A 72,089-nucleotide genomic window follows, 5' to 3' on the forward strand; every position below is an offset into this window, starting at 1 on the left:
GTAATAAACAAAGTACATTGCAGCTTAGACACTGCAAATAGGCCAACATAGTATTCTTAAAGCTGGCATGCAATATGTGTACATAAGTAGACTCTTCACTGGGGGTTTACAGCATCCAGTGCCTGTTTATATCTTTGATATCTCCAAGGTATACAGTAGAACAGCTGCAACTTTCTCAGGTACAGGGAGAACCCTCTGGCTCTACCTTCTAAGGTTCAAGTCAGTAAATATTTTAAATTGGTTATCATTAGTTTCTTAAATCTTGTTGGTCTTGCGCTTCTTCACTGTGGGACCTCAGAATAAATGTCAGGAATAATTAGCCGACATTTGGAGAAAATCCCTAAAGAAAGAACTGTTATTCTGTAAATGTCTCAGCAGGAATTCTCGAAATATTTCATTGTATTGCCCTTTTATTGCATACAATTGAGACTCTGACACTATTCTGCCTTGAACTAAAGTCCCTGCCTTGCCTTGCCTAGAAAGTACATTGTTTTGATGTTTTCACTTATTTTGTTCTGAGAATGTACTAGTCTTCCATTCCACAGAAGTTATTGGTAAATGAATATTGCTTTCAAATAAAGACAGACTGTATCAGCTGGTCAATTTTTGTATTTCATTTCCATTTTGTGTGAAAACCAATCTTTCTCTTCCAAAACAGTGTATACTTAAAAACATTCTCTGTAATTTCAGTGATGAAAGCGAGGAACAAAAACCCCAAAAAATCATGAAAATCTTATTGAATGAAAACTCATCTCTCATGACTGTGCACATTTCACCTCAGTGCTGGTAATGGTGTCAATCCAAATTCTTTGACCACTGGAGGAGTCAAAAATCACAGAGTAGATGCAAGACCAAGAGTCATATCTGCCTGCAGGGGTATAAACCTAAACATATCATCACGTAGCTTTGGCAGAGCCTAGCCACTGCTCAGTAGTGTCCTGAGAAGGTGTTTCATTCTAAGATGTTTCTTTAGTTCACATTGATATCATTCCATTGTATAAAGATAATTAAAAATGGATTGGAGGAGAGATTCAAAACTCTCTAAGGTAAGTGGCCTGAACAAGATTATTGTTTTGCACTCATCCTGAACTTATCTTTATTGTTCTGGTCTTTAGATCAAAAACTGTTTAAATGTCAAACCACTCTACTTGATGTTGGGCAAGCATGGAAACCCAGAGCTGCAGCAAAAATCAAGATTTGTAAGAATTACTCTCCAGACTGGTATTTCAGCATGATCTTAAATAGTGAAAACTACTGGTCTGAGATTTATTTTGGTAAGGTAATAACACGGAATGAGCAAATATCTTACCAAGTAAAAGGGAGACTTTTCTGGCAGTTTTATAAATAAAACTTTGATATCCTTATTTTCTTTAACCAATAGCTGACATGAAACTTTTTATTCTAAAATAAAAGAAGAAGAAAAAAATATTTACATTATCATATTCTCCTATTATTGATATTTGCTTTTGATCCAGTTCCCAAGTCCCCATGTTATTTACACAACTCTACCTCATTCTCCATAAATTTAAATCTTTGAGGTTTAATACATGCCTTTTGCTTAACAGGTCTTTATATAGAAGTAAATTTTACTGATAGTCAAAGTAAGTTATGCAAAGGTCCATTCTCAGTCAGCAGAGATAAAAAAGAAAGGTATAGAAGCCAATTGTACTAGAAGATAACAATCTGGTTCCAGAAGAAAAAGAAAATTTCTGTGACGTTATAAGCTTAAAATCATTAATTTTGGTCACATGTAAATGTTTTTATTAAACATATGAAAATTTAGCTGTTGTGGAGTTACAGGTACATGGACAAGTAAACCAAATATATGACTCTTAGGCACTTCATACAGCTTCAAAATCTGACTTGATTTTGATATTCAAAACATGCTGCCTTCACCTTTAAAATTATACACCATTGTGCATATGGCAGCCAACAATCTCATTCCCCGATCCATTTCAGACATTAAAATTCAGTCAAAAGCAAACCCTTTAATGCCTTGTTATTGCTCAAGCTAGGATGTAATTTATGATTTTTTTTGCCAAGTATGCGTTTTTTCTCCTTCTCTCTGACATATTTCATCTTTTCAGTAGCTGTGACCACAGAAATTCTCTGTTGGGTAACTGTTGGACAATGACCATCCTAAGAAATCATTAATAAGTAGCTATGATGAAAACCAACACTGACCGTTCAGTATCTGCAAACATATATAAAGCAGTGCATTGTAGAAACACAGTGGTAAACCTAGTATGAGCAAATATTGAGGTCTGCACTTCCTGAGAACATATGAAAATTTTACCTTTACATTTATTTTGATATCTCAGAAAGCTGCAGAGACCGTCATTTAAAATAATGGGGGAAAATATTTACGGTATATCTCTGCTAGCTTTATGATATACATGTTTTGCCACTGGGGTATAAGTAATACACTTACCTCTTTCAGATTGCTATTTTTACTTTATTCTCTCTTTTCTTCTCTTTAGATTAGTGTCCTCTATGTGTGTCTGCAATGGCACATTTAGAGTTGTTGTCACAATTCAGAAATTCCCCAGGAAAATACAAGGAAGGCTGGTAGTAAGCAGGTGGAAGGGAGTCCAAATGACACTGTTTGTTCTCTAGTCTCCAGTGAGTGACTCAGAATACAGGTCAGCTGTGAGAAAACAGGGCTTGTAGTGCTTTCCTGGGTCACTGTGGTCAGAAATCATCAAAATGGGAACCATGTCTCGTGCAAATACAGCGTAGATTATGTGGCAATATCAGTTATGGCAGTAGCACACTAAACAGAAAAAAATGCTGCTTGTTTGAGAGCTGTCACTACTCCTTTCAGGGAGGCTTCTGCCCCGAACTCGGTTGTGCCACAGGGCTGGGTTTTTCTCACTTCTGCTGTACTCCATGGTTTCCTCAATCACTCAGTGCATTGAAGCACCAGAAGACAACCTCATCCTGGCACAGGCTGCCCAGGGAGGTGGTGGAGTCACCTTCCCTGGAGGTGTGTAAGGGATGAGTGGACGAGGCGCTGACAGGCATGGTTTAGTGTTTGATAGGAATGGTTGGACTCGATGATCTGGTGGGTCTTTTCTAACCTGGTGATTCTATGATTCTATAATTCTATCTTCTATGATTCTATGATTTAGTGTTTGGATTTCAAACCGAATCCGGACAAGTTAGGTGTATTTTGAAGTCAATTAGTACTTCGAATCTGAGTGCTCCCAAAGCCAGCCTGGAGAAGAACTTTGATCTTGACAAAAGTATTAACTCTGCCAGTAGGACTCAGCTCATTTCATGAGATTTTTTTTTCCTTTTTTCCCCAATGTTCATGTTGAATATTTCATCATTATATCATTTATGTATGTACTTTTATGTGAATGCTTTCTGATGTGTAAGATTCTTCTTCTTCCGATCAGAATAAAAAAAGGAAAAATAACCCCACTGTCCATGTCAAAGTTCTGAACTGAATTATTACCAGAATTTACTGATGTGAAAATCTCATTCATATCATTTGTTTTGATCCATCTAGGGTATGGATGTGGATGTGTGTCTATGTGTGTGTGTGGAAATTTTCCTTCCAGAAAATGAGACAGAGACTTAACTTTTACTCTGTCACAAACACGAACACTCCTAAGTGATTTGTCACTACCTGTTCAAGATTTATACATATCTGATGTTGTTATTGATTAGTGCTTGTGAACATGATTACTGAATAATGTTCTGTCAGCCTCATATGGTATAATAAAATTACATCACCTCTTCTACTGTACTCACTGATCTATTTTAAGAATCTATTGGTTAAAGGGTTTTTTTTGTCTGAACTATGAAGACCTTTATTTTTTGTAGGAAGAAAATAGAAACTATCAAAGTAAAAAAACAAATGCAGATTCCTATTGTTTTTAATTGTATAAATTAGATTAAGTTAAGCATCATAAGTTTGAGTATTTTAGCAAATGTGATTTCATGCAAGAATTAAAAATAATCTTATTTTTACACAGTTTGGGGAAACAAAGAAAAAGAGACAATTATTGAAGGAAACAGAAAATACACAACATCCGAATGTAAAGCCATTTGTTTCTATAGATGAATAGCCTAAAGAATGAAAACTTGAATGTCTGTCTCTTTCTTATGATATTTTAAATGACTTATATAATGAGAAAATAAAAAAAAAAAGGGGGGGGTGCATATGTAAAATGGGAGCAGTGACAACCTGAAAGTACTCTGCTTTGCCACAATGTAGTCTTAAAAATGTTCAGGTAACCAACTTAGCAAGAAAAACAGTTGTGTGTCATACTGGGGATCATGCTAACTAAACAAAGCCTTACTTCCTTACTTGAAATTAACAGTTCTGTGAAAAACTTGATTATGACAGACTCAGTGAACCTTCCCCCTTGAGATTTCTCATGAGAAGTCCCATTCTGCTCCTTCTTGCAGGAGACAATCTGACAGCTGCAGGTGTTATGCCTTGTGCCTATAAAGTAGGAGATTAGGGTGGAAAACTTACTAAAATGACAGCAGGGCAATGAAGCAAGTTGAAAGGCTCTAGCTGGCTTGTCATCTGAATCAGGCAGTGGAGAATTAGAAGGGAGGAAAACCCCACTGATTTAAAGATGTTCCTAAAGGTGTTCCTAAAGATGCTCCGAATAAGGAATCTAACATCTGTAACGAAGGTGGACTTTTACAAAATGATGCTGATGTGTAAAAAGGTAAGCTCAGTAATGTATTTCAGTCATTTTCCAGGCGTTTTGGAGTACATGGATCCGATGAGATACATTCTTTCCTTGATCCCCAATCTCAGATCTATAGTGTATTTTTTGTAATACATCTTCATTTTTTCTGGCGGGAAGCTTCTGAGTGTTTTATCCATTTCCCTGACTTTCCAGAAGGTCATAAGTTCTGTAAGATCCATATTTCCACTTAGGCTGCCAGAGAAATCCTGGCTTTCCTACCCTACACACGTGCAGACCAACTCTACAGTAAGCAAGCATGATAGTAACACACGAAACCTGCCCTGCATGCCTTGTGAATGCTCAGTGAAGCTGATGATTTTTTTGTACGTTGGGTTTAATTTTTCATGAACAGATTAATTATATAACACATTGGTGTATGTCCAACATGTTCTGGATGCAACTGACCTTCTACAAATGTTTTACACAGAATGGTTTATGTCTATGTGAAGTAAGTACAAAGTACCTGGCATATATCAGATGGACCGCAATTCTACAGCTCACTAGTTCAGCATAGACATAGAAGATACAATATAGTATGATGTGACATGTCTAAATTCATATGAAATATCTTTTCATTTCTTCCAGAAGGTTGGTTCTTCTTCAGTGGTGTCATGGATTCCTGCTCTCACAGTACACCAGGTTTGATTCAGACTAGATATCAGAAAGAAATTTTTCACAGAAAGGGTCATTGGGCACTGGAACAGGCTGCCCAGGGTGGTGGTTGAGTCACCATCCCTGGAGGTGTTTAAAAGGCAGGTGGATGAGGTGCTCAGGTGACAGAAGAAAATATGGGACGACACGCAGTGATCAATATGATCCAAGTGAAGCTATTTAATCGAAGTTCATAACACATTTTATACCTTACTTAGCTGAAGCAAGCCATTGTTTTGCAAGCTGATTTGACAATTCTTCATTAGCAACAAGTAATCATTAGTTACAATGCATTATTCTATTTTCTCATGAGAAACAGCTATGTGAGCATTTCAGTCTACAAACTGATAGACTCCAAAGTAACAAGTCAAGGACTACCGAGGAAAGCTTCCCGTGAGAAATGAGAGGAGTATAAGGTAGAACAACTCTCTATTGTTGAAAAGAGAAACCTTGAAGACAGTGTGTCATTTACAGTAGCTGCTTCTTCTGCAAAGTTAGCTTTAATTCTGGTGCAAAAGCTGTGAGGCCTTATGCTAAGGTGCCTTTATTTCATTTAGCGTAAGCTGCTCAGTGCTTGGGGTGCTCATCAAATGTCCTCTGGTTCGTAACAATCCATAACTCAGGGACATGGTTTATTGGCAGATAGGAATGGTTGGACTCGATGATCCAAGATGTCTTTTCCAACCAGGTGATTCTATGATTTAAAGGCAGCACTTTTAAAGTAACCTTATGAGAAGTATTGCAGTAATTTTTAAATTTCCTTAGCAGCCAGACACATTCTGGAACAAATTCTAGTTAAGAAATAAAACAAGGAATGTTCCAATTAGTATCTAGGCTGAGGAGGAAAAGTTAAATTGGAGGTGGATGTGGATGTGCACTCACCCCCAGACAGTGGATTGGTGGTGCCAAGGTAATTTACACTGTAAAAAACAGGGAACAGATTTAGATCTAGTAAGTTAGTTACAGCTATAATTCTATTTAAAATGCAGTCCCACATAGTGCTCCTCTTACTCAAGTTTCCTTTAGTGTCACTTCTTTGTTGAGTAACTGCAGTCATCAATGTTGCAATGTGGTGCTGAGACTGGGAATTTCAATAAAGCCTAGAGGAATTAGAGGCCTTTGAACTAAGTTAACTCCCTTAGGCTCTACTGAGAACCTCAGGCTTAATTTTTTGTTTTATTTCTTTCTTCAATCATGTCTATATTTTTTTGCCTCAGTTGTGGGCATCAAAAGGATTCCCTCCCTCTAGTCCAGAAAGATGACAAAATTTAGTCACTGGTAGTATAAAAATTGTTCTTAAAGTCAACTCTTGGGAGCCCTGCTCATTCAAAGCACCATATGCACTTGGGTGACAGCTGTCATCTACTGTAATTTGCATCAGAGAAATACTGATATTACATGCAAACACTTGAATGTGAAAGCTTATCAGGTACTTAGCTTGGCATACTTTTTTTGTTCTGACAGAGCTGATGTGAGCTGTTTATGTCTAACAGCTATATTATTATGGTTATTGAGACAAACAGCTGCAGAAATAAATGTTCATTTATTTCCCATTGGGTTTGTAGAGATCAGGTGATGATGAATTATGTCTGTATCTTCGATCTTAATGCAAAATATAGCATAATTTTGAACCTATAATTTTAATTTTTTTCTTTGAATTTTGCCTGTATATAAAAACAGTTCAAAGACAGCAACTGATGCAGAGTACAATAGTGTTAGTTGGAAAAGTAAAGAGTCACCTTATGCTGGTAAGTTTAATTAAATTTTCAAGGACAAGACTAGATATGTTAGGCTGAGCATCTGTTTTTACAGATATTCACTGTGGAAACCAGGAAACCGAATGAGGGGATCGCAAATTATGCTCTGAAACACTTTTGTCTATTTCATGGAGGTACAATCAGAGGCGCTTTACTAATTCCCCCAGTTTGCAGTCACTGTCTGAATCAGTTCAGTTTGTCTCCTAGTAGCTAGAGGCAGTTCAGCTGGCAGTTTATAGTGATCCCAAAAGGGATTATCATGCATTGACCTCCCCAGTGCACGTTTCCAGGCACCAACACTGTGGGACCAGCAAGATCCCTTCTCTTAATTTACCTGACTTTGATGATCCCTCTGGCTTCCCTTTACTGACACACAATCCAGCATTGCTGTATTTCTGTCACATTTGGCCTCTGGGTACCAGACTAATATTAATTAATGATGCATATTTTCTGAGCAGAAGAGTAAGAAAGCTATGGCTTTGTATCTTATGGCTGGATTTCTTGAAGCTAGAAGAAGAATGAAATATGACTGAACAGCACTGCTCTGGACCTAGGGTCTCCAAAAGATATCTCAGAAGGGTGGCCTCTTGAGTGACCAGTCATGACTAAGCTCACTGTGCAAGGTGTGTGTGTGTGGGCACTAAAAAATACTTTTTCCTTAGTTTTTAGGAAATCCAGAGGTATTAGAGCTCTGTTCTTGTTACAAGTTGACCAATTGGTACGAAGTTATTAAGAGCAATGGGAAAACTGATAAATTTACAGGTACAAACACATACACAGAGAAGCATGCTGGAAGACAATTTCAAAAAGAGACCAGAGTAAAAAAAAAAGAAAAAAGTGACTAGAACAAAAAATTTAATTGCGGGTAGGGAAAGACTTTCTTACTGATTCTTCCTGCTTCTCCAACTACCACCCCCTCATCATGTCCTGCAAATACTTTGCAATTTCTAAAGTTCACGCTAAATCCTAACATATGCTTTTAATTCAAGGCCTCAAAGAAATGTTTTCCAAATTAGGAAATCTGGAAGCAAGCCTGGAAGTGCAAATAGAAGTAGACTCGTGAATGGAAAATTTTGGCAACTGTAGTATAAAGCTTACTCATTCCATCCAACCAGATTTTCAGCAAGATGTTGTAAGTATTCAGTTTACAACAGAATTAGGTAGGTCCTTGCATAGATGATCTTCAGAAAAAGGCAGTTTATAGAACTAATATTCCTTTTATGTTCTTCAGGTTGCTGCCATTATATTAAAAGTCAGATATTTTGCACAATATTTAGTTTTTTTTCTTTGTTCTTTTAATTTAATCTTAATGGAAATTTAATTTAAGCTTAGTGGAAATTCTGCTATAAGAGGAAACATATCACTACAACTTTCCCCTTCTCCTCTGTCCATGTTAGCTCTATCACAAAATGGCCTCAAGTATAGAGACAAGTGCAGGACTGTCACTGTGTGATCCAGCTACAGGATGGAGCCCTACTGCTGGTGATGTTGAAATTGTTGGCTGAAATCCTGTCCTTGCAGGCAATGGCAAAATTTCCCTGGCAGAGTGTGAGAGAGACATGGTTTCTTCTCCTGTCATAGGCTGCAGAGGGTGAATCTATCAGTGTGAGGATGTTTGTAATTATCATTTCTGCAGTTATACCATGCATGGTTCTAAGAAATTCCCCATCTCCACATTTCAGTTTAATGGATGAAATTAACTCGCTGGTTGCAATTCAGTTTTCTTATCAGTGGTTGTATGATTTTCTGTGAGCATCAAAGTAGAAAAGCTTGGCAGAAATTTGTGTGAAAAAGAGGATGGGTAGAAAAAGAGAATCACCCATGGACTAAACAAAAAGGTGTTTCATGAGTAAACTTTCTTTTATTAAGTTTTTATATATATCTTTTTTATATATATCTTTCCTTAAAGTTTGTTCCCATTCACCCCTATTTGGAACAGTTCTAACAGATAAAGAAAACAAAAAATGCCTGCTATATTTAAACAGACTAGGAGTAAATGACTGATATGCTCAAGTGATTTTGAGATTTGTCATAACACTGCCTACTTTGTGACCTTTAAGTCTTGAATGGTTCTTTTTTCAATCATGCATGCAACTTGCAACATTTTTATACAGCTGCTGTGCACACAGATCCTATGGCTAATTATTATAATAACCTCATATCTGTGAATGTTCTTTTGGGACTTGAACCCAGGTCTTCCACTCCTATTCTGTTACAGGGGAAGCAGAAGAAGCAACTCCCTTTAGTTCACAGTAACTTTGACAAGGAGTAGTTAACCTGAACCTTCAATTATGTGCAAAAATTCTGCACATCTTGCTCAATTAAGAATTCTTTTTCCCATGGAACAGGTTCTAAATTTTTAAATAGTTTGATCTGAATTCTAAAAACAGCAAGAGAGAAGATTAACTGTGTTAATAATTAGAAAGCTGAATGCTAGCATTTTTCTCCCATAGGACCTGCTTCAATGTTATTACACTCACAGCTAACAGCAGTTATAGTCTGTGTGTAAAGAACTTGATATACACGTAAATTGACCAAGATTTTGTTAGAAATAATTGAAAAATTAATTTTAACTTTAGAGTGAAGAGTTTAATTGTGTCTGCCTCTTGATTTACACTATGAAAAAGAAGAATGCAAGGGCAAAACAAATCAATTGGTCCCATGACTAACATGGTAAACCTATCTCTTTGCTTTCCTTGTGGTATAGAGAAATAATGCTTATAACAAGGCCACACTCTCTTGCAAGCACCTCTGGCAGGTGAGGATGCATGAGATGCTGTTCAAACACTCCTTTTTGCACTTTCTGTCACCGTTCAGTGTAGACAGAACACCACAGATCAAGAAGAAAAAACTCCTTTCCCCCACTTCCTCCTGTAAGGTCATTCCCCCAAAAGCTTCATTTATTAGGGTAAGTTTTCCTCTTCCTCACAGTCTTTGGCAAAAGTCTTTTGGAGACCTTCTACATAGTATTTGCAATCTAACAATCTGTTTAAAAGTATAGTATTTAGATTTACAATAAAGAGGATTCTGTAACCTGTTACAGCCTTAGTAGGTTAGCAGGAGAACAGTGTGTGGGATGACTGCGAGCATAGTTGTCAGATGGTGACTCCCGAACCATCTTATTCAGAGCAGAAATTTGAACCAGCATCTTCCCCTTCACTCCTGAGTATGCTGATCATTATTAAGCATTTATGCCTCTTATTCTTTTTCTGCACTTTAAATATTTAGTTAATTATAGAAGGAAAGAATGCTGCCAACACAAAAGTTTGGCAGAGATAATAAACCAGTCTGCCTCTGCTGCCATCATATACCATGAATACAGATACACATATGAATAAATACATGTATGAATATACAACAGGAGTTCAGGGATCATTACTAAAGTGAAGATATAAAAAATACTGTACAATCACACACAAGGGAGATTATAATGGTTGCACACTAACAGCAACTTTGTTTTTTTTTTTCATTTCTGTGCTTTACATAACAACTTCAATAATGGTATTTAAATATACAGCACCAAGCATATGTGTTTATATATATGTAATCCTTTTTTACATTCTTGTGTTTATTAAAAAGTTTATTCAAAGCTAATGCTGGACAAATAATTATTTTCCTGTCTAAAACAGATTTTTTAAAAATAAAGAAACTTCTACTAGATTTCTCCCTCATCTAAAAGCCATTGCAATTCACTATTCATGTCCAATAGCATATTCTTTGTAAATACATGTACTTCTCCCCTGAAAGTACAACTATATGAAGCAAAGGATTCTGTACTAAGATTAATAGTTTTGTTTCCCATTTTTCACCATTTCATACAAAATAACCATACATTTTAAAAAGAAAAGTCATAAAAATATTTTTTAATATTTTTTGACAAAATGTTAATTTCTCTCTTGTATTATGAGTGAAGTCATTAATAACAAGAGATCTTTAAATTTTTTTTTCCCAGAAACCGGGTTTTTCAAAAAAAAGATAAGATTGTTTCTTTTCAAAACTTTCCATTTATTTACTAAACATTAAAGCAATTAAAAATTCTGTACACTCTTAACCATCATCAATATAATCTCTTTGTACCATCAGTGGAGTTTGAATTTTGAAACATTATTATTGCAGCAAAATATTTGTGATCATCTGTAAGATACAGTAGAAGGAAAACCCAGAGAAAGCTGAGGTCATCAGGCTCTTCCATCATCAGGCCTTTGCCTTTCTTGAACTTAAAGGGAATTTTAATGTAAATTTCTATCAGAGGTAATATACAGATAAAATTCACAAATAAAACTGAAGGAGGGAGATATTTAAATGTTGTTAAAGCCCTGCTTACCTGTACCTCTTTCTCTGATCAATATATCTCTTCAGAATGGAAAGAGACAATGAGTCATACATTAAGTTTCAGAGACGCTTGCATAATATGGTCTAGAATTTTCCTATTTTTTCCCAGCTTTTCTCAAAGGTCAGATGTGACTTCTCACCTGAACATGAGCTCAGCTTCAATTTTTTCTTGAGTAAAACCAGCGCAATAACTGAATGGATAGTTTTAATAAATTTTTTTAATTTTAACATAAAAAGATGAGATCAAAAACTCTCCAGAGCCTGAAGATATTTCTGCCCACTGAATATCCACATCAGTGTTTATTACAAAAAAAACGTGGAGAGTATTTTATACAGAGTAACTGTTACATGTATTAAATGAAATTTAGCAACAACATCCCAACATCTCTGTTGTGAAGGACAGAACTGGGAAGACTTATGGAACCAATCAGTCATGGTGGTCATGGCAGGACATTCAGTCTTACATCAGCATTTAGTTTTAAACTTATACAGAAGTTTTGAATACCTAGCAGTTGCCATACTGTGTTTTAAAAATGTAACGAAAATGATAATTATGAATTACCATCATCAAATATAATTGCACATGATCATCTCTATGAAAGCAATGCAAGCTAATGTCTCATAGCAGTTAATCACATATTTTAAATGGGTCCATAACGCATTTTTATGAACTCTCTAATGTGCATTGGTGAAGAATACAAATTGTGGAAAGAGAAAGAACTTAAGCAAAACCATTTCTATCCTAATTTCAACATAGGAAACTAAGAAGGTGAAAGTGGTCAGGCCATTTAAAAAAGACATTAAACCTTCACTAAATTACAGAGGTTTTTTCTAGGTTGGATGCTGTATGTTACAAAGAAAGCTGCTTCAAAAGCTGTTAGAACACCAAGATGGAAAACCCAAAACTTAAGTGGAAATAGCTTCAGGGTAACAACTCATGAGAAACCTGATGAAAGAACATGAAGTTAGTTCTCAAACAGAAATTTGTAACCTCAATAGGTGATTATTATACTCTCTGCCTTTTTAAAGTCTTTGTAACCAAAGTTCAAAAATTGAAAAATTAATAATACAGTTTACTTCACTACTGTAGAAGGGGTAATTTCACAACTGACTTAATGTTTTGTCTTTATTCAGAAAACCTCAGTATGTGTGCACGCATGTATACATATGTATAAATATTTATTCTTAATATAAGAAGGGGAAAATTTTGAAATAATTTTTTTTAGAACATTATATCAAAAAAATTCACTACTCCTAAAAGTGGATTAGAAACTACAATTAACCCAAATGGATGTGCTGGAGGAGGATAGATCATTGTGGATCTTGGGCTGCAGGACAGGTAGCGGCAAGACCCAGGCTGGGGCAACCACAGTCTCACTTGAGGCAGCTGTGATCTGGAGATATCAATGGACCACCTAATCAGTGGGTTCAGGGAGGAGAAGAGCAGGTCCTATCACAGCAGAAACACAACTGGGAGGCTAATAGTTTATTTGAAGAAATCCTGGAAGGGTAAGAGTCTCAGCCACATGTTGCCCAGAAGGAAAGACAGCCAGTGGCTGCACTCAGATGGAGGAAGAAAAGACTTCAGCCACAGTGAAAGGTGGAAGATGGTGACTTCTGGCACAAAATAGAGTTTTTCTTCTTAGAAGTGTTTGGTTGGAAAAATGAGGTCTGGAAGCAGGAGAGGAGCGATGGACAAGGCTGGGAAGGTGCTCAGACTGATCATACTCAACCCTGGTGATGGAGTCAGTGACTTGGAGAGGAAGAGTAATGATAGTCTTTCTTTAAAGAATTGTGAAAGCTTTCTGCCAAACAGATTCGTTGTCTTGGGGGACTCGCTTCTTATCTCAGGCCTAAATCTGGAATGTTGTGGAGACTTTGCCAAACATCATCCAGGACTCAGGCTACTACTTATTCTTACTTGTCCATGTGGGTATCACCGGTACTGTCAATGCAGACCTTGAGTAGATCAAGGGATTTACAAGGAAAAATCATGCCTGGCCAGTTTGGTTGCCTTCTATGATAAAATGACTGGCTCAGGTGTATTTCCTTTGTCTCTAGCAAGGCTTTTAATAGCATGTCCCATGGCATCCTTGTATCCAAATTGTTATTAACTGGATGGGTGGACTGTGAGGTGAGTGAAACACTGTCTGTACTGCACGGTTCAGGGTGTTGGTCAAATGTTAAAAGAATGACTGGCAGACAGGTATGAGAGACATTCCTCAGGAATTAATACTGAGGCAGTTAATATTTAATATCTTCATCAACAAACTGGATGGTTGAATGGAATACTCCTTCTGATTCACAGAACTACTGCTCAGAGAGGTCTTGAGAAGCTCAAGTAGCAGCTGCAGAAATCTCACTATGTTCAATGAAAACAAATACAAAGTCCATGGAGACTGGCTGACTAGAGAGCAGCTCTGCAGGGAGTCCTCATGGGCTGTGATTGATCACAAGGAAGTGGTATGGTATTGCAAAAATGGATGCTAAGTCTGTACTAGGGCATACTAATAAGCCATAAGTAGTCTGAGAGCCAAAGTAGGTTGAGAGAATAGATTATTGTCCTCTATTTATCTTCCATGATGCTTCACCTGGAGTATTATGCCCAGTTTTGGCACCTTCCTCAAGTATTAGAGCAATAATGACGCTGGAGAAATTCAAATGGAGGTCTAATGAGATGGGCAGATGCCTGAAACACAAGATATATGAGGACTCAGATTTGTTTAGCCTGGAGAAGAAAACCCCAAAATTATTTAGTAACTTGATGGTTATAAGCTAGATGGCTAGACTCTTCTCTGAGATGCACAGTGAAAGGGTAAGAGGTAATATTCATAATTTGTAGCAATGGAAATTCTGATAATAACAGAATATAGATATATATATGACATACATATATCCCTTATATATATGTATACATATATATAAAAATACAATAAGAGTGATTAACTACCCGAACAAGTTGCCCAGAGACATTTTGGAACCTATAGCATTGGAAGTATCCAAAAATTGAAAAAGCACTAAGCAACTTGATTTGACTTTGAGGCTACCCCTGTTTTTAGGAAACGAGTATACTAAATGACCTTCAAAGGGCCCTTCAAGCAAGAATTATTCTATTACTTTATATTCAATTTATATTAACACAATCCTATAAGTGGAGGATATTTTATATGCTTCTACAGTGTAGGAATGACACTCATGGTTGCAAATAATTAGTACTCCAATTAGGATGAAAGTGCTTTCTGCACCAGGTCTCTCAGACTTGTTGACTAGCAGATAGTGCTATGTGTATGAGAGAATCCTTTTATGCATGAAAGGTTCCAGTAATGCAAATGTTTACGATACTGATACGGAGAAATCATATGTAAGCAGATGATTCATGAAATTTAGGCTTCTGTTCCCTGTTTCAATCACTTCTGATTTATGAAAAGTAAACAGTGGATCCAAACCCATCCTAGTTGTCAGTGGTCCTTGTGAGGCAGTAAATATCATGAATTTCAAGCTGTTTAAAAATCTTTCAAAACTGCTCAGCATGCAACTGCTTTTATAGTTACACGAGCCTTTAAAATGCACATTTCCTGAAAGGCAAGCAAGCGGGAATCATTACTATTCATTTTTTTCCCCTCAGCTTAGAGAGTTAAATTGTACTCAATAGTTATTTCTCCCTAGTGCATGATACAGCAGAAATCCTTCCAGAGCAAATGCACTGCAATCACCAAGCTGGCTTCAACAGAAAAAGTACTAAAAGAAGTAATACAGATTAATGAATGGATGATGTAGATACAATTTGTCAGCACTGTTTGCTACAGGGATCTTCTCAAGCTCTGGAAATGAAGACTTCCTCTGGAAAGTTTGTTTGCTCAGCCCGTGATAGGTACTGAGGATCTATCCTTTTAAGGACCTTTTTTCTTCCCACTCCACTGATTTAGAAAAGCTTATGGTTTCTTTTTGAACATGATAAGGCTGGACATTGCAAATAATAAAACTCAAGTGACAAAAGATTTCATCACTGTCAGCAAGAAGCTTGTGTTTTCTCAGGGATCAACCCACACATTAATCTGTCTTTAATAAAAGCAGGTCTGCCTGGCCATATCAGCTGATGTGCTGTGCTTGCCTTGGAGTAAGTATTATTTGTTGAGTTTTTTTCAGTGGGAGGGATTTCAAGATTTATGGGTGTGCTGAGAAAACATGTGAGGAATCTGCCTGGAGGGCTGATGGGTCTCGGTGGAGTGAAAAATGCACTCAGTGAAATGCATTTATACATAGTGTCCTTGGCTTGCAATGTTGCTTTCCAAGGGTAAGCCTCACCCAGCCTCTTGAGAAACAACTTATCTGGTAGCTTCCCCATGTGATTTGTTAATTTATGGGAACAGAAACATTGAGGCTTGTTGCAGACACACAAGTCATCCTGTTAATAAAAGTTGCTCTGAAATGGGAGGATTGTTGGAAACAAGACCTTGAAATAGTGAAACACACATGTTCGTATACTGTAAAACATTTAAACATTCAACCACTTAATTAAGGGGTTATAAAAAGACCCTACAATATTCTATAGCAAATTATTGAGACATTTAAAAAGAAAATTGAACTTTGAAAAGTTCTGACTACATATGTATAAAATTCAAATTCTGTATAGAAGATGTCATCAATAATTTGATACAGGAAAAAAAGAAAAAACTGACTGGATCACAAAGAATGGTTCTGCATAATATAAACAATTAGCTGCTTAACCACAAACACTATGTACTTGGCTAATCTCATTCCTGAAACCAGATTCTGAAGAGACAGTGTGTTCTAGAAGACAGCTTGAAAAGATAATTTTTAGTCTCATCTTGCCTTCATCTTACCCCCTGGCCTCAGTAATCTTGTAATTAGTACAGTCACTTAGGACCTATATGACATATTCAAATCTTTTCTGTCATGCAAAGTAGCAGAGATTTAACTTCTAAGCTACCAATTCTCTGCACTAGCTTAGAAAGATATGTAGCTTCATTTTTCCCTCTTAAATATCCTGTGTTTGCATAAAATGTTGAGACTTTCACTAAAGGAAGAAAGAATGATGGCTAATAACATGAATAAGACTAAAGACCTTATATTTTTCCCATACAAGTATTTTGTACTTGGTCTCCGGTGCTTAAGTGTTCCAGTCACTGGAGTTGTGTATATAAAAATAAATTATAACATCCTCATTACTGTTGATGAAGGCACCATTCTACTCATTAGAGGTTTTGGAGAGGCTGGAGGTCAGGTAACAATAGCTAACATCTTTCCTAGATATGAAGCAACTCACTGTGATCAGTAGTTGCATTAAACCATTTATTAGATTAGATAAACCATTAGATAAACCATTAAACCAGATTTATTAGGTCTGAACTATCAGTTTCAAGTGAAATTTTTAAGATGCTATCTAGCCACACTAGGAATTCAGCTGTTTGCAGTACTGCGGATGAGAGCTGCTACCTCTGTGGTTAGTAACAGAAATGACAGCTAGGGCCTTAGAATGTCTGGGTTTCCAAGAAGCATTGCTAGGAGATTCAGGAACAAACAGTACCAATGAACTGGGGATCAGGCCTAGCACACAGCTGAAACACATTTTAATCTAGTCCCGGCTATCTTACAATACCATGTGCAATGTTTAATAATGGATTCTGTGTACGCAGAGCATATGCTAAGGGGTATATTTAGTTCTATATGTGTTAGCAAGGTAAACAAATTGGAGTATGACATTAATTACAAACCCCTTCCCACCTAAATTAACCTTCTTTAATCTTAATTTTTTCTATTGTGTTTTCCTTTCTAAATGTATAGATGGATGCCTACCTCCAGTTGTTGTCTTACCTAGTCTCCAGTTGTAAATCTCATGTCTAACTTTTAATTTTGTAGCTTTAATTTAGTGCCTTGCTAGTTGTGCTGCAATTAGGCAGCATAGGATAAACTCATAAACTGTCAGCTCCCTCGGTATGTATTAGTAAGGGTATTACACCTGTTGAGCTATAAACCAGCATTTTAAAATAGATGAGTCATTGACCTTATTGACTAAAACAACATTTCCACTAAAACTACTGCTAAATAAAGAAACTGGGAAAGAAAAGCTTGAAATTTATGGGAATAGGGTTAAGCTGTGTGCTTGCTATCTGAGACTGATATTGCTGATGGAAGGGGAAGTAAGTCTTTTAATCTAAGACCTATGTAGATTATTATCTCTAGATATCAATGGCACAGTGGTCCATCAGTGTCATGTTCATAAAAGATCAGGCAGTCTACTTAAGAGTTCAGTAAACTCTATAGGTTGTGAACTGAAGTCTGCTTACATCAGCTGCTCTAGTGAACCCTGGTTTTTACTCAAAGATAAATTCATTTGGGCATATTCCTGTGGAACAAAACTTTGAACTTTTGATCAGTGACTGTGCAATGAGAAAGCATAGTTCGGATGTGTCTGAGAAATTAAATGTAACCAAAATGGTATGAGACCCAGAAACAGCTGCAGGTCCCTCATGTAGCAGCATATAATGCTCTGTCTATGCCTATACTTCAGCAGAGGATGGGTACAAAATCTCTTGAGAAAGCTACAGTATTTTTTTTTCACATATCTTCAAATTGGATTGGCATCTGTCAAGGAAAATACTTCAAGAAGCATCTTGTAGGGTCATAATACACATGAGTAACAGCTAGGTGTTTAATACAGGAGAACTGAGGGTTGCTTTTCTTAAATACCTGCAGTGCTTCTTTTATTTTGATGATTTTTGTCCAGACAGTGTTCATCAGACTTCGAAGTGTGCACTGACACTGGTCTTGGATTACCTGTGTGTGGTGCCCTGGGTTAGCAGCCTCCAAGATGACAGACTAAAGAACATCCTCAGCTGGTTTAGCATTAACATTTTCTGAAAACAGTGGCCCATGGCATATAATGCCAGCCAGAAATACAGACATTTGTACTTCATTCTAGCTTGTGGGAAGATGGTCAGAAACAGTCATTTAGAAAAGAGAGAGAAGAAAAAATAGGTAAGTGCCAGCTATTGGCTCTCACATTCAACAGGAAGAAGAACTATTTTCTAGATTTTTGCAAGTCAATCCTTGTCTAGCGCTATGCTTTCAAACAATGGCTTGTTGCACATTCTGAGTATTTTACTCTCGTATGCTTAGAAAGAAATACACTTAGTCTCTAATGAACTATAATTTCTTTGTAGGCCTTACACAAGGTAATGGTCGTCCCAAATTCTGTCAGATTAGAAAGTCAAAGAAGGCTCAAATGGTGTTTTTAGTTATCTCCATTGTGACCTTGTTGTTGCTAATATATTGCATTCCATGAAGTGCTGTGAATGCGCACGCAAAAAGATTAATCTCTGCCAAAATGTATGAGTTTAAATAGGCAAGACAGGCAAAGACAGAAATACGCTTCTGATACATTCATATATTTCAAAACATCTAGTTTGAACTTTTCTATGACACTGGCCATTGAATACCCCCCACATCTCCCCATAAATGGCTGTAAACCTGGAGGGCTTTATGAAAACACTGTTTGGCAAGGCAATCAGTCTTAGTGTGAAAAAATTGAGTTCCACTGCTTCCTTTAAGTTCATTTCTGCTCTCTTCTGGCACTATTTAAAGGACTTAAAGCAAATGGGGTGGGTGCAGGGAGGAGGGCCAGATCTGTTGGGAATTAAAAAGTGGTTTAAATGAACGATTAATTTCCTAATATGCAGGGACATTAATTTGTCTAGATGTAAGGGGCAATACAGGGTCCAAGACAAATTTTGCAAAACCCTTCATGAACAGAGCTTCAGAGTATAAGAAATACAACCATTTCACAAAACATGATGAAACACTCCATTACAGAGATGAAAAATATAAAGGTCACAATTTCAGAGACAGATGTTTGCAAGATCTAGCAAGCTTTGGATTAGCTACTGGTCTTTGAAGTAGCCACTGAACATGCAGGGATGAGGGTGGTAGAGCAGATTTTTCAGACCCACAGAGAGCACAGAGTGATTGAGATCAGTCTTTTCATGCCCACACCTCCTCTCAGACACTCTTGTACTTGAATATATCAGTGCAAGTGTTGTAAACACGTCTGTTAGCAGACTACTGTCCTTCCACATGTAGTAGATACTGTATATATGAAACCCTCTCTATATTTGCAATCGCAGAGGCTACATACAGAAATAATATACTTCAGATAATTTTTCTCTGAAAGGTAATCTCCTTACAGAATATTTCACATGCTTCACATTTGCACATGATTTCTTTCCTGAACTTTTTTTTTTGTGAACATGTTCCTCATCATGCTGGTGAATGTTTAGGGAAGAAGTAAGATCTAACCAGTTTGACATTTAAAACCAAATGTCTCAAGGTAAGCATAAGAACAGCTGTCAGTAAGAATTAGCAGGAGCCAGCATTTGAGAGGAGGTTGGTATTTGACAGTGTTCATGAATACTACCTTTCACACTGAAGATGTTACCTTTCAAACTTTAGGTTTCTTTTTCTTTTCAAGCAATGTCTGGCCTTACTCATCCTTTTAATGTTATAAAGTGGTACAATATTTTATACATGACAAGTATGAGGGAAAAACCCTATTATCATTCTCCTGTGTATGTATTGTAACATGAATTAATGCAAGGGGGGAAATATTCATCCATTTCCTGAGGATGGCTGAAACATTTGCTGCCAAAATTCCTCACTTGTCATTTATTACTGACTCTGAGAACATTTTTTATGCACTTGTGAAAGAGCTTGCAAAAAAAAAAAAGGTTGATGTTTATGAATTGCTTGCAAATTTGCCGCTGATAAAGTTGGATTTTCAATACCTTGCAGGGCTTACATTTCTCTGTGGTTTTGGAAGTAAATTTCTGTACATTTAAAATGCCTTACATAGCAATTTAGATCTGCCCATAATTTGCTAGATTCTTAGTGATGTTTTACTGGTACTATTATTACAGTTAGCAGTTAGTTTAGTGCATACTTATGTCTCCTACAGAATAACTCAGCTCGGAAAGGCAAAACCCTTTGAAATTCAACAAGGCTTCTAAATTCCATTTGTTAGAAGAATAAATGTTCTGTGGATCTCTAATGCAGTCTACTGTTAAAGCATAGGAAAAACTTGTCAGATCACAGTATAATTATTGTCTACATGGTGGTATTTAATTCTGCAGTGCAGTAAACTATTTTGACTATTTTTTTCTGATTCAAAGGGAAACTGAGGCTCTTAATTTTCTCAGGGTTGCTTCGTAGACCATAGAATTGAAATAATTCCAGAGAATTTGGTGGAGTAAACCTAGAATTATGTATGAGAATACTGATTTTACACTGTGTTCAGCATCTCATTAATATATTTTGAAATTGTTTTAGGGAAATAAATAGATATTTTAGAAAACCTAAATAAAACCTTTGATTTACCTGTAGTTTCATTAAATTCCTTTATATATAGAGGGGTTTTTTTAGACAATTTTAACAGAAAAAAAAGACATGCAAAACGTCAGTGCTGGTTGGAGTGGTCAATATGTATGTATTTATGTTAGAAAGTAAATCAAAACAAGATGTTTTTCTTGAAGAAGAAAGACTTCAGGATAAAAATCAGGAATTATCTGCATTAAAGTCATTACCAATTGCAAAAAGAAAACTTATCAGAATGTTTCTTAGGTTCAGGATAGTATTTCTGGTCAAAGACAGAGGGAGAGATAAAGAGAGACATGCTGTGCACTAGTATAACCAAGACCTTTCCCTAGCACCGAAGAACAAGTGCATGACTTACTAACATCTAGTAAAACGCTCTTCCCTGAAAACAGCAAAGTGACTCCAAACTACCTGTTGGACACTAAACTGTGCCTGAGCACAGTCTTAGAGGTGTGACTATTATCACAAACAAAAATTACGTGATGACCATGCAGTAATATTGAACAATAAAGATGATCATAGGTATCTTGCTGTTATTAGAGTAAAAGGGATTAGCTATATGGAGAATGTGTTGTATATTTCATTCACAAACACAGTGTAAATGTTGTTTCCTGAGGATGTGCCTGGCTGTAGAAAGATACTTTGTAGCTCTTATAAGTGTGAATGAGAGAAAAATAAAATGTAAAACTATGAATCTCTAAGTCTTTCCCAAATTTTTCTCCCTTTTCGTAAGCACTACGTTAGTTTACAATTTTCCTGGCTTTTATTATATGAAAGAGCTAGACAATGACCATAAAACCAGAACTATATGGATTGTTTTGGATGTGATATGGATTTCTTACTCTTTTCCCCGAAGTACCTCAGAGTCTGGACTGCTGTGGTGGTCTGTGGCTTTTTCACGCAGACCTTAAGAGAGTTAAGATACAGAAACACATGTATGCATATCCCCAAGTACTTGTAAATATATCCACCCTTGTTGGTGTATTGCTATTTGCAATTATTTGCTTCTTGTCTTCTTTATTCTGCTACAGTTTCTGCCGCGTAGAAGTGTCTATTGAAATTGGTTCTTTCTCATTTCTATAATCTCTCATCTTTAAGGTTTTTTCTCCTCACTGACAGTGGTGTGCAGTTTTTTGCATGCTCTGTTTTACGAGTATTACATGGAAAGGATGGAAAAGGTTGGTCTGAGGGAATGCAAGGGAGTGACAAGGTCAAAGTCAAGAGAACATGTTAATATTTTTTAAATTATATTTTATTTTCTATGTGGTATGTAGCAGAAATTCACATTCTGATCCAGCAGCAATAAAACAAGAATCTATTTTGGTAAAACAGTGTCTGCCAATTGGCTTAAATTCATCTTAGCCACTGAATGCATACACCTGTCTTCTGTATGACTAATGCACATCCTCAAAGTTCATTTAAGGCTGAAATGCATAGCTGAAATGAGATCTGGATTATTCTGCTGAATAAGCCTGTTATGGCAGGCCAGTCAACAGCAAATCTGTTTTACATAGGTTTATTTGTTTGGGTTTGTTTTTTTTTAAAAAAAAAAGTATTTAATTCATTCAGTGTTTATAGGCAGATTTAATGTGTTGCTGTGCTAAGCTGAGAAATAAGGACAGACTATAACTTCTTTGAAATTTGAAATAAAAAATACCTTCTTGTATTAAAACCTAAATATCTAGCTTTACATTTTCTAAGGCCATTCTATGTTGCTAGTTTCTTCTACTGTAATAACATGATATGTAAAAATAAGATGTTCTGACTTCCTCCTCCGACACAGCTCTGGCCAGTACTTTTCTGCTTCCAATTATAGTTTTTTGGCCCTTCAGCTTTAGTGTGACAAAAATTTTGATAGGGGAGGATGCTGTACACAGGATTACTAAAACATCTGAATCTTCCTTTTCCAGGAACTACAAAAGGAACAGATAAGGAATATAATAAGTTGACCTCGCACAAAAGCTTCTGTCTCTTGAAACTATATTTTTACTCAAATAAATAAATAGATAAGTGCATGTTACACAGACTCCAAGGCTTACTAAGGATAGTACTTCCAAGAATATTTAGCCCATAAAGTAACCAGATTTTTTGAATACTAAATTCTGTGTAAAGTGTGGAAAACGGGGAAAGGGAAAGAGTCTCCAAGAATCAAGGGAGAAAAAAAGATCTGTGAAATCTCTACTTCCTATTCCTTTCCTAATAGTTTTTCTTTTTTAAGGTCATATCCTACCATAAATTTGAAAGATATACAGATATATTCTTACAAAGTCCCCACATTTTCTAAATAAACTATGCTATTATTTTCCCATTGTGTTTTTCAAAGTGAAGCTAATATGCTTATCCATTTTCAATAGGAAAATGAAATTAACTGTAAACATATGCTTCAGTGAGTGCAGCATAAGCATAATTTCTAGTAATTTCTGATAAGAATATACATCAGTGCATATTTGAGAGGACTGTAGCTTCAAATATTTAAGTAACCCTCTGGGAAAGGTCATGGTCTTCCAAAATACAAAAATGGAAGTCCCTCTCATCTTCACAGCAACAGTAAATACTCCTAAATAATTGTTTTGGTTTCCCTTCCTCTCTACCATCCTTTTAGCTATTTACAAGCAAATAAATAGCCCCATGGTTGTTATGGCAGGATTTATGTTCTTCCAGTTTGCTAGTTATATGGCTAGAAATTAGAAAGTCAGCTTGTAGCACTGTATTTCCAGCATGCGAACATCAAGCTCCTCCGCAGTGACATAGCCCCATCCTGAGCACTGTTGGTTGCTATGGAAGCAGCACAGCACAGTGCTTTGAAACACTGGGAGATGCTGGGGGGACTATTCATCATTTGATAGAGATGTACTGGTGCTCTTATGTAAACTTATACCATGTCATTAGGACGGAGTGGTCATATATTTGCTCTCTGAAAACCACTAGGATTATGGCTTTTGTTTCCTATGTGAGTGTGTAGGAGGAAGAGATTTTGTACATCTGGATTGATTTCCCTCTGAGCTTCACTGTTGCATATCCTTGAGGTTTTGTATGTAGTGGGATAATCTCTTTCTCCAAACTTTACCAAGTTTTCCAGTGGGAGGCAAGGGAAGGAAAAGGTAGGCGAGATCAACGCCCATCTGCTGAACCTTTCTGACAGTCCCTGAAAGCATATCCTGTTAGGTGGGCTGGCAACGCAGGAGTTAGACCTGCTCACAGCCAGCCCCAGGAGGCTTCTTCAGCTCAGATCATAGAATAGAATCATAGAATCACTAGGTTGGAAAGGAGCCACTGGATCATCAAGTCCAACCATTCCTTTCAACCACTAAACCACGCCCCTCAGCACCTCATCCACCTGTCTTTTGGACACCTTCAGGGAAAGTGACTCAACCACTTCCCTGGGCAGCCTGTGCCAGTGCCCAATGGCTCTTTCTGTGAATTTTTTTTTTCCTGATGCTGCAGTCTTTCAAAGCAGGAAGGACCAAGGACATGCTGATGCATCATCAGAGTGGCAAGGCACTTTTCAGTCCATTGAGAGGTCATATCTTGAAGGGGACCAAATACGCTGCATCCTAATCCTTTAGTTTGTATCCTAAATTTAATGAAAAAGAAAGCTTTAACCTGTTAGTGTAATCCTTAAAAACTTACATATATAACAGTGAGAAATTATTTTCTTAACATTCTAGGTAGGATTTTGTTGACAGGATAAAATGGACAGATAGAAGTGTCTACATGTGAAGCAGGTGTCTGAGCTATGTTCATTGAAGATCTTATGCATACTCCTTTCCCAAACCTACAAAGATAAAAAATAAAGCATTATTCTGCTTTTTTTTCTTTTGTTTCTTATATCTAGAATTTGTTTATGAGTAATTTTCAACAGAAATCATCTCATTTAATTACATCCGTCTAAAAATGAGATATTTAGGTTAAACTCTTCATCTAGTTGCTGGAGAGAACTCTTTCTCCATCATGAACAAAATACAGTATTTCTAGATTGTTGTCCCATGTTCCTTTGATATTTTTTCTGGATGGGATATTTTGATCTTTGAAGGAAGCTTTCTCACATCCTTGATTATATACAGATGCAATGTGAAGACTATTCTCAACAGGAGGTGGCTAATTTTTTAATATATATGAACCCGACCAGAAGCCTAGATACTTCTTCCTAATAATTATCAGGATAGAAAAGTTTAGGTAATCAGTGTTGCCAATCTTATGCATAAGGGCTATTCTAGCTTATACCATGGGAGGAAACACATCACTCTGCTCCTTGTGGTTATGAAGTAACATTATGCAGTACTTGTATGTCTATGTAGTAGTTCAAAGGACTGAGAAACAAGTGACATTTTAGTTTGCAGGTAAGTTATATCATTTGCATGAAATCAATAATTCATTTCTTTTTGCCTGCTGAATTACATCCCATCATTTAGTGTCAAAATAGTTGCTTCTATGGAATGGAGATGATTTACAGCTGACAAATTCCTTTTGGATACCCACCACATAACGAAGTTTCCTGGGGAGACATTCACATATGAACCTGGCATAAAGTCAGAACAGTTGGAATTTCTGGCTCTTGTTGAAAACTGGATTCAATTTCTTGGTAGTTTTTCTTTCTGTCTTTCAGAAGGGACTTCCAGCAGAAATGAAATCTGGAATTGCTTCAGCTCCCAGCATTTAGATTCTTCCCAAAATAAAAAGGGCATCTGTTTGTAGCATATCCTCTTACATTTTTTTATTGTTATTCCAACACTTGTGTGTAGACTTACTCATGCACTGAAAGTAATTTTTTGTGTTGTGACACAGCATGTGACTTAAAAAAATATAATTGCAAAAAACTACTTGGATGGAAAGTGTGGAAGTTTGGCAAGTGAAGTACATTTTCTGCATTTATTCTTTTAGAAGATTATGATTTCATGTAATCTCACACCCTTGAGCAGATGCTATCTGTATTCCCTTCCAGAGCTTTAGCCTGTAACTAACAGGAGACAAAAAAAGAGGCAGAGAATATCGTGAGAGACCACAAAGATTTCTTAACATTGTTTTATACAAAAAAAAAGAGGAGAATGCCCGCTTCTGCCATAGTTAAAATAGTAGAGACTATTATGAAAATACAAAATTTAATTTTAATGAAAATTGCTGAACAATTTCCACTTGGAAGAAAGGACTTCAATATTTACATTCTACCTTCTTGATTGTTTGCATTAGTGTTGCTGAGACATATATGTATCTTTTCTCATTGTAGCATGTCCGTTGTAATTGATGGAAATGACACTGTTATTTCTGTGGCACAGCCAGATTCCTCTTCTCCATTGAATGTACTGTATATTCTAGTGAATCTTTTACTCTCAGGCTTAATTAAAATTTCAATATTTTATACAAAGTGGAACAGCTCCCACATGAAGCACAGCAGTATTCCTGTTGTGGTGAAGGAGATGTGAGTCCAAATTATTTTAGCCAGAGATACAGGTGGATCTGAGTCTTCCAGCCCCAGAATATTTGCCTGATTGAGATTAACAGGAAGATGAACATCTGTCTGGATATTTTCTCCAAGTGGTGCTGGCTCTAAATGATTTTCCAGTGAATTCATCCAGAATTTAAAAATGTGTTGTGAATAATCAAAATAATATTTTTCATTGCAAATACTTCTATTGAATATTTTTAAATCATTTTACCAATAAATGAATTACCTGCCATGAAAAATAGTTGTGGGAGTTATCATCAGTACAATATATTTTCCTTGACAGTTTGAAGAGCCTTATTTACTAATGTTATGATTGTGAACCACTGAACTGAGGCCCGTAGTCTGTGGTTTATACAGTGATCCTGTAACCCTTACTATCATTTTACACAATGCTATAGATATTTTCACTTTTAACACCACCACTAAAGTGTGTTTTTCTCTTCCTGTAGACCTCATCCATTCTTTGGTTTATTTCAAACCTTTTCTGACTGAAACTTGCCTGAAAAAAGTCTTGTGAGCTCAACAAACCCAGTGAAACACATTACCTACAGACCACCAGATAATGTATTTTTTGTTCAAAGACAATCCATGACTGACTAGTATGTTAATTCATTTGCCTTATCACAGAATCACAGAATGGTTGAGGCTGGAAGTGAACTCCAGAGATCATTTAGGCTGTTCGCCTGGCTAAAGCATGTTCACACACAGCAGTTTGCACAGGAACGTGTCCAGGAGGGTTTTGAATATCTCTATAGAAGGAGACTCTGCAACCTCTCTGGACAGCCTGTTCCAGTGCTCTGTCAACCTCACGATAAAGTTTTTCCTCATGTTCAAATCAAATCTTCTGTGCTTCAGTTTGCACCCATAACCCCTTGTCCTGTCACTGAGCACCGCTGAAAAGATTCTGGACCCATCCTCTTGACGTCCACCCTTTAGATATTTATAAGTATTGATAAGATCACTTCTCAGTCTTCTCTTCTTTCAGGCTAAGCAGATCCAGGTGTCTCAGCCTTTCCCAATAACAGAGGTGCTCCAGTCCCCAAGCAATCTATATGGCCCTCCTCAGGACTCTCTCAGTATTCCCTCGTCTTTCTTGAGAAGAGAGGTCTAGAACTGGACACAGTGCTCTAGATGAGGACTCCCCCGTGCTGATTGGAGGAGGATAACCTCCCTCAAACTGCTGGCTACATTCTTCTTAATGCACTGCGGGATACCACTGGCTGGCTCCTGTTGCCTCCAGGAGTCTCGGGTCCTGTTTCTTTCCAGTACTTTAAACCCTAATATATACCACTTCATGGGACTATTCCTCCCTAGGTACAGGACTCTGTACTTGCATTTGCTGAATTCGATTAGGTTCCTCTCCACCCAACTCTCCAGCTTGTCCAGATTTCATCAAATGACAGCACAGCCTTCTGGTGTTTCAGCCACTTCTCCCAGTTGTGTCATCAGCAGACTTGCCGAGAACACACTGTGTGGAAAGAGGAATGTAACATCATGTCAAAAGCAGTTTTCATTACGCAAATCAGCAGAAGTTATCTGAAATACTATTTTAGCATGCATATTTTTTCTTAGAATCCCAGCATTTTCTCCATAACTTTATTACTTAATCTTATAGGGAAAAATATTTTAATATTGCTATTATGTTCTTATCTTAATATTTTGAGGTGCAATATTTCATCATGGTTTGGGTGTCATGGCTGTGGATTACTGTGTTTTTTCTACTATCTCCTCATAGTTGTTGTTTTATTACTATTATTGTACCAAGTATGCAGGACCTATTAGTTTGCATCGTTTGGCATGTGTTTTTTACCTGCAACACCTTCTCTGTTAATGGAAAAACCTTAAAAAATCCTGCATTTCAAATGTGAACAAGCATTAGTTTTTCTATGCCCATTTCATATTTATTTTTCTCAATATTTCAATTTCTCTACCTCAATACAATATTTCTCTTAGGAGACAAGGGTAATCTTTTTGCCCTTCAAAATTGTTATTAATTTATAATATTTTATTTATATTTTTTCTCTAGAAGAGTTATCTCAATGAAGCATTTCCAAGAGCATTGATTAGTTCTATAGAGATGATTTTATAAAATTCTGTTTAATGTTCTGTGATACAACAAAAATATAAAAATCTAGTTCAGTTTAGATTAAAACTTTAGCTTACTGTGTGTTCAAAAGCATGTATAAAGTCTGCAATATAAAAAAATGTCTAAAATAAACTCTACGCTGTTTTGACTACATTGATGTCTGTTTTCATTTATCTGTTTCATTTCATGCATACATAGTCATTATGCTATATTCAAAGATTTAATCTCTTTCATTTTTTGATAAAAGAAGTTTTTCATGAGCTACTACACTTACGTAATTTGATAAATCCAAACTTTCAGAAGTCAATATACGCTGCAGAAATGTGCATTCAAATATGAGGAAATACCCTATGTGCTTTGAAATTGCAAGACCTAACCTGAAGTTAGGTCACCCATCCGCTGCTGAAGTCAAAAGAAATTTTGCCCTAAATTTCAGCTGGTGTAGTAAAGAACACTGTGGGAAAAGATTATAGTGAAATGTTTCATACTCATTCCCATTTCAGTACGATGCAGACTGATTATATGAATTTAGGTCAGGAGATGCCTCTGGTATTTCCATCAGACAATTACACAAACCTATATCTTCATGTTATGACACAAGATATTCCAGCAATTGCTGAGCAATATAATTAAGATTGTGTATGCTAATATAACTTCCAACCTACGTGAAAGCCAGTATCACTTGCTGAAAAGCAGAGTACATTTTTTTCTCAAAAAGAAGTTTTATGATTCTTGTAATATTTAGTAGTTATTTTAAGAATAAGAAGAAATGAATGAAAGGATTCAAGGGCAGTCAAAGTATCACTGAAATTAAGAAATTCTAATAACAGCATTGAATAGCATGATAATCATAGGATTAATTATAATAATAGCAATTCTAGTAATAGTCCTTAAAATGAGGAGTTTATTCTCTTTCTTTTTTTACTTTCATACCTCAAATATTCCATTTAGGCAATATAATATCCTGATTAGTTATGTGTTCTTTAGATGATACTGTATGGATTTAGATGTAGGCAAGGGATGGTAACCAATGTAGTAATATCCATTTTTATATATATAGTACCTATTATTAGATTTATTGTAAGATCCAGTGATGAAATTCTTGCTTCATTAAATTAAGTGGACAATTTCCTAGTGACTGCAGTAGAACCACAGTTTTAGCCCACAGCCTCGGCTCATAATTCAGTATGTCTCCATTGAGTTCACTGATTCCAAGCCAAATAACACATGCTGAAGTTCCTGGCACTATTTTTGAAATATCTTCCAAATGCAAGAGATACCTTCCAAAAGTCACATAAACAGTTAGATCTTCATACTTTTTACAGGACTATGACATGACTTTCACAGGCACGCATTATCCTTAATTTCTCCTTGGTAAATTAACTATAATGCCTCATGCTATATTTCACCAGCTCTTTTTTTTTTAGAAATGCTGGACTTGACCAGTTCTTGGAAGTCCACACAGGGAAACACAAGGGCTATAAAAAAACAGTGTTTGCACCAGACTAGTGGCCCTTGTCCCTGTTAACCTGAACTGAAGAGTGGTCCTTTTCTCAGGTATTTGGATACACTGTGATAGGAGCTGTTCTTCACATGAAAATTAATACTAAAATTGTGGCTAGGTATGATGCTATGGGTGTCTATTATAGAGGAGTAGGGATCATAGTTTTAGCTTGTTTGGCTGAAATCCAGTATGAATAGCTCCACTCTACTCACATAAGAAATTCTGCGAGAACTTTATGAAGGATGTATTTTGTCCTGTATTAGAACTGCTCTGGGAAATAGTGCATTGTTCTATGGAATATATTAGTAGTTATTGCAGACAGAAAATACTGCAGATGTGCACATACTGGAGCTCACGTATGAAGTTCCCTCATTTTATTTTTTTCTGCATTTTTTTGTCCAAGTCTTTCCTCACCTCTCCCAGTTTTTAACTTCCTGATGAACTCTTGCTGGCAACCACTGCATCTGACTTCCAGCTGGCAGATCAAACAAATACGTTATTTGAGAACTGATGCTAATGCACAAAAATGCCAGAGATGTGTACTGCTATGCAGTACCCCAGACAGCTTATCTTTGCTCTTCTCTCTGCCCTCCCAGATGCCTACCAAAACTACATTCCTAGGAAAGGCTGAGCAGGTAATCTAAGCTTGAACCTCTAATGGCACCAGTCTCTAATCTTTTGTGCCAAATCATCTCTTATGTTCCCAGTGAGTATGTAGTTTTCCAGCATGTAGATCTATCTCAGCCTGAAATTTGAAAACATTATTGTTTTCTCCCTCTCCTGCTGACTTTTCTTCCTTGTGGATAAAAGTTTATTTCATAAGACAATTATTTTGTATGATGAAAAAGCCAACAAGTCTCACTAATCAAAAGCCTTAACTAGCTCAATTAATCTACTTCAAAGAAACTTTTACCTTGTAAGTAATACATGCTTTATTTGTTGGGGCCTTCCTGGATGGCAAGACTGAGCTAACTCCTCTTTGACCATCATAGAATAAGTCTCTGATCCCTTCGAGGAACAAGGACTATCATTGTTGCCAGCTTTTATGCATGTAAGGTAGAAAAGACTATTCTTAGGGTCAGTCCATTTGATGATTACAGTTGTAAGAAACGTACTTCTTCAATCGTCATTGTAGAGCTATCTTGTCCCAACAAGACCTGTGCTTTACCCATGAGGCAGGAAAAGTATGCACATGGCAATAGTAAAGTTGCCTGGGCAATGGTTAATACAGTAGAACCAGTGTTTAAAGTAAATTATCTGTGCAGCAAATGAGCTGGGTCTTGTTGAAATGCAATCATGTAATCTGACTAATACTATTTTAACGTGGCTTTTTTTATAAGCCTATTAGCTATACATCCCACTGAATTATATGAATATGTACTCAAGGACAATAAATTTCAGAGCCCATCCAATCATCATATCCCGCTAGTAAAGCACACTTTCTAATGTACATTTAAAAGATAATGATTTGAACAGTTGACTATTTCATTTCACCAGACAGAGCGATGTGACCATACTTCTTAGAAATAAGAAAAGGCTCTGACTGTGGGAGGCAAATGTACGTCTCTTCAACAGGAACAATTGCATTGTTCTGAATGCATCTTTTCTCTGGGATCCTCACAGACCAGAAATATGACTTACTGTACATTGTTTCCTCTGCAGAATTTTGCTGGCTTCATATTTTTTAATTTCAGAGCTAATGTCTTTAAATATTCTTTTTATTGCAAGTGGTGAGGCACTAATGAACCAGTGTTCAAGCCAAGAGACAATGAAACATAGGGTTTTCTTACCTTTGTAAAGATGACGTTACAGGCCAAACAAATGATTTACTAATACCTTGAAATGTCCAGTTAATGGAAAGTTTATTTTTTAAAGCATAAATAGTAAAATGTTGACCACCATGTATTTAGCAGTAGGTCTTTACAAGGTTCTTTTCAGATCTAATTGACAGTATGTACTTTAAAAGGTGTTTGATAAATGCATTCTATAAGAAAAAAATAATTTATCTTTGTAATTCTAAAGAAGAGCTTCTGGCTCCAGTGTTATGTTACTCACTAGTTACAAATTCAAGGAAATCCTGGTACATAGCCTAATTAAAGACTTGTTATTTGACCACTGTTAACAGGACAGGTGTGCCCTTGGCCCTCCCTGTTTGTTATGAGCCTGTTTTCATTCTCTTTTTACCCCTGTGTGTGTTACTCACGAGGTGCCCATTAATCATGTCTCCTGTCCCGCATAGATTGCAGTGCAGATACAGACACCTGCTACGATGTAAGTACTCTTGAGTGGACATGAACTCCAAGGGTCAAACATCTTAACTTAAAAGAGTTCATAGAGGCCAGAAATTACTAAGAAGGATGTGATGAAGGCAGGGATACTGAAAACAAGGACTGTGACCACCAAACACTTCTCTGATAAAAGTTTATTGCTTTACAAGCTATTTGAAACCCCGAATGGAGGATCATTAAAGTGATATTCTTAGAGGATAGTTTAATGCTTCCAAGAATTTTTCAGCAGCTCTCGAAGCTGCATTATAGAGTCATTTTCTCAGTAAGAACTGTCAGTTGAGGCAAGATAGGGTGCTAATATAGATTTTGTGTTTCTGGTATTCACAGAATCATAGAATCACAGAATTACTAGATTGGAAAAGACTCACAGGATTATAAAGTCCAGTCATTCCTTTCAACCACTAACCTATGCCCCTCTGCACCTCATTCACCTGTCTTTTAAATACCTCCAGAGATGGTGACTCAACCACCTCCCTGGGCAGCCTCTTCCAGTGCCCAATGACCCTTACTGTGAAAAATTTTTTCCTGATGTCATGCCTGAACCTCCCCTGGCAGAGCTGGAGGCCATTCCCTCTTGTCCTGTCCCCTGTCACTTGGGAGAAGAGGCCAGCACCCACCTCTCTACAACCTCCTTTCAGGTAGTTATAGAGAGCAATGAGGTCTCCCCTCAGCCTCCTCTTCTCTAGGCTAAACAACCACAGTTCCCTCAGCAGGTCCTTGTAAGACTTGTTTTCCAGCCCCTTCATCAGCTTCGTTGCTCTTCTCTGGACTCGCTCCAGAGCCTCAACATCCTTCTTGTGGTGAGGGGCCCAGAACTGAACACAGGATTCGAGGAGCGGTCTCACCAGTGCCGAGTACAGAGGGAGAACAACCTCCCTGGACCTGCTGGTCACATCATTTCTGATACAAGACAAGATGCTATCGGCCTTCTTGGCCACCTGGGCACACTGCTGGCTCATGTTCAGTCACTGTCAATCAACATCCGCAGGTCCTTTTCATCCAGTCAACTTTCTAGGTAGATTTCTCCTAGTCTGTAGCACTGCATAGGGTTGTTGTGCCCCAAGTGCAGGACCCGGCATTTGGCCTTGTTAAACCTCATGCCATTGGACTCTGCCCAGCAGTCCAGCCTGTTCAGATCCCTTTGCAGAGCCTCTCTACCCTCCAGCAAATCGATACTTCCACTCAGCTTAATGTCTTCCGCAAACTTGCTAAGGGTGCACTTAATGCCTTCATTCAGGTCTTTGATAAAGACATTGAACAGGGCTGGACCCAGCACTGAGCCCTGGGGAACACCACTTGTAACTGGCCTCCAGCTGGAGTTAAGTCCATTTACCACCACTCTCTTGGCCCTGCCATCCAACCAGTTTTCCACCCAGGAGTGCATTCCAAAGTCCAGTGGAACTTCCCCAGTCAGCTACGACTGCTGGAAGATGATGGAAAGGGGTTTAACAAGAACATCTGCCAGATTCCTCAATACACTTGGATGGATCCCATCTGGCCCCATAGACTTCTGAGTGTCTAGTTAGGCAAGAAAGTCTCTAACTGCCTCCTCCTTGATCATGGGAACTTTTTCTGCTCCCCTAACTCCTGCATACGTACACACAGGGAACAACTTTCCTTATTATTAAAGACTGAACCAAAGAAGGCATTAAGTACTTTGGCCTTGTCCTCATCCTTTGTCATAGTTGTTCTATTTGCTTCCAATAGGGACTGAATATTCTCCCTGGTCCTCCTTCTATTGTTAATGTGTTTATAGAAAGATTTTTTGTTATCTTTCATGGACTTGGCCAAGCTGATTTGTAGTTGGGCTTTAACCCTCCTGATATTTTCTCTGCACAATATCACTTCCTCCCTGTAGTCCACTCAAGATGCCTGTCCCTTCTTCCAAATTTCATGGATATTCCTCTTCTTTTTGATGTCCCTCAAGATCTCCTTGCTCAACCAAGCTGGTTTTTTTTCCCATGGTGGGCGTGGGATGTAAGTGTGGGAGTGGTGGGGCAGTTGTGCCATTTCCCTTCACTGTACATTATCTATCCAATTAAACAGTGAAATGCTAGTTTAATGGAGATCTTTTTTATAGGGTGATATTAGTGGATGCATTTTGTTCTCTGGTATATTAGGTTTTGAAGCTGCAGAGACCATCAATGGGACAAATCTGTGAAATGAATTATTGTCCTTGGACCCTTCCCAAGCCTCTTCATAAGAGACTGAAAAAGAACACTGCATGTCCACTGCTTGCAAAGCAAAGCTAGTCTGGTGTTTTTGCAAGCAGATGGATTTAAATCAGTGCCAAGACACTGTAAGGATCCACTATTTGTTTGTCCATGTGACCCTCTAACATCCTTTGATGTACTTGTACTAATCAGATTAATCTTTTTTCTTTTAATGCCCATTTATTTTGTAATAGTCTTTTCAAATCATTTGATCATGATACTGATGAGTGAGTCAGTCAGTCTGTCCTTGCAACTCTCTTTAATAACAGTAGATGGGATTTTTCAGTATAATCCAGGTGACCAAGAAAGTAAGGTAGAGATGGTTGCCTGTTTTGTCACAAAAATAGTGGAAAAGTTCTTTTGGTTCTTTCTCTGTGTTTATTCCTGCTACCTTCATTAGTTATAGTAAAATAATTGTTGACTTCCATGACACAGAGTTAATAGTTACATGCTAATCACATTGCTTCTGACCCTAGAGGTCAGTAAGGATTGCACCATTACCTGTCTTAGCCAATGTAATGCTTAGCAGGAAAAGATGCGGAATGGAAGCTATGTCAAGGCAAATTCTGACCTCTAAATATACCACTAGGAGTATTTTAGGACAATTATTTTCACTTGGAAAATACTGGTACTTTTTTCATGAACATAAAAGAATTTGAGTTTTGTTTATCCTTTCTAAGGTATTCAGATCTTGAAAGGAATTTCTGGTCACAGCAGAAGTTGAAAAATCTGGAACTATCCGATACTTAACCTTACCTGATGTCCAGGTAGGAAAGGAGCAAGGTCAGGTTTGCACTACATTTTAGGAAACTTTCAGATTACCACCTTCTGGACTATTTCAATATGGGTTACTCATTATTGAAACATTCACAATTTCGTGGTGCTGGTGGAAGGCAAAATATTGTCATTATCAAAACCTCATTGAGTGTAAATGCTTGTCCTTGAGGCTTTTGTGCTTGTATCACTTTGTTGCTCTGAGTAAGTATATCTATTCATCAGATGGTAGATTGAGAGTTTCCAAATCTTAAAAGAAAATATATGTAAAAACATTACTGAAGCATCAGATGATATCAGATAAAGAAATCTCCTTGGTTTTTAATATGTATTCCTCACTTTTTTTTGTTATAATTTTGTCTTCATTGAATAACATAGATTGCCTAGAAACTAGGGGAAAAAAGTATGCTTTACAATTTCACTGTTCCTTAAAAAGTGATGCTTTTTTAAAATTAAAAATTAAACTCCAGTTTTGAATTGTTTCTAAAACTCAAAATTTCATCAGTCCCAGGGACTGAATTTCAATCTTATGGTAAATCAGTATAAAGAAGTGGTGGATGTTAGTAACAAACTAATGAGTAGCTTAGACTGCATCAATTCTTTGTTGGAGCAGATAGAGTTAAGTCTCTTTCATCAATTTCACACATGCTTTTGAGAAATTCTAAGAGCACGTGAGAGACAGTAGGGACTTAGAAGAGAAAGAGCCAAATTAAATGCTACCCCACATCTGCCTTTATATATGAAAGAGATTAAATTGTATCCAAATTGGGCATCCACAAAAGCAGATGAAAAATTAGGAAGTGTGCAAAATACAGCAGGAAATGGTTGTTAAAAGGTTACAGCCTTTTAAAATTGACAAGGCTCCTTGGCCAGATTACACATACCCAGGAGTGCTGAAGGAAGTGGGAGATGAAGCTGGCAAAGCATTAGCAACATTTTCACAAGTTCACTCAATTTTTATTCACTTCAAGAGCCAGAGACAGATCTGAAGACTGGGAAAATGGGTCACACTGCTTCTTTACTTCAAAAAGAAGAAGAGGAAAGAGTACAGACAAGATAAAGTTGATTCAGTCTTTTTGATAGTGTTGTAGGAAGAGAGTGAAAAATGTTATGAAGGTTTGAAAAAAACAGGGATGTAAGGTATCACAAAGGGTAAAATGTCACTCTGCTCGTTCAGAACTATTCAATTAAGGTCATCTCCCATTTCTCCAGAGGAAACATTTCTCTGTGCTTAAATGTATTCATATTCTGCAGGATGATACTAATGTGGTAGGTAAAGAACATCAAAGAAGAATAATCTGTATACATCCTGCTAATTTCTCCACATCAAAATTTCATGTACCTTAGAAGCTCCTTTGAGAACATCCTACTTAAGAATCTTGAACAGACAGGCACAAACCATGAGATATCTTTCTGTAGCTCCAATTCCTTCATCAAATTTAAAAAGTCTAAACCTAAAAATAATATATATAAAACGAAAGACAACAAAAGGAATTTCCGTATGCAAGATGTAATTTTTTTTTGTGCCTTTCACAGTGAATTGTTGCTTAGGTCCGTTTTATGTTCTTGACTGAGACAACAAAATTTACCTGCATCAGTGAGAAGCTGTTTCAGATATTCTGCACAGGCACTCAACCGTTTTGTTATTCTTGTTGAAACTGGGTATTCTACTCCTACCATATGAAAAATATTGTTCTCCCTGAAGAGCTGAGAAGATTATGGTTTGTCCATTTCTTGACTAACTGCCAGTTTTGTTAATCTTTCTAAACATTTTATGAACAGAACAGTGTAACTACCTACTTTGAAAGTTAGAGTAGCATGTGTGCATAGGGTCAGTGATACCGATAAATAAAAACTGCAGACACCAACACCTGAAATCTGTAAATGCATTTTAGCAAAGCTCATACAAGTAGAACTTTCTCTATTTTTCTTTTAAGAGCTGAAGCAGAAATGCAGCCTTCCTCAAATGTATGGACCTCACAGTTGAGTCCCACTATGCTTGTGTGCTGAGAAATTATTGATAAGAGCTACTTTCTGCCACTTGAAAATGGTGATGGTGTGACTTCATACTGCTTGATGGCTGCATGGTAAATCCAGAAAGTGTGTGATGGAGCAATGCTAATCTCCCTCGTGCTCTTGAAATAATGCATATTTCTAGAGAAGATCAAGAATGAGAGGTCTACAGAATTGCTGTTATACCCATCTAAGGAATAAATAAACTCTGTAAAGGTGGAGGGAAAACTACAGAACAAATTATTTCCTAACGGAATTGTCAGTACTGTAAGGGAATCTGAGGAGGAAATATTTGCCCATAGACATGAAATATCTTCTTATGTTTCAACCTCAAAAAACCTTCAACATTTAGGATTAAGATGACAGCCATTTTCTATTTTTTTTTCCCTGAGGAATGCTGCATTTTTCATGTTTTCTCTTATCCAGGAATTACTCAGAAAGGCTAAGCAATCCATTTAAAATTGTAGCATGTTATATATAACCACAATGATTTTTTAGTCACTAATCATCTTCTTCAATTTTAACAAATTATCTAAATGATAACTCAGTAACGCATTACACATATTTTTGCTAAAAAGACATTGCTACTTTGCCACCTTAGGTACCACCTTTATTCGTGACCATCTTTATTTAAAAGATGTTCTTGGAATTTACCTGTTTGCTGTTCAATACCACTATTTTTAATGACAAAGCCATAAAAGGCAGAAGAAATAGCAGTTGCAATGATCTTACATATAACCTGGAACTGTCAATCTCTCTTATTTCCTCAGGGACTAAACTGGAGCAATACTGAAGGGTTGTGCTGATTATTATACAGTATGCTATTTTTACAACTACAAATCAAGTCTGGAATACTCATAGTCTTCCCATCTCTTCTAGAACGGCTTAGAGCCGTGTATCCCATTTCCTTTTCCTTCCCTTCCCGGCAGAAATATTATCTTCTTTTGTAGAACCTTAACCTTTCAATAAATCCATTACTGCAAAATGAAGACCAATTGTTAATATTTTATGAGACTGATGAATACCTCTTACCACTTCAGCAAAACAAAAAAAAAAAAGGAATGTTTATGGTATAATAATTAGCAAATTTGGAGAAGAATCAAAACCAGATGTAACTAAGTCTTGACTAGAGATGTCAAAAACAAGGAAAAAAGTCTTCCCTTTTCAAGACTGATTTGAAGCCATGATTGTCACATATTAGATCTGTGAATATTTAATGCAGTGGGGAAATTAATATTTAATATAATCAAGTCCTATACGACACAAGCACTTGGCACATTTTTTTCAAAGTGAAATAATAAAAATATTTGTCTATATTCTATCAGTCTGACATTAAAGCCTTGATACTTTGCCACTCTGAAACACTGCCAAGATCTTTCTTACAGCATTAGTGCAATAATTTCAGAAGTTAAACATCGAAATCTACATGTCAACAACAAAACAAAAACAACCTGTCTTTCGAAATTGTTATAATACATGGATTCCATCCATGTATTGACCATTAACTGAAGTACAACTCATTGCAGAAACTGTCTTAAAAGGACAACCACAAGCAACAAGACTGCCCACAGCTTGATTCTCACTTTGATTTCTTTATATAGGATCATACACAATACATGTTTTTGAGTAAATCAAATGTCTAATGTTGAATAATTTGTGATAATAATAATATGACAACAATTAGAGAAAAAGCATTTACAGCTATTGCTTCTTGAAGCCAGTGCAGAGCTGGCCTAAGACAGCCTTGATAAATCAGATTTAAAGTAAGTATTGTGAGTATTACAGAACTGGTTACCTTTTCCAGCTTTGTTGATCCAGAAGGCCCGTTCCTGGCCCGTGTTCATAACTGAGTAACAGATTTATTATTTCATTGTATCACCAGGTTCATTATTTTGCATACATAAAATGTGCATATTATATGAAATTTTTCTCTGATTAAATTATCATTTGTTTCTCTAGCAAATAGTTTAGGATGGGCTTGTGTTAAGGCAAGGGCAGACAGCACAGTTGGTCCATTTTCTTTCAACATCGCTTTCGTGGAAACTGTTCAAAACAGTTTCTTTCAGTAATGTTAACAGTGCTAATTTAAATTTCTAGCATGCAACATACCACTTCAACACTCCAAAATGATTTCATCAAGCAGAAATCTGATTAGCCTTAATATTCTACAGGGATATTAGAGAAAAAGAATACACTCCTCAGCTTAAATGGTTTATTTGATGAAATTATATATTGTTGATACCTTGTAGAGCCATTAGGTCCTAGAGGTTTTGTAAGTACCTTTTTTCTCTTGTATTTAATATTAAGAGAAGTCACACAATTTTTATTCTGCATTCTAATCACCAGTTTAATTTCACCACTAAATGTGAGGAATTATGCACATTTTTTAACATGCTTGCATTGTTTTTAAGACCAAGGTAAAATGTGAATCAGGAGATGTTAAATTTGTTTGTTTAAATGCATTCTATCGCCTTACTGTAAGAAAAGATAGGACGAACTTTTTTCTTTGCTGTAACTGTCTAGTTTTGTTGTACTGAACAATTTATTGAAATAGTAACAATTATTTCTTAAAAATTAAGTTCCTAGATAAAGGTCTGCATTTCATACAAAAGTTCAAAATAAGTCAAAAGATAATTAACTAATAATTGAATTTTTTTCACGCAGAATACTTTCATAGATATTAATAAATCCTTTAAAATAAACATTTTGTAAATGCATCATATTAGTCACAGGTTATGCTCCATTTATTACAGAAAATGATACTCTTGTGGGGTATTATTAGTTTTATTTTTAATTTGGATCAATACAGAATCTGGAAACAGGTGTCTATTTTGAAAGTTAGGACTCTCCAATAATCTAAAATGTGGTGAGAATGATAATTGAGAATTAAGACACAGTTAATGTTCATTAGTATTTTTGAGAACTCAAGGGCTTGAACATCTTGCTTGAACAGCAATCCCTTCTTAATCTATCACCTTAATTCCTTTTTAAGGCCTTCTAATTTATTAAACTAAGAAGTTTGTCCACTTTTTTATAAGCTCCTATTCTATTCAATATGTGTGTTTCGTTGTCTTAAAGAACTAAAAGTCATTTAACTGCATCTAAACTTGTAAAATTGTGGTGCTGGAACACAATACCACCTAAATTAACATTCCTTTGGTCTCTTGTTTTGATTCATATCATTTGGTAAGTGATTCTTCAGAAGAAATGTCTTATTGAACTGAACATAAGCAAAGTTGTCTTCTTCCATTAATTAGCAATCAACAAATTCTTTAAGGATCATATCATGGAAGGAGATAATGGGAAGAACTGGACCATTTCACGAGCAGCCGGCAAGAGAACATTGTTAACACACACTTAAAACACAAGAGATCAAAGCCATGTTTGCATTCACTCCAGAACTTCTATCATCACTCTTTTTTAATAAGTACATAAATCAACAAGTGAGAGAGACTTTCCTATATTTAAATAATTTTGTAGACAAAGAGAATGTCATTATGAATTCTACAGAAAAGTTTAAATCTTTTCCCTTATGTTCTTACTTTATTTAACATCTTTATGTACCTTATCTTTATAAAATCTGTCATGGGAGGATCAGGCAATACTAGAGGATAGTGAGAAAAAGGAATGAAGACATGAAGTTGAAAGACCTTTATAATTCATAGTGGATTTAGAAAGCCATGTCAGATTTAAAAATAGCTTTTTTGTCTATGTTTCAGCAATAATCTGGTAGTTTGTCTTCATTCACGACCTAAGATGTATTTGTTTATACATCTTTAATATTAGCCTAAATACAAACTTATTAAAATATGTCCACATAAATTCTTGACTATATGACTCTTGCTCCAAAAGTTTTCCTGTAAGGTCTAAATTGGTATATTTCTGCGTTTTTCTCTGTGATTGAAATACCACACCTTAGCTTCTTTCCAGAAAATGTTATTGGCTTTAAGTATTTTTTGTTCAATATTTTTCATTTTAAATGGTTTCATGAAATTCAAGATACTTTTGAGTAAGTCCCAGCTTTTCAGGAAACTTTCAGAATTTGTTACAAGGATAATAAAAAATAGAAATATTTTCATATAAGCTTGGTGCAAATTGATCTGGATATTTATTAAGTAATAACCTTAGAAACTAATATATTCTGGGTGCCACCCAGCTGTAAAGCAGCCTATCAAAAAGAACCTGGGGCTTCTAATGGATACGAAGCTGATCATGAGTAAGTAATTAGCTCTTGTGGCAAAAAAAGCTAATGATGTCCTGGGCTGCATTAGACAAAGTATAGCTGGCAGGTCAAGGGGGGCGATCCCTACCCTCTACTCAACACAGGTGAGGCCTCTTCTGGTATACTGTGTCCTGTTCTGGGCTCCTCTGTACAACAGAGATGTGGACATACTGGGGAGAGTCCAGCTAAGGCCATGACGGTGACTAAGGAACAGGAGTGTTTTTCTTATGAGGAAAGGCTGAGAGACCTGGGACAGTTTAGCCTGGAAAAGGAAAGGCTCAGGCTTGAAACTTATTAATGTAAATAAATACCCAAAGGGAGGGTGGAAAAAGGATGGAGCCAGGCTCTTTTCAGTGGTATCCAAAGACAGGACTACAGGCAATGGGAACAAACTGGAACACAAGAGGTTCCCTGTGAATATCAGGAAACACTTTTTCACTGTGAGGGTGACTAAGCACTGGCACAACTTGCCCAAGGAGGTTGTGGGTCTTCATGACTATATCCAAAGACAGTCAAAAGGTGTCTAAACATGGTCCTAGACAACTGGCTGCAGATGGATCTGCTTCAGCAGGGGTGTTGGACCAGATGGCCTCCAGAAGTCGCTTCCAGGCTTAACTGTTCCATGGTTCTGTGATTATGTGACCTTCTGGGAGGTTAGGATTATGGTCAACACTAAGCCCAGCTTTCTGGGCTTGTGAGCACAGAACACATAAATTCCAGTTTCCATCACTTACGGCATTTCAGTCACACTTCGTAAGGAACAAGTGTGGCCTTATTTTACCAGTGATCAAGCTGACTACATGGGAGCTTCCAGCTTTGCATTCTGCAATAAATGCAATAATATGCCCAGGGTAGTAGACTGCCTCTCTCTGCAGGGTATTTTAGGTATGTTGAAAGAGTGAGACTCATTTAACCAATGCACGATGTTCACAACAAGAAGGCTGGCTTGTGGCTTAGGATACATCAAATACCATTTATACCATGTCTTCCCTTACTGATAGGAAGGCAGAATTATGCCTCTCATGTCTGTGTAAAATCCATTTGGTTAGGTTTATAAAATTAGTTTTTGTGAAGAACCAGTTTTCACTAACAGACTTTTTCACTGCAAAATCTGCACACTTAAATTAGAAACCTGGTTCTTTAACTATATTGCAGTGCATTTATTTGGGAAATAGGAGACATCAGCTGTAAGTCTCATCTCATTCTTGTGGTTAGTTGTGTCCTGCGAGCCTGTATACTGAGGTCTGGGTGCACATTTTATTGTTATTCTTTAGTGAACAATAAAGATATTTCCAGAGGACATCAAACAGCACATTGGAATGCAAAATGTATGTGCAAGGTTTTTAATTTATTTTTTTTCTTATTTTTTTCTTTTTTTTTAAAAAAAAAAAAGTGGACGTATGTGATAATTTAGTTGGCTCCAGGAGAGTTTTGACGCTGCCAATAAGGATCAGCCCCTTGAACTATAAACAACTTTCTGCCCACTCAAAATCTGCAAATAAAAAAAGCAGGAACCCAATGGGTGGACTAGTGCCAGTATTCTCACAATGGTGCAAACTACTTTGTCAGTATCAGCCTGGCTGCACTGCATAACTTCTGCCAGAGTTTAGTACAAAAAGCTTCCTGAGCCAGGAAGATAGGCCAGTCTATGAAAGCTTGAATCAACATTTTTTGGTAGCTTCATGTTACTGGTTTGCTTTGTGTTATTGTGCATCTGCTTTACTCATTTCTCAATTTCCAGCTTCGTTTTTCTGAATCCTTTCTGATCAGATTACGTACAATTAAATTACTTCACTGAACAAATCACGTTCATAAATTTGTCTTATTGATTGTCCAGAACACAGTGCTTCAGAACCCAGTGTGCTGCATGGCTCCTGTACAGCTCTGCAAGACAATAGGATGATTTATTCTAATGGATGACCTATTTATGATGGAAAAACAAATTTAGTTTCAATTACTGCTTTAATTAGGATGACTCATGAAAACTGGAACTTATGTATTAGTATAGGTCAAGAAACAATGAAGAATGATTATTATTCATTATGCAGGCTCCTATTTGTTATTTCCCAGTATAAATAATATATTTCAGTTTGTGACTTTGTTGACAATACATTTGCAAGAGAGAAAGGATCTGGAAGCTGCTTTTTTTATTCTTTTAGAGATGCCTGCAAAAAGACATCAAATTTGTGACTGAAAATAATGTATGATAAACAAGTTCATAGTGAAATAAAAAGGTAATCCATTACATTAAGTTTCTGTTTATTAGAAGGATTTTTCACTGGACTAAAGACCAAAGAGAAAGCAGCAGGACCAGCCCTGCTTGAGCAGGAGAGAATGACTGTTTGCTCTGTCATCATAGTTTGTGTTTGGTCTCTAGAAAAGCCAAACCAGGGCATGTGGCCCATCAGCAAATGTTGCTGGTAGCAGCACGCAACAAGTGTCACTCCTAGCAACAATGATTATGTGCCCACTCCTTCCACATCAGAAGATTCAGCAAGATTAGCTTCCCAAGAACGCATCACAGAGTCTGCCTGAGCACTGGTAGATTCCAGTCTGTGATCCTTGGTATAATCCTTGATTGTTTAAAATTCTTTATGTTGCTCTGAAAAGCAGGAAGAGATTTATAAACTTGAACTCCTGTAGTCATTGAAGATCCTAGTAAAAACAGGACCTCTCATGAAATAAAGATAATTTGCTGATCAGTATTAATTCCATGAACCCTCAGTGTGGCTTTTGATATCTGTGCAATATTAATGACAGATGACGAGAACAAATCTCATAAAACAGATCAATATAGAAAAACATTACATAAGTAGCCTCTGATAATATATCAGTACCAATATTAAGGTTATTGCTTTATTTTACCGTAAATATAACACGAGTTCCCGTGGATTTTGAGTGGCTGTAGTGTAGACAAGCAAATTCCATAGGTAGAAAGTGTGGTTTTCAGTCACAATTCATTGTCAAATATCTTTTTTTCCTAGTAGACAGTGAATGAAATGAGGCCTTCTCCTACCACTCAAAGAAGTTTCTAAAGCCCTCTGAGAGGCTGATATGCATTTCCAGTTCTTGTTCTGAAAACGGGTTTAGAGAGAAGAAATATCTGGCAAAGTATTTTTCAGTCCTCAGATTAGTTTCTCTACTAGTGCCAATCTTTGGACAAAACACTGCAGGATATGTGAATTTGCAGAGGAAACATATATATTGAAGGGTCCAAATTCAAGGGACAATCTCTGAGAAGTGATGCCTTACGACATTTAATGACAGTGATGCAAATCAACTCAACCCTTAATTCAGTGCTGTGTCTAGAAGCCTTAAATAAAGACCTTCTTTCCTAAGTGGAAGGGAATAAATAAAACCTTTAAGCAGTGGAGCAGCAACAGGAAACATATCACAGTCAGCTGGCACATTCTTTACAAAAACAGTCCTGCAAATATCCCATTCAAGTTAGTGAGAAAAGGAAAAATAATAAAAATAAAAGTGTGCTTTCCTTTCTGCACTTCTTTCACATGAAATATCAAAAATATTGAGAGAACACAGCCCTTTACTTAGTAGGAAATATAACAGTGAACATGTACTTCTGTTCTGTGCAGTACTTCAATTAATAGATAAGCGTGAAACACACTTTTCACATATATTAAGAATTTTTTTTGCTCAGAGGCTGATATTCATATAACTGAGTTTTAAAATGGTACTTCTTTTATTTTGCTAACTTGATTATTTATGCTTGGATTTGTTTGTTTTTTTTTTTAACACAAATGGAAGTAAAGCACTGAAACTGCATAAGAAACAAATTTCTGCTATGTTACTAGTGTTTAGCAATAAGTGATCTTGTATATTTTCCCAGTTTTTAAGCCACAGGAGCATGAATAAATTGGGATAAAAAATTTTAAAAATAATTTTCTAAGAACTTGTTTGAAAACCCAACAAAGTCAATGGAAGTCTGTCCAATAATTTCAGTAGGAAAAGAACATAATTATTCAGGGAGATCAGGATTTGACAGAAGGTATGAATAGATTGGAATTAATTATAAAAATAATTACTCCCTAGAAGTGTACTGTAATAATCTATAGCAGAACTTACAATGAGACTACTTTTTTTTCCAGCAGGATTCCTTGCTCATGTTTGTGCCATCACAGATTTCCAATACATCCCAATCTGAGTACTATTGAATCCCAGGGATGTTTTAGTGCTGAGATACAGAGAGAACTGCACTGAACTCAATCCAATGTCTACAGAAAATAATAATGTTTACCAACAGTATAAAATAATAGAAGTCATAGACTGCTATTGACTTTTGTTTAGAAAAAAACCAAAACAAAACAAATTTAGATATCTGGTCTGAGGAATCGCATATAAACTGCAATTACTTTCATAATGAACATGACGTGTGGTGCAGCAGCTCATAACTGTGAAATCTCTTTTTTTGTAACACACGTGAAATTCCATTTGATGTCACTGGGATAGCTGCCCTTTTCCAAATGAACTCATAGATGAATACGAACTTCTATGATTAGTTTTGTCTATCAGAAAGCTGTTTTTCAAATAATGTCTTTTCATTATCACACTTCCAATATAATTGGACAATACTCTCTGTATTACTTTACAAAACTAAATGTGCCTGTTGTGCTGGCCCTACTTGTTACAAATCCATAGTAAATAATTAACATGAATGGTTAACAAGAGGCAAGCTATAGGCAATTTGGCTTCAATTAAGGTTTTCTGTGCTGAAGACATATTCCTGGCTTAACATAGTGGAAACCATTAATTTCTCATCAACTTTGAAACACCTTTCATCCTTTGGCCAGGTAAAGATATAAATTTAACCCTTGTAGAATATTATTTTTTGATTTCCTCATTATTTTATGATCTCCAAATAACTGATTCAATGCAGCTGCTTAGCTGATGTTGTTGCCTTTTACATTTGTCAAGACACTCTTCCTCTTATTGCTGGCCCCGCTGTTGCCTAGGCACAGTTCACCTCATCCAGGAAAAATTCTTTTTCTCTTTTAGAGATTTTCTAACATACACTCCTTTTTTCTTTTACTTTTTTAAATCATTCTTGCAGAAATATGACCATAACCTCAAATCAGTTTGGTTCTCAAGGGCTATAAGAAGTATATTTTCAAAAGACGTTTGTCTGAACTAAGTGTGCGGGAACTAATTCACTAATATATTTTTTCTGTATTAGTCTGGAAATGTACAAGATGTAGAATTTTTGTGGAGAATTGATGCACACTGAAAAGAAATGGAAAGTGTCCTTGTGTGGTGACTAATACTTTTTGACTTTTGTTTTCATGTTTTGCTGTAATTTTGATAGAAATCAAGAAGCTATTGGACTGAATTTCGTGGGAATTGGTCTAGGTCTTCAGTTACCCACCAATAACTTCCTCAGAATTTAGCATATAAAAGGCAGTCTCAGTTCTGTTAGTCAAATTTGTAATTCCATAAAGTAAAAACCAAATTCCCAACTTATTCCTAAGGGAAAAGGACGTGGCTTAGGCGATTACGAAGATTTCAGCACTAAGAACTTCAGTATGAATGTGAAAACAGCAATAGAAGAGAAAACAATACATAATTTTAAAGTGCTTAACTATCTGTCTGCAGGCAGTTAAAATTTAGTCTTTTCCCCCACTTTCACAAGGGCTGGTTCCTTTCAAGAATAGTTGTCATAGTCTATGACTGACATCTTCCATATAATTCTGTGTACTGGCACTTCTTCAGCTGCATAAATACTGGAGAAATGAAAGTGGAACACAAAACAAGATGACATAATATCTGGGGCCCTGTTTCAAAACTCTTTATCACTAAAATATAGGGACAGTTTTCCAGGTCATATTTAAAGCACAAATAGCTTGAATTTTCTAAAATGTCAATGATCATCAGTTCTACATAACAGAAACAAAACATTAGCTCTCATGTCAAAAAATACTAATTTCTCAGAAATTTTTTTTTTTTTCCTTCTTCCTGGTTCACCCTGTTTACCTGTAAGATGCTATTGGAACCGAAGTAAACATTTATCCACATATATACAAAATGCAGCTGTTAAATTAAAAAATTGCTCACTAAACTCTTAAAATAATCTAAAATAAGAGAACAAAAAAATTAACCTGTCTGTCTTAAGGGCCACCCTCTGTAATGTTAAGACATATGTCAGTTTCTTTTCAAGTAGGTTTGTCTGCAGCTAGTAGATGGACATGTAATATTTATCATTTTATTCAAATATTTTCATTCTGAACAATTTTTATTAGTATATAAAATAGAGATGTAATTGGTGAAAACAGAGCAGTACCCATTACAGTAATGACCCCAGAAGAAAGTACAAAAATGATCCAGTATGAAGTATTCTCTAAGTACAATCTTGTAGATGGTTTTGCCTGTATCTGACTGTAGATCCAAGTCAGAAGAGAAGAGCATACAGCATCTGTCAGTTGATATATGAAAGAATTTTAAACTTATAATCTTAAGAATCAGTGCTGCCTATTTCACATTTACTGTTATTTTCTAGGATAATTGCTTACAAAAAATTTACTATTTCACCTAGTGTTTTTCTGAAACTGAAAGCAAACTGAATGGTCTACCGTTGCACAGCTCTTCCTCTTCTTTCTCTTTTAAAGATACATATTACAATCTGAACTGCCATCAAAATACTTTAGTAATTTATCTGTGGTACCTCAATTAGGAATCTTGAAAAATTAGGCACCCCGTGTAATCACTGCAGAGTAACAGACAACTTTTATATATTTGAGTTGAATACTAAATAACTGTAGACAATTAGCTGATTTAGGTGTCTATAGTAAATGTTTAAAGTTTGGAATCAAAAAAAGCTTACACGTATTCATGGAAACATCATCTATGCTCCATAAGTTCTCAGTTCTTCATTAATATTTTAGAGGTTGTTTAGGTTACTACTCTAATCAATCCAGAATAAATTTCACCACACTCGGTTGATCTGAAGGCACGCATCTGTTCTAGTGTGATTTGTTTTCAGCCCTTATTTTTTACTATGTTAAAATCAACAAAAACCATTTGAAATTTTACTGAAGTATGATGTAAAAATGACATTAAACACTATGTTCTTCACATTGTCATCCACTGATAGCTTTCTTTACTAATAGTAAAAGATGTCTCTCTCTTTGGCCATATTTTCACTACAGTATGCTCATGCTTTCTCATACTTTATAGCCTTTTCTAGTTCTATATTATTTTGCACTCTGTTTTTTTCATTTTTGTCCCTAGATGCTTTCTCCTGCAGTTAGCTGAAATAATTTGATCTACTATCCTATATTCTTCCTTCAATATTTGCGATCAATGAAAAGCTGATGGTGTAGAAAAATTAATAATTTAAAATATTTTTTAGCCTTTCTCCACTTCAGGACAGTGGGTGCTCATATCCTATGAATACAACTTCTTTCAGGAATTTCCTGAATTATAATAAAAATGAAATTCCACGAACAAAATGCAAAACTAAACAAAAGTCATCAATGAGATTTTGATTGTGGTGACAGGTACCCTGTAGTAGGATGGACAAATAACAGAAAAAAAAATATAGTATCATTCCAGATCACAAAGGACTCATTTCAGCAAAGCTGATTCCAGGCAAACTCACACTTTCCACCATGAGGGGCTTCTATATATACTTAATAAATATTTCATTCCTACTGTTCAGTCTGCTCAATCCATCCCTTGCTAATGAAACAGTTGTTTTTGAAAGCTCATCTGTTTATATCCACCTGCTTTGCATGCACGAGCAGACTGCTTGACAGAGAAGAGAGACATAAATATACATGTACATTGATCTCATTTTGACTGCAGTTGCATTTGATATCACTAGAGTAACTCTAAATCTACAGATGCCTTATTTTAAAACCAATGCCTTTGAAATCAATTTCAGATATCTCCTATTACATTGCTGGCCTGTTTGTTCATCATGCTCAATTTCCTCATAAATAGAGTGTTAGGAACACAATATGCAACCTAATAAAGAATAGTCATTTATAACATTCAGTATAATTTCCAAAAATGATCCTTTGGCATAATGTTTTGTTATTGCTTCAAGATTTTTATGTCTATGTCCTTTAAAGGAACTCAAGTTGTTAAGGATACTATCATTTTTCTTAAGCTGTTTCCGTATGTATGACTTCAGACATAAAATATTATATTGTCCAAGGTATTTTCTAATGCTTTGTCCTTCTTATATTACATGATCAAAGACACTGTGATACCAATGATGAGAGTAACTTGAGATCTGCTTTATTTCACTTAAGTAGAGAAAATGGCTTGAAAATCATGTCTAGTTTCAAAGTTTGAGGAAGGTTGAGGTCAGTGTTTTTAAACTATCTTGGTTTGCAAGAAAAAAATAGTTCTCTCCACTTGGCATATAATTATCATTTGGACCTTAACACTCAATCTTAATACAGAAGCGAAGGCCTAAGTCTCTATTCAGAAATGCATTTCTACAGTCTGTGTTTGACATATTTTCAAGTCTTTAAAAAGATGATACAAATCTACCCATTTGTATAAAATCTTAAACCCTATGATGACAGACATTGCCCAGACATTTTCAATTCTTTGGCTTGTGTTAAGTAGAAAATCAGGTTATCTGTTAACCTTAAAATCTATTAATGTAGATTAAAAATTAGAAATAATAATATTAAGGTCTATGGTTAAACCTTTTTCACAAAGTGGAACTGTAATTTAATGCAGTAGAAAAAAAGAAAGGCAGATACAAATTAACAGAAGCTGTGCAGACTGGCATAAATGGCTCTAGGTGTAAGACACTGAGTGTATTTAAGTGGCCAAAAGATGTGACTTACAGACCATTACCTTTTGGAGGAAAATTAGGAAACGGCATATTTTTATTTAATTGAAAAAAAATAAGATAAATTAACCAAATGGAAATAACCACAATCACAGAATCATAGAATCATAGAATAACCAGGTTGGAAGAGGTCCATTGGATCATCGAATCCAACCATTCCTATCAAACACTAAACCATGCCCCTTAGCACCTCGTCCACCCGTGCCTTAAACACCTCCAGGGAAGGGGACTCAACCACCTCCCTGGGCAGCCTGTGCCAGTGCCCAATGACCCTTTCTGCGAAGAATTTTTTCCTAATGTCCAGCCTAAATCTCCCCTGGCGGAGCTTGAGGTCATTTCCTCTTGTCCTGTCAAAAGTACACCAGGCCCTACACCAGTACAATAAAGGCTCTAGATCACAAAAGGGATAAGTTCCTCATTGCCACTTCAGGAACCTATGCTTAACACTTAATTCACTCATTCAAAAGACAGGGAGACCCGAGTACTGGATCCCACCGTTAAGATTACTTTACTCTGTGTTGCATTTATAATGAGTTTTAGATTAGAAAGTCAGCAGATTTCTGATTCTGTGAATTCAGAACCAAGGGGAGATGGGACAGGACACAAAAAAGTGTCAGAACGCTAAGTGTGGACTCTTTCTCCTTAAACTGTTCCATGCTCTGATAGGTAAAATGATGAGGATATAAACAGATATCTTTACAATAAAAGTGGACTATTTCCCCCAGGGAAGCAGCAGAAGCACCTCCTCCAGCCAGCTTTAGGCAGCAGATCATTTCTCATTGCCAGAAACATGGGTCTGGTGAAGGCTTAGATTCTGGGAAGAGGAGAGATACCTGAGCCCTTATGTGCCAGAACATCATGCAGAAAAGGAGTTCACACAGACTCCTGTACCAATTGTCCCTTTCCCCAGACAGCATTCAGAGGGGTGTGTGGGGCTTGTGTGAAGCGCTTGACTCTGGTCACTGTGTGCGTTGTGTCTTTTACCTAACTTGAGGAGAGTTATTACCTAACTATACCTATTACCTAACTATAGTGGAGAGATCTGACCTAATCTGGTTGTCTAGCTCCATCTATAGCCAACTGAGTCAGAGATGCTACAGGAGGATGGGTCCTTCCTCAGGTAGGGATGTCTGGGGCTGGTGGATGAATCTCCTCTGGGCTAGTTAAACCTAGCTAAAAAGGAACCCTGTATTTTCAACTAAACCCCATTCTTTAGGATGACTTGAATTATGTGAAGAGCATTCTAGTCCAAACTTGCATATTTTAACAGGAGCTATTCATCTAATTTTTGTAATATCTGAGTAGGACATTCCCAGCTAGGCACTTTGAACGTCACTTCATTCATTTTTAAAATGTCACATAGTGACATCTTACTGACATCTCCCTGAGGTGTCAGATGTATTACTTGCATCTTTGATGAAAAATCTTAAAAATTGATTAAGACTCATTGAAAATCAGCTTTAGTCGTTTAGTCCACTTGAATGTCAGACTTCTTAAAGTGTGAAAGTACATGCTTTAATAAACTCAGATTTGCTGCAGCATCCTTTGACTGTATAGTTAAATGACCAATATTTCCCTGAAGGTGCATGTCATATACCCCAAATTCCAGTTTGTAACATGTTCTAAATAAATTTGACTATAAAAACAACTCCAGTAGTCAGGCTTGCCTTTCACCTTCAGCACATACCCTTTATTAAACTACACACATTCTAGATGTTATTTAAATGAAAACAAACAAACGGACAAATTTTGTTTCTGAAGATGTGCTTTGTATTCATGGGGTGTGCAAGGAAAACCATACAGGAAAAAGTGCATGCATTCACCTTCTTATGAACCCTTCAGAAAGCAGAAACATAATCATTTATTTATAAAGCCAGAGGAAAAGATTTTTTGGAACCTCAGAGTCTGAATGTGTTCCTCTACAGTTAAGTTTGAAAACCTTTATGTTAGGGACCTCAGATTAGGTAAACAGGTTTTTTTCCAGTGTTTATTTGATTGTATGACTGAGGAGGAAGAATTTATATATATGGATTTTCTTGGATATTTGTGATACAAATGAAGTATGAAAAAGTAAAAAATGTCCATTCATGCCCATGGGATCAGGGCCACAAAACCAAGATATCAATGTGGTCTGGAACCAAGAATTTGTTTAGCAGAATACAGGTGGCCTTGTTGTCTAAATGCTTTGAATACCCCTACTTCTGAGACAGTTTGGAACACTAAAATTTTAAATGCACATAATTTTAATGATCTCTGACATCCTTGACGTCGCTATCAGGCACCACTGATATTGTTCACATCTACCTATAGAACAAGGAACAAACAATTTTGTTTTATGCACATTTATAACAACGATGAGATTACCTTCCATCTTAAGAAAGTTCGAGATTTAAAGAGAAAAGCACGTATACTGTTGCTACTGCTGATACATTTTTAATTTGGCCTAGTTAGAGGCTGAAATAATGTTGAGTGTATTCAAATATTTTACTACTGTAGTTTTTTTTAGATTTCAGTCTTCTTTTCAAACACATTACAGACATGACACACTTCTTATTTTGGCACTTAATATAAAGGCATATTGAAGAGGTTGGCTATAATCTGAGTGGTTGAATCAAAATGTGGTTCATGTTTATGGCTCCTGCTTGGAAAGCAAATACTGATTACAGTGACAGGATTTCCAGAAATATTTGGATCCCTCTTGAATCTGCAATAATTTGTGGTTGTTACAGAAGAGCGACAAAGCTGGTGAGGGAGCTGGACAACAAGCCTTATGAGGAGCGGCTGACAGAGCTGGGAGTGTTTAGACTGGAGAAGAGGAGGCTGAGGGGAGACCTCGTTGCTCTCTACAACTACCTGAAAGGAAGTTGTAGAGAGGAGGGCGCTGGCCTCTTCTCCCAGGTGACAGGGGACAGGACGAGAGCCTCAAGCTCCTCCAGGGGAGGTTTAGGCTGGACATTACGAAAAAATATTTCATGGAAAGGGTAATTGGGCACTGGAAGAGGCTGCCCAGAGAGGTGGTAGAGTCACCTTCCCTGGAGGTATTTAAGGGATGGGTGGACAAGGTGCTGAGGGACATGGTTTAGTGTTTGATAGGAATGGTTGGACTCGATGATCCAGTGGGTCTTTTCCAACCTGGTGATTCTATGATTCCTTGTCCATTGTTTCACTCTGTTGAGCAATATGTCAATATCTGTTGAAACTGGCCCCAAATGTAAAACCTTGACATAAACAAAAAAACAGCCAGAGTATCAATGCAAACCTCAGTTCTTCTTACAATTGCCTAGGGACACCATCAGTTTCCTCCTTCATTTTGACTGCAGATCACCATCTAACACTGCAGTTGTGTTAGAACCACAGTTCGTACATGCATTGACTCAATGGGACTGCTGATTTTCAAGTAAATAATACAAAGAGAACTATTTAGGTTAGCAGTTGGACAATTGCAAAAAAAAAAGATATTTAGAAAATAAATCACTTCTTAGGCATTATGGGAATGCTTTGAAAACAACATGAAAGAAAGTAACACTGAATCTTAATTTTTAACTACTGATATCTAAAGAGATAATGACAGCCTTGCATAGCTGGATGACTTACTGAAAAGGAAAAATCTTAGATTTTCATATAATTAAACTATGGAACATTTATATCCTTAGCCAGTGTCACCTGAGGCCTCTTAAAACAACATATAATTAAAGCAGAAGATTTATTGTTAAAAACTGAGTATGTTGCTTTCACAGCATTTTAATTACTTTACAAGGTAGTGCCATTTGGTGACACATTGCAGCATAGAAAGTTCAGATGATCAGACCCTTACAGTCCAGCATATGATGGTCAATTCAGATGCTTCAATAACTTTGTCATTTATGTTTATTTATGAGATGGATGGAATGACATCTTCTTAAGGTTTATTTCCACAGAGATGTGCATGCTCTTCCATCAACTTTTCAGTAAGTGACAGCACATGTGGTATTAATAAGTGGAGAGTCATCACTGCGGATGAACACTTGCAGATGAGAGAAAGTAGGAGAGAAATAAAACCACTAGTTTTCATTCAAGTTCATACTCCATTCTTTCATTTCTTTTCTGTGCTGATAATTGTGTTGATATGATGCAGACAAGTGTAAGTCAAAATATTTAATTATATGAGTGAAGTTGCCTAGCTATGAGATTATACTCCACAGAATTTCACATGGTAAAAACATTTATTTGTATATTGGCATTGCCAGCTCTGCTTACCACTGAAATGAATTATACAGAGGATGAGGTAGAATGGAGGGTGCGTGTGTTAATTCTCAGGGAATCCATATTTAAATTTGACTTTTGTCACAAAATATAAGATCCATCACACCAGCTCATGATGAACATGGTGACGTTCATGGAAAGTAGGATAAATATAGTTCTGAAGCTTGTCCAGAATGTAGGAGGTCAGTATACTAGGGCAGAATCACCATACTTAAATCTAAGGACCTTGCAGTCCTTGAGTTAGGATAGAAACGCAATTTTTAGTCCTAGGAAGATTGAGCTGTTTTCTGGGCTTGCTTGTGCTGGTGTTCACATAGGACTATCAGTTCAGGTCAGGTATGTACTGCTGCAATGAATTTTCCAATTGACTAGTTTTACCACCCTTGTATTTGCATCATAGAGAACTTCTTGCAGCTCAGGAGCCAGGCTTCTTTCAGGTGGAAACTAAACCAGGAAATGCTCTCCAGCAGATTTCTAATGATTGCCAGGTTCTAATGGTCTCATATCTTGCAGAACTAAACCACAGATAATCTGAACTGCAACCCCAAAATGCAGGTAGTTTGAAGTTTTGGGTCTCAGCAAGAACTTTCATTTCTCCAGATCTCCTCTTAGTGTAGTGCAGTACTTGCTGGGATAAGTACGTCGTCACTCTGTGTCTGTGGGCTGAACAAGAAACACAGTTTTCTAGTAACTAATAAAGTAATGAAAGGGACTATTTTCCTAATTTAAGCTTCACAACGAAGTACTTAAAATTACTTACAGGCATGTGGTTAATATGGCACATTTTGAAGGAATATGCCGAGTTGTTTAGGTATTTTTGCCTGAATCCAAAATGCTCTTGATTGCGTCTGGAGGACAATTTCTGTTGCCTGATGTTTTGCACTACAGAGGAAGCATATTCTTATCTCAAAGTCATTATGGCAAATATTCCACGTTGCTTATGTTACTGATTGAGTTAGAATTTGTTTCGATTGCCTTGTAAAGTTAAATATTGCTGCTGCAGTATTAATATGGACCAATTTCAAATCAGTACCTTCACCAGAGAAATTGTGAAACAGATGAAAGATCTAAGCTTTGTCACCTTTTAAATAGGACCAATTACACTGATGCAAAATGATCTTTTGTTAAACTATTCATAAACACTATTTCAAAACAAAACAAAAAAGATCCTAAAATGCAAATTATTGACCTGTCTTGCTTGATCATTTGTTTAAATTTCTTCTTCTGGATCAATATACTAGCAATACTGATACATTATTAAAATTAATGCTTAGATTTATTTTCATGTATTTTTATTCTCTTTGAAATGCATGACCCTCTTAATAACGTATTATGTGCTTAGGCTCTATTTGTGCAGTAAGACTTGTGAAAATGACACCTTTGGAGCATACACAGGTGCAAATGTATTTCACTGCCACCCTTAAAATAAATATAACCCAGACTTCTTTCGAAGAAACTCTTTAATTATGCATTACTTTTTATCTCATTATTTGTTTAAACATTTGAGATTTTTACAGAGCTGACATTGAAGCAGTGGTTTGTGTTTTGTGTTCTTAAGGCACTGGTAATTCCAAAGCACCTGGGGGATTTATGAACTGTAGCAGAGAAATATCCTTTGAAGACAACACCAATTCATTAGCATGCCGTTGTACCTTTTTAAAAAATTAAGGACAAAAAAAGAGTTTTCTCATCCATCTGCTAAGAAAGATATGGCATTTTCACCATCTCTTGTAATACTTTTTATGTCATATTCTCCTTATTGATCTTAGACTAGAATTACATGGGAGATTTCTTAGCAGGATTTGTTAAATATTCAAATTGGATGTCATAATCTGATACAAAAATCTGTTCCCTTGCGTTCTTTGATTTATTGATTTTTATGTATGAATGCTATTTCTGGGCCCAGTCCTCAGGTGATAAAAAGCAGTTGATACCCAAAGCAGTGCAAGGGAGAGAAATTAACAATATCTTTTTGAAATGATGAACCAACTCAATTTTCTACCATTCTAAGAATTTTGTCTCTAGTATATCTATTCCACCTGCTAGGTAAGAACAGCCATCTTCTCCATTAGGTTAATTAACACAGAACACTTGATGTTTGTCGCTGTCATCTGTGAACACAGGTAGTCTCATGGAAAACTGAAATAATTGATTATTCTTGTAATACATTAAAAGTATTTTAAGTCCATTGCTGGAGTTTTCTAGGATGTTGGCATCCAAGTTTCTCTGGAAGTCTGGAATCTTCTCTCCTACATTTTGATTGCCATTTTTGTCATTGCCAGGTGTACACTTACATTAAGCATCTGTTTCAATCATCATTAGTTATATGTGGACTTTGCATTTGACCCTGCAGGAAAATCCAGAAACAAATCATGACTCCTTAACTACAACTCCATTTAATGAATTTATTGCAAATTTTGAGCAGAACAGGAAAAACTTTTCAAATGCATTAAATAATTGCAAAGAAAATATAAGAAATTAGTGCATATTATCTTGCTTTTTATAGTAAAATTTGCAACAGGGTGGAAATTATTTTAAGGATACATTTTAGGGTCATTTTCAAAAGCAGAAAAATCATTCATCCAGTTCTCACTGAAAATTATCAAATCTTAGATACCTAAGTCTACTTCCTACTATCAATAACTTCCGCAACAACAAAGTTTTGTATGTGTTTTTAAATTTTGGGTTTCAGTTACTGTTAAATTTTTTTCCCAACCTTGTTCCTAGAACACAATTATTTGTGAGGTTTTTTTTTCATTTTAAAAACCCCACTTTTTTTCCCATTGTAGCCTTCTCCTGAAGGGAAGAGAAGAAAAGGAAAAAACAAATCAAATAAATAACTTTCAAAATGTTATTGTTTTGAGACATTTTAGCTTAATTAATACTAGTTATTTTCAGAGGGTTTTCTTGATTTTCTGAATTCTCATACTCAACTATAATTTGTTTTTTTAATAAAAAATATCAAAACCATTTAAATTTTCACGTAGATTCAAGAGGACTAATGCAAGATTAGCTGAGTGGATGCAGAAGTAGAAAAGTATCATATTGATCGGCTCATACTTTTATCCCTGCTATACAGCTGGTCAGCCTTAGAAATATTTTGCACATTTGGAAGACTGCCATTGTGGTTGTTTCTCCCAATAAAACATCATAAGTAGTTTATTCTGGATATCTGTCGCATAGTCTTTTTCAACTGTCATATGACACCTATAATATAGATCAGTGTATTCATTTTATTGGTTTTGACAGTATCTGTTCTTTTAAATTACTTCAATGGTCTTCCAGCTCATCCCTAGTGTGTCTGTTTTCCTGTTTTCTGTCAGTATGCCATGTCAAAATATCTATCAGAGCTATCACTACACAGCCATAAAGGCATTGCAAATGTAAAAATCCACATCTGCTACGTATGCATCTTTGCCTTCCAACATCTGCCAAACAATCTCTGTAGCAGAAATTCTATCAAGTTGGAATTGGGCACCTGAAAAGAGGGGTGATGGGTACCACAATTTGATACTGCCCCCAAATATGAACAGTGATTTTAAAAAACAGACCTCTGCTTGCTTTTAGAACACTCTAAATGTGTTATTGACAAGTATAAAAGTGTCATTGGGCATCACATATTCTCTGTCTGCAAGCAATTTTGAACAGATAAGTAAATATTTATCTGAACAATATCAAATGTTTCTTTTCCATATCCTCCACAAATGGTCATTTGTTCCATCATTCTCACTGTACTTAGTATTTTTGCAGAATAACTTGAGTAGGAAATGGAGGTCAAAGAAGAAGTATCCATGCGCTGTGGATTTATCCTTAAAGTACTCATCATTAATTTAAGTGTTTGTATTGTCATTTGGTATTAAAGACGATTGTAGTTCTAAAAGTAAAAATGGAAAAGTGTTTTTAAACATTAGCTTTTTCAGTGTTTGAGGTCAGGCATACTTAGACACCGTGTTTTCCACATCTTGTTTAAATATAACTTAATACCACTTCTTGTTCTAGGCTGAACATGAAAGAATGAGAGATACATAGGACAGCCAGGAGTAATTCAGGGCTTCTAGGATCAGAACAAGAATGTCAAGAAAAACTGCTGACCAATATCAATGCATGTTTCTTTACACTATTTCAGAAGTCTCTAACTTAGGTTCCCCAGGGTCCCCTTATAATTACCAGAGAGATATATAGACTTTCAGGACATGATCCATTTGTCCTACTTTATCTGCCTACTTCGAATGAACTAAATATCACCCTGGAATTCAATGACTGTTGCTTTCACAATACTCAGATCTTCGCTAACTATAAAGGCCCAGGGTGAGGAGTCCAGATATAAGTGTAAATTAACTAAGCATTAGTCAAATAACTCAATTCAGGCTTGGTTTATCTTGCCACATTAAACAGAAGACATAAGGACTTAGATAAGAGAAAGGATACATTCTTTGCACTAATTTTAAACAATAGAAAGTGGCTTTCAGAACATGATTGGTCTCAACAACACATACACATATATTTCAGTATCATCTATGGCACTGTGGAGGTGAATGTACTTTTCCACTGACTATAGTTGAGGTTAGATGTTTCATTTAAGCTTAGATAAACAACATTTAGGTGACAAAAATTAAGTAAGAGGACCAACCCTCAGATATCAACTTTGTGGCTCTGAATTGGTGTTGTGAATACCTTTATGACGTTTTGAGCTATGTTGCTCAGTCAAAGATGCCACCTTTGCAGAGGTGATGACAGGTTTCAGGGACGGGTTCAGAACTATTTGACTGGTGATTTTAAGTTCAAAGTTCTCAAACAGAAGGTTAGGATTTACAGGTGTCAGTGAACCACTGGGGCAGTGGAAACATGACATGATACAGCACAAGTGGAATTAAGTGATAAAGTAACTTGTACATAACACCAGAACTACAACAACCTACTCTGACAGGGATCATCTGCCCTTCACGCTTCATTGGCCTCCTTCAACACATTCTTTTCTCAGTCGTCACTGTATAAGTCTTCATCTTCTATTCTTGGCCAGCAGCAATGTTTCATTGTTGGAGTCAAGTGAAGGCCCTGGATTCAGAATAAGCTTTTCACCTTTGCCACCTTTCTGTATGAAGTAAGCAATGGCTCTGCGTAATCTCAGGAAAAGAGGCAAAGAACTGGAATAAAAAAAAATGTGAAAGGATGTTAAATTTTTATCTGCAGACTTAGGTTGATACTTCTGGTTCATATTGTAACAATCTAGCACAAATAAGAAAGACAACAGTTAAGCAAAGGGCATTTCAATACCTTTGGCTGCTAATTAACTTATTGGCAACAAATACGTGGCAACAATGGAGGAAAAATGTTCTGGTGCTTCTAATTTTCTGTTAAGATACCATGTCCTCTACATAGTAATTTCACAAGAAACCATTTATACAGATGTGCTTGGTGATCTTAGAAGCCCTTTCAACTTTAATGATTCTATGATTCATTTCCATATGAAATTAACACAAAACATCTTCTTTTTATTGATTTCTCTAGATTTGCATATCTTACATTAGGAAATTCCTGATTTCTTTCATCTAGGCAAACATGCTCAAAATTAACTGCAGACTCAGTTAAGGAAATGGTTGCAATAATTCTTAGGATTTTAAATCTTATTTTGATCTCATGCAAGCTCATGATGTAGTAACTGCTACAATTTTATTAGGAAAGTTTTTACTTTTCCAGATACTTTCTTCTGTTATGTAAATGCCAACAGACTAAATTATATTTTTCACTATTTCAAATCAGGGAAATCCAGACCCACAGTGAACAAGTATTTGCAGATCAAACAGTAGCAAAATGGGAAGTAAATATAATGCTGGCATCAGTTAGTGCCACTTTTAACAAGAAACTGAGTGTTCAGAAAAGAGATCTAAATAGATTCAGGTTTCTTATCTGATCCTGATACTGTTTCTTAGCTATATGCATACATTTATTGACTAAAATCATCATGATAACATTTGATTTCATGCTAAGACAAGAAAGCAACACTTACTAGCCCGTATAAAATAAAACCATATGTTTTATGGAATGGTCTAAATAATACCCATTGTATTACCAAACACAAAACTTTCAAATCAGAGTTAGACACATCCTATTCACTTCCAGATCTCTGAAGAGGTCTGGAATTATTATTATTGTTATTAATGTAGAATGGTTTGATGGGCATAAATAAGTATATTTAACATATTTTCCTTTAAATCTCCTAACTCTTTAGAGACAAATATTAAATACAGTAAATTTAGATAGAATATACTTTTTTTTCATTGAAAACTTAAATTTCCCATTCCAAATTTTTGCTGCAGTACCTTAGTGCGCCTAGTGTACCCAGAAAACCACATCTCGAGTGTCTCATACTCCAACTCTTCCTTGCAGACTGACTTCAGGTGTGTTAGTTACCACATTTCCTGGTGCAGTGCACACTGAAAGAATAGTCCAGATTGAAGAAGATGAAAGTGATTAAATTTTCAGAAAACCTGTACTGTAGTATATCAGGCTTACTTGTTTTGGTTGGGTTTATTTTATGAAGCTGGAATTGTTTGCTTTAACTTTGTTTTGCTCCTTATCTTCACAAAGATTTAACTAGGTCTCAGACTCAACTAAAACTTCTAAGGAACTTCCCTGAAGATTAATAAATGACAATAAAATTTGTGAATGTTTTCAGTCTAAATTAATCAGGTGGGGAAAATTAATAAAGTTACACAGCAATCTTTTTACAAGAGAGAGAGACAGAATTTTTCCAAGAGAATGACATTTTTCTTTTTAAAAAAGGCCAGCTGGTTGAAAACAGAAGATGGAATGTCTTCATTTGGGCAAACTTTCAGAGAATCCTGACTGTCACTCTGGCAGCTTCATGGAGGCAGATGACAAAATAACAGCCCTTGGACTTATCAGATGTAGTTTCCATACAAGAGAGTGTATTGAAGTCCTTGAAGCTCAAATTTATGGAATTTGGGATGCTGATGTTGCTTGCTCTTTTCCAGTGCTTAAATTAGACTTCTAAGTTTTCACTCTAGACAGGTTTCAGTGGCTTGTGTTTATGGAAGAAAATCACTTTTACCTTCAAAGAAAATTTGGACTTTCTCAGTTTTGAGATCAGCTATTTGCATAACCTGGCACGTTGCCTAATAGGGGCAGCAAAGAACATCTAAAGAAGTCAAGGAAAAGGGAAAGATTCCCTAAAACTAAAGTCAAAGATGGCTCCATTCTTACAGTAAATAACAATAAATATGTTGCCATTTTTATCTGAAAATAAATATTGAGGAGATAATAATTAAAACTGTCAGTTTATGGGACCTTAGTCTATGATGTTTTGAGGCAGTAATAGTCTTATAATTAACTTCTGAAGAACTTTAATTCAGATTTTAAATGTTATTTCAAACAAACTGCTAGATCATTGTATCTTTCATCATTCAAATCACCACCTTACTTGTCAAATGTTGCTACTAAGTGGGAAGTGAGACACCTCTCAAAAGAAAGAATGCAGATCTACTGTCCATGTCAATAGTATCTGTTTCTGACACTCTTAATTCTGCCATCTTCAGACTTTGCATACAATTATAACAATAAGAAAAAAACTACTTTTATTTCCTTCAGAAAACACATACAGAAAGTAATCATACTCCAGTCCTTTGTCTAAAAGTCCTCTCAAATATTATATCTTCATGGAAGTGTAGGTATCTGGGGCTAGATCCAAAGAGAGACTTAAGAAGTGGGTTTTTTTACAGGCTCATAATATGCACTTCTTCAAATCTCCCTTGAATTTATAATGGTATGAAATAGTGAATAAACACTGGCTGGCAAAACGAGGGAGAGAGGAAAATTGGTAGCCAGAAGGGGAAGGAAGTATATAACTATATAATGTAAGAGTAAGTTATTAGCAAGATGAAATGTTCAAATTCTTGTACCAATGAATACTTAATCTGGCATATAGTACTGAAAGAATCCAATGGGAGACACTTCAAGAGTCTCAAATAGTTCATGCTCTGTGGATTAAACTGCTTGCCTAGGACATCTGAAATTGGGGTTCAAATTCCTATTCCAAGGTAGGTGAAATGGCGATTCAAAGTGCAGGACAATTTTTAAATTAATCTCCTTAGTGATTTCTATTCCTCTTGTCAACAATTAAAGTGCACTGAAGTGGAGAATATGGAACAGGTAGGTGGTTTGTTGTGGGCTTCGGGTTTTTGTTTGTATGTTTGGGGGGTAGAGAGTTATTTGGGTTTTGTTGTATTTTTTTTTTTTTTAGGAAAGGTCAACTTGTTTAAATTCCCAATGGAAACAGAAGTTTGTAATGGGTGCCTCTAAATGAAGAATGGTGCCACCATTGAACTTTGTCTTCCCTTCAGATCTTCCCTTTATCTGTGAAAAGAAGAAATCAGAGAATTTAATGGCAGGTTTGAAAAGTCTCTGTGAAACCTGCTAGAAGCTTTCTTCACTGGAGGGAGTCCTTTAATTCAATTTTGTTTCAGGATGCTGAGGGACAGGTTGTTCAAACAGTGTCTGAATTTAGCAGCCTTCATTACAACAGTACTGAGCAGTGACTTTCCAATATTTTAAGTGTTTTGTGCTCTTGAAAAGCAAACTTCTGTTTAAACCCCTCACCCCAAGAAGGATGTTGAGGCTCCTGAGTGTGTCCAGAGAAGAGCGATGAAGCTGGTGAGGGGCCTGGGGAACAAGTCTTATGAGGAACGGCTGAGGGAACTGGGGTTATTTAACCTGGGGAAGAGGAGGCTGAGGGGAAACCTTATTGCTCTCTACAACTACCTGAAAGGAGGTTGTGGAGAGCAGGGAGCTGGCCTCTTCTCCCAGGTGACAGGGGACAGGACAAGGGGGACCGGCCTCAAGCTCCACCAGGGGAGGCTAAGGCTTGACATCAGTAAAAAATATTTCATGGAAAGGGTCATCGGACACTGGCAGAGGCTGGAGGTATTTAAAAGGCAGGTGGATGAGGTGCTGAGGGGCATGGTTTAGTGACTGTCGGGAATGGTTGGACTTGATGATCCTGTGGGTCCTTTCCAATCTAGTGATTCTATGATTATGATTCTATGACTTTAAGCGTCTGTGCCCTCAAAACATTGGTTTCTGTTACTATGGGATATTTTAATGACAAAGGCAGTACTAAAATACAGCACAAAAAGCTATATATTTTTATACTGGTTTAGTTACTCTCTGGTCTTATATATTTCTGTCTTTACAATAGATTCCTTAGAAAAAATAGTTTTGCTTTTGCAAGAAATAATCCTCTCCATGAGTTATAAACTAACATTACTGCACAAAAGCAAAACGCTCAAGGTTTTTTCAGGGGTATTACTCATAAATTAGGAATACTGCCAGAGATTGGGATAAACTGAAGAATAAATCTTTAGGGTCAAGTACAGGGAGTGTTTTATTTTGAACATGATTCAGTCTCTCAGTGTGTTTCTTTGTTCTTTAGCTCTTTCAAACCCAAGCAATCAGTAATTCAAAATATGTGACTAATGTGTACTTACACCTTCTGTATTTGGAAGGTGTAACAGAGTACATTTTCTTAGCTCTTTGAACTGTTGATACTCTAAAGCAAACATATATGTTCACATTCTTGCTCTTATATAGAACAACTGTTAGGTGTTAAGTTACCCTTGGGAATTTTTGCTTTAACAATACAATAATAGTCCATTTTTTGTCCCCCTACCAAAACAAGTTCGTTACTCTTAACAAATACAGTCAGAGATGTTGCCAATATTCTTCCATCTCACATGAATATGCATCTTGATAATGCAAAAACTCAATTTGAAGAGTAGAATAAAGACCAATTGCAACGTCACTAATGCCTTTCGCTCAGAGGAGAAAAGTAGAATCTACAGGTCTCTCAACCTCTTCTTCAGTCCCCGCAGGGCAAGTGACACATTCTGAATTTCACAACGAGGTGCTGCATGCACATTCCCAGTCCCTCAAAAGAGGAAAACAAGAAATGATTGTATAGTGCCTTCACGCATTTACTACTGGGAACTTTGTCACACCATCAACAGATGCAGAATGGGGCTCAAGTCAAAATCTGATGCATGAAAATCCGAAGATTAGAAAGAATCCATTGTATTCTATGTCCAAGACCTCCTATGACCTTAAGTTATTTAATTCTAATAGTTTTATTGTTAGGGTTGTTATTATTACTATTATTATTGCAGAAGAGGGAAACAGCTATATTTTTGTAAGTAAAACTAGTGTAAATTCAATCCTTTCTTACATGTGTTCTAAAGTACAGATAGAATTTGATCTACTGAATATTTCATTAAGGTGTTGACAGCTAAGCATCTGAGATACAACTGCTGAGATTATATATGAAACATGCCAGGAGAAAGCAATAAGAGACTACTCAATCTTTTTCTCTATTTTCAGTCTCTTTGTCTCCCTCTTTCTCTTGTTAACTGCACACAGTTTAAAAACTGGTTCACACATTTTTTTTGCAATGAAAAGGCAAGTGTTAAGTTTCTGATTGCTCTGTGAGATTGTAATGGCCATTATTCATACAAGACTGCATCCATACTTGAGAAAAGACCCTCATACCTTGGGCTAAACACAAATAAAGTCTGTCTACGTGGAAAGTAACTGCAAGTGTCTTTATTAGACCTAATGACTTCTTTCTAGCTTTAAAAAGAATCAGAAACAACAATCCACCAGGTGAAATAATCTATGGAGACAAAGAAAGCAGCTCCACTTACCAGAAGCAATAATTTCCAAGACTGGTTATTAAACAGTTTGCAAACAATTGGTAAGTTCAATAAGCATTACTTAGGAAGTTTTAATGAACAAAAATCATTCTTTTCCTTTAAGTAATTCTGTAACCCTATGATAGCATAAATATATTTCTCTATTTTAGTACATCAGCCTAAAACTAATAGAAAAAAATGGGGAATTAGGCCTAGTTCATGTATTTTACAAATTAGGACTAGTGCATCTATGATTAATTAATAGGAAAAGGGCTATATTTGCAACTAGATATTTTGACAATGAATAATTTATCCAGGTTTACTTTTAGCATATTGGTAAAGCAAGCTTCATTTCACATACTGCACAATAAATTCTCTCTGAAGGAGTTCATGAGACCAAAAAATTACAAACATAAAAATCAATTGCTCATTTCCAATTAAAACCTGGAGCAGAACTATATGCAGTAAATTTAGTATGTTTTCCTAATATATGTGATTGTCTAGGAAGCATCTAAGTTCCATTATTACCACAAAGAAAAGAATTGTTAATTTCCCAGGAAGCAAGTTGTTTGTGTTAATTTATTCATTCTCATATTCCTCATCCTCATAAAAACCTTCCTTGTGAAAACACAGAAAAATACACTGTGAATCAAACTTGGCCTGGTCATTTCTAAAAAAGCAGATATTTTGCAAAGGGGTCAAAAGAGAAGTTGTCTTAATTGATGAGCCTTATAGTTATATTTATGAGGTCTAAATGACTGCTAAAATAAATAATAGATCTACAACAGTCCAAAATACATGATGAGAATGTTACATAAAGCCTTCAAAAACAGTGGGATCACAACACAATACTCAATTTCCTTTAGTTCACTCATGAATTTTCAGTAGTAACAATGATGTATACAAATATTCAATACTGATTTAACAAGAAAGCTCGTCTGACAATCAGAGTCTAGAATTTGAAGTTATTTTGTAAAGCTCAAGTAATTGGTGGTGGTGTGTTCTCTCTTGAGACAACAGGAACTGAGATGCTGATGCAAAGGGAGAGGCAGAAAGACTTACAGGTTACAGACTGTTCATAGATACGACACTATCCCAAAAAAAGGCAAGAGAATTGAACCTTTTGTGTTTCTGGCTGGTTATACAGCACAGAATATCAATCACTGATGAGAAAATGTACCATGTTTCAAAGCAAAATTCTTTGTTGTATGTTAGCCTTAGAAACAACAGGAGAAAATTATTTTCTATCCAAAGTTAAAAAAGCTCTTTTAGCTCTAATGGCCTAATGTGAATTGACAGTGAAGTATATCTCTGGAGAACTGAAGCACAATGGTGTAAGTGAAGTAAAGACAGCACAGTACCACTATTACTGACATAAATTCCAGATTACAGATCTCAATAATAAGCAGGAATTTTTTTGGGACTCCTGTAGTGGTTTTTACTAGTGTAAATTCAGATTTTGATGACAATTTCTTCCCTTTTCCCTCTTATTTTCTTTTTCCTCCAGTAGAATCACTGCTAACATAATTGGCATGTGCCATGTTTCATCACCTGAAAAGAAAGAAAACAGGTTACCTTGATCTGAATTTGCTGCTAATGTAGACTGCTAGAGCTTCGTATGCACATAAGTCCCTGCCATATTTGTCCATCAATTTCCACCATTCAGTGGCAGAATCTTTAAACAGAGTCACAACCATGAGTTTGGTTTTTTGCTCTCTTTGAAGACTGGCTGATGAGTTGTGAAGCCTTGATTTTATTGTATAGTTCTCTCATTCTCTTTGTGTCAACTGCATTAATTTTTTGCAGATTGAAGTTCTCAGGTTCCAACTAACTAGTAAACAAATTAGCTTTTACATGACTGCACAGTAAACTGCATATGCAAGTGCTGTGATGGTGTTCAGATTCAATAATTCAAAACATGAATGAGACAGGAAAACATAAGGCATTTTTTCTAAGCTCATTATTTATTGTGAAGAAAACACAAGAAGAAAGAATTATGCCAGCAAAGGCAAATTTCCAGCTGCTGTGCCATACATTTAAAAGACAGAGGTGTTTTTATACATAAATTCTTCCAATAGGTGTGAGGATGGCCTCAGCTGATAGCCCTGGGCTGGCTACCAATACTTTCCAGGAATTTATTCTGGAATCAATAGAGTGCAGTAATTGTAATTAGAACCAGCACACCCTGTGTGATGAAGGATCAGAGAACAGACTGATTCTTTGCCACTTCCCACACTTTTTGTCTCATTTTTGTAATAATTTTTTTAAGTTTGACTTTTATACAGGGCTCCTATGTCTTCAACATTTGTGTCACAAAATGCTGCACTCTGATTAAACAAATCGGGTTTTGCAGGGTTAAAAACACAGATAAGGTTTTACAGAATCACAGAATCACAGAATAACCAGGTTGGAAGAGACCCACCGGATCATCAAGTCCAACCGTTCCTATCAAACACTAAACCATATCCCTCAGCACCTCGTCCACCCGTGCCTTAAACACCTCCAGGGAAGGTGACTCAACCACCTCCCTGGGCAGCCTCTGCCAGTGCCCAATGACCCTTTCTGTAAAGAATTTTTTCCTAACGTCTAGCCTAAACCTCCCCTGGCGGAGCTTGAGGCCATTCCCTCTTGTCCTGTCCCCTGTCACTTGGGAGAAGAGGCCAGCACCCTCCTCTCTACAACGTCCTTTCAGGTAGTTGTAGAGAGCAATGAGGTCACCCCTCAGCCTCCTCTTCTCCAGGCTAAACAACCCCAGCTCTCTCAGCCGCTCCTCATAAGGCCTGTTCTCCAGCCCTTTCACCAGCTTTGTTGCTCTTCTCTGGACTCTCTCCAGAGCCTCAACATCCTTCTTGTGGTGAGGGGCCCAGAACTGAACACAGGATTCGAGGAGCGGTCTCACCAGTGCCGAGTACAGAGGGAGGATAACCTCCCTGGACCTGCTGGTCACGCCGTTTCTGATCCAAGCCAAGATGCCATTGGCCTTCTTGGCCACCTGGGCACACTGCTGGCTCATATTCAGTCGGCTGTCAACCAACGCCGCCAGGTCCCTCTCCTCCAGGCAGCTTTCTAGACAGACATCTCCTATTACTTTTGTAGCAAGGCCAGTACTGTGGTAGCATTTGAGCAAAGTACAAGATATACTCCAAAAACCAAGCTTAAGGAATTCCTTTGTCTTAGATTTAGGGATCTAGACCCAGCCTGTATTTGAAAGGCAGAAAGTCTGACCATCTCACTACATGGAGAGCCTTTAGGATATGGGGTGTCTTAGGAGTGTTAATGATTGCCACAGCCAATCTCCTTCTTCTTTTAATACAGGATTTGGGAAAGTGTGTATGACTACTGGAGAATTACATAGTCACTTTTGTCTGGAGGAAATCTACCATAATTCATTTTACATTCCTGCACACTTTGCCTACTATCATTGTACCTAGCCTTGCACATGACCCTTTCTTTCCATGGAAAATGGAAATCTGAATAACTCATTGGTGTGAGAGCACGAGGCAGGAACTCACTTCTTTAAAGTAGTGGTCTATGTTATCTGAAAAAATAAAAAAAAGTACAAGAGGAGCAAAACTTCAGGTTCTTTAATCATGGACTGGCCCATGCAACTACAGGCTTCCTTACTTGGGAGGGGGCACACTTGTCTCCTAGGAGTACTAGAATCCTCACTAAAAATCTAGCAGGGCTCATAAGCAGAGCTTTAAACTAGACCTGAAGGTGAAGGGGGACGAAGTCAGGAAAGTGAAACTCCAGTGCCTGAGAGATGGTGTGCTGGGAAGGACCACCAGTATGTCACCATAGAGCGAGAGGGGGAGAGTACATCTGGTGACAGAAAGGATGAAACTGGCACTGATGGGTTAGATATTCCAAGGACCAGTCAGCTGGGAATGAACATTATTCCCTTTATGAGAGCTGAGGGTTCACCAGCCCAGCTGAACTGCATATACACCAATGCACACAGCATGGGCAATAAGCAGGAAGAGTTGGAGGTTATTGTAGGGCATGGGGATTAGGACGTAGTTGCCATCATGGAAATGTGGTGGGAAGACTCGTATAACCGGAGTGCAGCTATGGTGGGGTATAAAATTCTCATCTGGGATAGGAAGGGTAGGAGATGTGGTGGGGTAGTCCTCCATGTTAGAGAGTGCTATGATACCCTCGAGCTTGATTATAATTTATCAATTATCATTTATCAATGACCTCGGTGAAGGCATTGAGTGCACCCTTAACAAGTTTGCGGAAGACACTAAGCTGAGTGGAAGTGTCGATTTGCTGGAGGGTAGAGAGGCTCTGCAAAGGGATCTGAACAGGCTGGACCGCTGGGCTGAGTCCAATGGCATGAGGTTTAAAAAGGCCAAATGCCGCGTCCTGCACTTGGGGCACAACAACCCTATGCAGTGCTACAGACTAGGAGAAGTCTGTCTAGAAAGCTGCCTGGAGGAGAGGGACCTGGGGGTGTTGGTTGACAGCCAACTGAACATGAGCCAGCAGTGGCCCAGGTAGCCAAGAAGGCCAATGGCATCTTGGCTTGTATCAGAAATAATGTGACCAACAGGTCCAGGGAGGTTGTTCTCCCTCTGTACTTGGCACTGGTGAGACCGCTCCTCGAATCCTGTGTTCAGTTCTGGGCCCCTCATCACAAGAAGGATGTTGAGGCTCTGGAGCGAGTCCAGAGAAGAGCAACAAAGCTGGTGAAGGGGCTGGAGAACAAGTCTAAGGAGGAAGGGCTGAGGGAACTGGGGTTGTTTAGCCTTGAGAAGAGGAGGCTGAGGGGAGACCTCATTGCTCTCTACAACTACCTGAAAGGAGGTTGTAGAGAGGAGGGTGCTGGCCTCTTCTCCCAAGTGACAGGGGACAGGACAGGAGAGAATGGCCTCCAGCTCCAACAGGGGAGGTTCAGGCTCAACATCAGCAAAAAAAATTCACAGTAAGGGTCATTGGGCACTGGCAGAGGCTTCCTGGGGATGTGGTTGTGTCACCATCCTTGGAGGTATTTAAAAGACAGATGGATGAGGTGCTGAGGGATATGGTTTAGTGGTTGATAGGACTGGTTGGACTCTATGATCCTGTGGATCTTTTCCAAACTAGTGATTCTGTGATTCAATAAGCTGCCCTCACAAATACAATAAGATAACTATATTGAAGCACTTTTGCCTTTTTGGTTGCAAAGGAGGAGATGTAATATGATATTCTCAGATGAGATGAAGGTCTATAGGCCCTTGGACTCAGCTCAGCTCAATATGTAAAATGACATATTTATTGTGAGTTCACTGTAGTCATACTGCTTTATTTTGTTTTACCTTGCTAATATGCTTGTCCTTTTATTTGTGCCCACTGAGGTGGTCATCATGAGAATTTCAGTGATTTGAAAAGTTATTATTTAATTATGTCTTTAAGCATAAAGGAAAACATATATTTCCAGCTTTGTGTTTCTTAAGTACAGCTGTTAAGATTTTTCTTTCTCTTTTAACCTTCCATAATGTATATATTTGAGGCCAACAAAGTAAGAAAACTCTTAGATGCAAATGGCAAATTTTCAGAGAATTATGAACCAACAAAAATGGAAAACTAGGTAGAAATGTCATAGGCATAAGGTTGGTATAACTATTGATGACATAAATGCCATTATACTTTCACTAAGTATGATTTCAAACATTAGCTACTGGCCTGCTGGGTTAAATATTTATTTTCTAGGAGTCCCATCTGTTTCAAACTACCAGCCAAAAGAACTGAATAATAAAATGTACAATATACACAGTCACAAGGTACAAAACAATATTTTTCAGGATGTTTGCACTTCTGTTAACAAGAACAGACAAACAGACCCACCACTGGCCAATATGTTTTTTACTGGTAGAATTTTTAGCCAATAATATGCTGTTTACTGTGTTAAAGAACTCTATAAAAGCTATGTTTACATGCTGCCTCCTATTGCAAGCTTTTAAATGACCAAATCTTTATGGATTTCAGCACTCTCTTTCTTGTTCTGACTAAGGTGTTGCAGTAAATAATACATGGTAATGCTGGAGGCTCGGGGGGATGGGAGTGAGCAAGAAAGGGAACTACAGCCTGAAAAAGAAAGATATATTCCTATCTATTCTGTAATGGAGTTTATAATGAATCCTTTTACATAAAGAAAATTGCCACGTTTACTCTGTGGGTTTTTTTGTTTGTTTTCTGTTTGAGACGATATTACAGAAATAATGGTTTCTAGCAGCATATATGCAATGCATAAAATCCAGAATTTTCAGCTGTTTCACAGAACAATTGTTCTGCAATTATGCATGTAAATCTTAATCCAGTAACTGTCTGAGATTAAGCTATGACTGTAGCCTGCATGTGGCATAACTTGGAGGCTGCAGACATGCCATTTTTATCTTCATAATCTTGACAGTCTGGAAAATGCTAGTAAAAGCAAAGAGCAAATCAGAATTCCAGAGGAAATTAATTTGCATTTACACATGCACCCATGCAATGTGTCTTTCACCACTGTCACCATTTCAAGGTATCACAGAGAAAAGACCTCTTGAAACAGAATCTCTAAATAGATAGATTGCCTCCAGTTTAGAATTTCTGAGAAAAACATAATTTATTGTAGCATGCTCTATGAGACACATTTCTTTGTAGTTTCTGCAACCTCAATGTACTGCAAACATGAAATAACCTACAGTTATAATTCCCAGTGATATGAAAAGGGAGGATATTTCTTTAGATCATTTTTTAAAAGCATGTTTCTCCTTTTTTTATGTATTTTCCTGCCTTATCAGCATCATTTAAAGACCTCTGCTTTAGTCATTTTGAGTCATAGTCACAAACTGTACTGTCTTCTGTTCTTTGGCAGTGATACTGTATCTGCGTTTCCATAGTAATCTACCAAACAGATTATTTTTTATCCTCCCATACAGAGCACATACTTCTGATGGCATTCCTGTTGTGTGGGA

Source organism: Phaenicophaeus curvirostris, chromosome 6 (assembly GCF_032191515.1).
Source record: "Phaenicophaeus curvirostris isolate KB17595 chromosome 6, BPBGC_Pcur_1.0, whole genome shotgun sequence".
Lineage (NCBI taxonomy): Eukaryota > Metazoa > Chordata > Aves > Cuculiformes > Cuculidae > Phaenicophaeus > Phaenicophaeus curvirostris.